The sequence below is a fragment of the Triturus cristatus genome, chromosome 7 (assembly GCF_964204655.1).
Source record: "Triturus cristatus chromosome 7, aTriCri1.1, whole genome shotgun sequence".
NCBI classification, from domain to species: domain Eukaryota; kingdom Metazoa; phylum Chordata; class Amphibia; order Caudata; family Salamandridae; genus Triturus; species Triturus cristatus.
In genome coordinates, this window is record NC_140590.1 from 419,486,106 (window position 1) to 419,558,194 (window position 72,089).

Consider the following 72,089-nt stretch of genomic DNA (forward strand, 5'->3'; position numbering starts at 1 on the left):
ATAAGAGCAACAATACACAAAGATAAATCTAATGCAGTGGCCAAGCATATGGAGCAATGTCACCAAGGGGACTGGAAACAACTGAAATTCTATGGAATTGAAACCATTCCAAGAAAAGAACGTGTGGGAGATCGAGAAAAACAATTGCGACAGAAAGAGTCACGTTACATCTTGAAATTACGAACATTACAGCCGCATGGCCTCAATCAGTCAGAAGAACTCTACATACATTTATAATCAACTACAGCTTCCCCCAAAAAACAAGGGATGAATATAAAAAGACATACACAAAAAAGATTAAATTAAAAAATGGCAACAAACTAAAATGAACGGATGAAAACAATAAAGAACAACATACTAAATTAAGAATTAGGTATTGAAAAAGATGGGAAACTAATTGTAAAGAAGAATCTGTAATTCATCGCATTATACATTAATAAGATTAATCCCCACCAGAGGGGTAACAATGAAGGAAATGTAAATAAGGGAAATACGAATGCATTTTCTATCCTAAAGAATGGCGCCAGACATAGGATAAAAATGATATGTCCCATTGGAGGGATGAAAATGAAGGAACACCAACATAAAATGAACTTGCTATTCGGACATGTGAAATAGAGATATTGAACTTTTTCCCGTCTTGCTTTATATTACCTTTATATAATTTCCATTTATTGTTAAGATTCCGATGCTATAAAAAGAAATGTATGACATAAAAAGTAAAAACACTTTTGTTAAAAACGACATTCTCCAGAATGCAAAGGGAACTTGGGACACTGCCAGGAAATGATGTAACACCCAGCAAACTTAAAGGGGGCGGTGCCAAGCAAACAGTAGATCGTGAGCAAGGTATCTGGGATACCGAAACGCGTAGATCTGTTCATGCCTGTATCCCATGCAGTAAAGGTATTAAGAAAATTAAAAAAGCGCAAAAAAGTTGCAGAGAGTGTGTCCCGTTTGTCCTTCCTGCTGGAGGGATTACTTGAGGATATATATATATATATATATATATATATATATATATATCGCGCTCCAAACTCCGTCTTTGCCTCTTCACTCTCGATCGGGTGCTCTCATAACGGTGACGGACACCGCGTGTGTAAACGGGCTCGTGGTACTCTAAACAAAATACCAGCACTCACGGGAACAGTGTCTTCAGTTTATTTGGAAGACAAGCTTCACGACAAAACGCGTTTCGGCTGCCGCCTTTGTCAATTGTGGTCGGCGCGCGCATTCAGTAAACAGATATACATTTCCTGTATCATGGCAATGAACATAGGACTTCCGTCAGTCCCGGAGTGGCAGCCATTACTGAACATGCAAAATCTGCCTTAAATTAGAGTTTGTTATTGTTTGTAAAGTACAATATCTCGCCCTGGATGGGCTTTCATAAACAATAAACAATAAATATATATATATATATATATATATACATTATCTACTGGCGGTCGCCAGTAGATAGTTATAGTTACAACCTAGTTTCCATAGGAAATCTCAAAATTCTATTTTGAATAACTTTGGCGCCGGTTGACGAATCCTCGCGAAATTTTCAAAACTAATGGGGCTCTCTGTTCAGCTCCTACCCTGAAAGTCTCGGGGTGATTCGTCAAGCAGGGGCCGAGAAAAAAGGGGGGTCCCAAAACGCGTTTTCCCCATGCATTTTTCCATAGGACCTTTAGACACAGCTACAGCCAGAACGGCTTGAAATTTGGCAAAGAGGTAGTCCTCAGGTCAGGCATGTGCCTTTTGCATATATGGTGTAAATCTGTTCAGTAGTTCCTGAGAAAATCAAAAGTAAAATCATATACATATCTGGGCGGAGCCTAACCACACATCTCATTGTGAGATCTGATTGGCTGTCAGTACTTCATCCAAGAAGTGTTGGCAGCCATCTTGGGACCAATATACATGATAGCACCTCATTAAAAAGCATTGCAGTTAATAGAAGGTTTTAAGACTTTAGTTACATTATAAATCATTTGTTGATGGTACCATACTCATTTTAGGAATTGTAGTATGTTCTAAGGTGATTTTACCATGTGAAAAAGCCTTCTGCTGGGATATCATGAATCATGTTTGAGAGAAAACTATTTTCACATGCTTTTCCCACAGAGGTTTGGAAGGTGATCTATAAGCTAAACTGAGAGCATATTTTCTGTAAATTCACATTATCTTTCTCAGTCATGTGAGAATGAAGTCTGACATTCTCAGTAAAACATGTACATCCAACAAGGGCAGAGACTGTCAGTTGATTCCTTTGTGTTCTACTGCAGCTTCCCAGAGTGTTCCAAAGAACAACTAGAGCGCTAACAGTCTTACTTATGACAAAGGTATGGCACACCTGAAGCCATCTTGATTGGAATAAAGCGGTAACATTTAAAACATTTAATTTAAAAAGGAACAAAATGAGAGGGTTCATTTTGCCATAGAATGTATGATTAGTGCTGCAGAAAGAAAAATTAGGGCACATTTTGAGTGACTTCTCAAATCCTCTTCTATTTCATTAAAGAATTCTGACATGCAGACTGAAACATGCACTTTCAATACCAGCAGCAGACTTCCCTGGTGAGCAGTAGCTTTACTACAGTGATCTAATGAGCAACTAGAGTGCTAACATTCAGAATTTATGGCAAATGTGTGACACATCTGAATGCCTTCTTCATTGAATCAAAGTAAAAAAACTGACAGTATGCCTACTGAGGAGACTGCAGTAAATGAGGAAATTATGAAACTTCATAACAAGTCTCCCAAGATGGCCACCACAGACAAAAGAGCCCAAATGTAGCACAAATATCAACGAGATGTAGCCCAAGTATAGCCCAATGACAGAAATCCCAGAGTGTTTTAAAGAACAACTAGAGCGCTAACAGTCTTACTTATGACAAAGGTATGGCACACCTGCAGCCATCTTGATTGGAATAAAGTGGTAACATTTAAAACATTTAATTTGCAAAGGAACAAAATGAGGGGGTTCATTTTGCCATAGAAATTATGACTAGTGCTGCAGAAAGAAAACTTAGGGCACATTTTGACTTCTCAAATCCTCTTCTATTTCATTAAAAAGTTCTGACATGCAGACTGAAACATGCACTTTGAATACCAGCAGCAGACTTCCCTGGTGAGCAGTAGCTTTACTACAGTGATCTAATGAGGAACTAGAGTGCTACCATTCAGAATTTATGGCAAATGTGTCACATCTGAATGCCTTCTTGATGGAACCAAAGTAAACAAGCATTGAAAATGCAATTGGTCTCGCCCTCGTTTAAGTTAAAGCAATTCTGTTTGTAATTAGGTGGCTTTTTAGCTTTGCTTTTATTAGTGTTTTTCAAAATTTCATGTAAATAACATGCATATCTGTATATGTATGCATGCATTTATATTTGTATTTATATAGATATGCAGATTATATATATGTTTATATATGTATGTATATACATATATACACATACATATATATAAATGCATATATGTGCATATGTGTGCGTATAGAGAGAGGTAGAGAGAGGTAGAGAGGTAGAGATGTAGAGGTAGAGACGTAGAGGTAGAGAGGTAGAGGTAGAGAGGTAGAGGTAGAGAGGTAGAGGTAGAGAGGTAGAGAGTAGTAGAGAGAGAGGTAGAGAAAGGTAGAGAGGTAGTGAGTAGAGGATGAGTAATAGAGAGGAAAGAGTAGAGAGAGAGTAGTAGAGAGAGTAGTAGAGAGTAGTAGAGAGAGTAGCAGAGAGTGAGTAGGAGAGAGTAGTAGTGAGTAGTAGAGACTGAGTAGTAGAGAGTAGTGGCGGGTGAGAAGTAGAGAGTAGTAGAGAGTAGTAGAGAGTGAGTAGTAGAGGGTGTAGTAGAGAGTAGTAGAGAGTGAGTAGTAGAGGGAGTAGTAGAGAGTGAGTATTAGAGAGTGAGTAGAGAGTGAGTAGTGGAGACTGAGTAGCAGAGAGAGAGTAGTAGAGAATGAGTAGTAGAGAATGAGTAGTAGAGTGAGTAGTAGAGAGTAGTAGAGAGTGAGTAGTAGAGAGTAGTAGAGAGTGAGTAGTAGAGAGTAGTAGAGAGTAGTAGAGAGAGAGTAGTAGAGAGTGAGTAGTAGAGAGTGAGTAGTAGAGAGTGAGTAGTAGAGAGAGAGTAGTAGAGAGAGTGAGTAGTAGAGAGTAGTACAGAGTGAGTAGTAGAGAGTGATTAGTAGAGAGTAGTGGAGAAGTAGAGAGTGAGTAGTAGAGAGTAGTAGAGAGTGAGTAGTAGGGAGTAGTAGAGAGTGAGTAGTAGAGTGAGTAGTAGAGAGCAAGTAGTAGCGAGTGTGTAGTAGAGAGTAGTAGAGGGTGAGTAGTAGAGAGTGAGTAGTAGAGAGAGTAGTAGAGAGTAGTAGAGTAGTAGAGAGTGAGTAGTAGAGAGTGAGTAGTAGAGAGTGAGTAGTAGAGAGTAGTAGAAAGTGAGTAGCAGAGAGAGTAGTAGAGAGTAGTAGAGAGTGAGTAGTAGAGAGAGAGAGTAGTAGAGTTAGTAGTAGAGTGAGTAGTAGAGTGAGTAGTAGAGAGAGTAGTAGAGTGAGTAGTTGAGAGTGAGTAGTAGAGAGTGAGTAGTAGAGAGTAGTAGAGAGTAGTAGAGAGAGAGTAATAGAGAGTGAGTAGTAGAGAGTGAGTAGTAGAGAGAGTCGTAGAGAGGGAGTAGTAGAGAGAGAGAGTAGTAGAGAGAGAGTAGTAGAGAGTAGTAGAGAGTGTGTAGGGGAGTAGTAGAGAGTGAGTGGTAGAGAGTAGTAGAGAGTAGTAGAGAGTGAGTAGTAGAGAGTGAGTAGTAGAGAGTAGTAGAGTAGTAGAAAGTGAGTAGTAGAGAGTGAGTAGTAGAAAGTAGTAGCGAGTGAGTAGTAGAGAGTGAGTAGTTTAATTTAAATGGAACACAATGAGGAGGTTCATTTTGCCATAGAAATTATGATTAGTGAGGAAAAAAGAAAAATTAGGGCACATTTTGAGTGACTTATCAAATCCTCTTCTATTTCATTAAAAAATTCTGACATGCAGACTGAAACATGCACTTTCAATACCAGCAGCAGACTTCCCTGGTGAGCAGTAGCTTTACTACAGTGATCTAATGAGCAACTAGAGTGCTACCATTCAGAATTTATGGAAAATGTGGGACACATCTGAATGTCACAAGCATTGAAAATGCAATAGGTCTCGCCCTCGTTTAAGTTAAAGCAATTCTGTTTGTAATTAGGTGGCTTTTTAGCTTTGCTTGTATTAGAGTTTTTCAAACTTTCATGTACATACCATGCATATGTATGCATATATATATATGTTTGCATGAATTTATATTTATATAGATATGCAGATTATATTTATATGTTTATATATTCACTGAAAAAACCATAGGTTTCACACACGTTATAGTTACGAATTAGCATTTAAAAAACCTTGCAAATTCACTTCAAAAACCATAGGTTTCACACATGTTATAGTTAGCTGGACATTTCACTCGTAAAAAACCAATGAAATTCCCCCGTTATAGTTAGTGCAGGCAACTATGACTCACGCGACCGCAATCCTCTGCTGATGACGTCAGATGTTACATCACTGTATTTAGACACTTATTTACCCATGTCTTCTTCCATTAATCTTTAGCTATATATATATTACAAATAATTATTTTTCATAAAGACACATATGTCATCAGTGATGTAATATCTGACGTCATCAGCAGAGGATTGCGGTCGCGTGAGTTATAGTTGCCTGCACTAACTATAACGGGGGAATTTCATTGGTTTTTTACGTGTGAAATGTCCAGCTAACTATAACATGTGTGAAAGCTATGTTTTTTTAAGTGAATATATATATATACATATATATATATATATATATATATATATATATATATATATATGCGCGCTCACTCCCAGCCACTTTCAGGAACTCGGAAAAGCACTCAGCGGGACACTCCTGCAGTTATTTAATCATTTATTGCATTGCGAGCATGAGAAAACATGACGCGTTTCAGCGATGCCTTAATCAAATGTTTTACAAAATTCGCGCCAGAAAGCAGCATATTTAAAGAGGCAGAACGTGAGTCACATGGTATTTCTTTGCATGGACAACAAAATAGGACAATCGCCTTAAAAAATCGGCCGCCACATTTGGAAAACAATTGTCAAAGTGTATAAATACAAATTTCGAATTGATAAACATTCCACCATAAATAGGTTCCCAATGTCAGCCTTCAATTTAAAAATCAATTACTCTCATAAATATGAGCAATTGCTTGTCAAATATTATGCCGTATATCGGCTCACAAAGTCCCTCAAACTTGATCATAATTGAGCCGTATATCGGCTACCATCACTGCATGATCGGCTGCAAAGCATGAAAAGGATATATTCCTCCATTTCAGAGGAACAGCATACAACTGTAAATCGGTTGCCATGTTTGCAAGAAAGATTTGCTAACATAATGCCGTGTATCGGCCTGAACCTCATTATAATCACTACCATTCAAGCAGATACATGACCCTCAAACAAAAGCCTCTATCACAATTGTTATATAAATTCAGAAAAAATACATTAAAAGTCATCACACAGAAACAGTACCACTTAATAAATGCAAAATCTTATCTTCTTGATCCATATAGTTTGACCACATTCTCCTACACTGTCATTATACCTTTTATTATTTAATCTCCGAGATGGACCGATAATTCCTCGCCCACATTCATGCCTGCCAGATTTTTAGTTCCCAGATCTATAATATAGCGTGACTCAAGCCTTGTCCTATTTTGTTGTCCATGCAAAGAAATACCATGTGACTCACGTTCTGCCTCTTTAAATATGCTGCTTTCTGGCGCGAATTTTGTAAAACATTTGATTAAGGCATCGCCGAAACGCGTCATGTTTTCTCATGCTCGCAATGCAATAAATGATTAAATAACTGCAGGAGTGTCCCGCTGAGTGCTTTTCCGAGTTCCTGAAAGTGACTGGGAGTGAGCGCGCATTTATGAACACGATTGCACCTTCGCGTTTTAAAGCACCCGTCTACTGAGTGCGCTGGTTTGAAGGTGCGGACGGAGCAATTATATATATATATATATATATATATATTACAGCTTCCAAAATGCGGAGCACTCACGGGAGGTGTTCAAAAGTTCTTTATTCGAGCATTATTCACAGAGCAAATGCATTTCGGCGTTTAGCCTTCCTCAGTGCTCATCAACACAGCTCTGAACACAAAGCACATTTAAATAAAACCACAAATGATTTCATTGGAGAAACACTTTGTCATGGCCAGTGACGAAGGACTGCTCGGATTTCATGGTGTGATGCTGAACTTTATGGCTGCCATGTCTGCGTGTAATTTGCAGTCTAATGATAGATACCGAATGATGTTTAAATGGCTGCATTTCATTTTAGATAAAAGGAAAGTCATGTTTGCCAAATGTCACTTACACGCAGCATGATTGATGCCGTCCTTCGTGAAGTCAGCCTCTGTGCCTCTTTTTCAATTGTTTGTGCCTTGTAACCATCCCTCGCCGTGCCATGGCTTCAGAAAATGTTAAGCACTCCTGCAGGTAAAGTATGGATTACTTTAGTCCTTTAATTATATAATTAACAGCATCTTCCAGCTGGAAGGATGAATTTCATATCTTTCGGTCTTGGCGGTTCAAGCAGAAATAAACATCACGCTCCAAGTAACACCCAGCTGCTGAACTCTTATTCGACGGGTGCTGTTCTCCGCTAGCGTGAGGGTGTAATCACGTAAAACACTACAGCTTCCAAAATGCGGAGCACTCACGGGAGGTGTTCAAAAGTTCTTTATTCGAGCATTATTCACAGAGCAAATGCATTTCGGCGTTTAGCCTTCCTCAGTGCTCATCAACGCAGCTCTGAACACAAAGCACATTTAAATAAAACCACAAATGATTTCATTGGAGAAACACTTTGTCATGGCCAGTGACGAAGGACTGCTCGGATTTCATGGTGTGATGCTGAACTTTATGGCTGCCATGTCTGCGTGTAATTTGCAGTCTAATGATAGATACCGAATGATGTTTAAATGGCTGCATTTCATTTTAGATAAAAGGAAAGTCATGTTTGCCAAATGTCACTTACACGCAGCATGATTGATGCCGTCCTTCGTGAAGTCAGCCTCTGTGCCTCTTTTTCAATTGTTTGTGCCTTGTAACCATCCCTCGCCGTGCCATGGCTTCAGAAAATGTTAAGCACTCCTGCAGGTAAAGTATGGATTACTTTAGTCCTTTAATTATATAATTAACAGCATCTTCCAGCTGGCAGGATGAATTTCATATCTTTCGGTCTTGGCGGTTCAAGCAGAAATAAACATCACGCTCCAAGTAACATCCAGCTGCTGAACTCTTATTCGACGGGTGCTGTTCTCCGCCAGCGTGAGGGTGTAATCACGTAAAACACTACAGCTTCCAAAATGCGGAGCACTCACGGGAGGTGTTCAAAAGTTCTTTATTCGAGCATTATTCACAGAGCAAATGCATTTCGGCGTTTAGCCTTCCTCAGTGCTCATCAACGCAGCTCTGAACACAAAGCACATTTAAATAAAACCACAAATGATTTCATTGGAGAAACACTTTGTCATGGCCAGTGATGAAGGACTGCTCGGATTTCATGGTGTGATGCTGAACTTTATGGCTGCCATGTCTGCGTGTAATTTGCAGTCTAATGATAGATACCGAATGATGTTTAAATGGCTGCATTTCATTTTAGATAAAAGGAAAGTCATGTTTGCCAAATGTCACTTACACGCAGCATGATTGATGCCGTCCTTCGTGAAGTCAGCCTCTGTGCCTCTTTTTCAATTGTTTGTGCCTTGTAACCATCCCTCGCCGTGCCATGGCTTCAGAAAATTTTAAGCACTCCTGCAGGTAAAGTATGGATTACTTTAGTCCTTTAATTATATAATTAACAGCATCTTCCAGCTGGCAGGATGAATTTCATATCTTTCGGTCTTGGCGGTTCAAGCAGAAATAAACATCACGCTCCAAGTAACACCCAGCTGCTGAACTCTTATTCGACGGGTGCTGTAAATAAACTTGCCGAAAGAAGACTGGGACTTGCGTGGTTTTTCCTCGTTGCTGCCTGCCTGGTGGTTCTGTGGTGAAAGACTTCTGTTTGCGCATATATATATATATATATATATATATATATATATATATATATATATATATATATATACACATATATACACATATATATAGGAAAGCACTCTTCTTTTCTCGTATTTTACCCAACTGGAGCCGAGTAAAAAGAGCACGGACCACAGGATTCTTGTTCAATATCCGTTTGGTTTATTCACGGCAGCCATTACGTGTTTCATCCCTCCTTGGGGACTTGATCACATGACGCAGTTCTACCAATGGCCATACATTTTAAAAGGTTACACTTTTTTTCTTTTTGTGTTTTTCACTGTGATTGGGCAAAGTTTACCGCATGATTATTGGTGCAAAATGTGCTGTATATTAAATCACATCTAGAAATACTGTTCGGCATTCATACATTTAAGTCATAGAGACTATTTGTACCGGGATAGTTCCCACGGCAGAGAAGTCGAGAATGCTTGTTAATATTATGTATCTATACAATTTAATAGGAATCAAAAAATCGGACTTTGTTTCCTAACTCGACATCATAATTATTGACCACATTAATTCTTTATAGTTAATACTCTAATGTACACTGGCAGTTCTTATTGTGCAAAATTATGTACATATAAATAACCAAAATTAAATATACACATCTCCTGATATATAAATATATAAATAGACATACATATATAATATAATAAATATTGGGTATAAAAATATCTATAAAATTGCCACAAATATTTGACCAAATATTTAAATAAAAATATAAAAATATTTCCATAAAAATTTTGTCTGCACCTCATTGTTTCTTGATTACACTGAGTCCTAGGTTGAATCATTGAATTAGAGTTTTGAGATAAAAATTGAACGAAGTGTTGGTATATATGTATATATATATATATATATATATATATATATATATATATATACACACACACACACAAAAAGCGGTCTCCAACATGCTAACTCGCACCTTGGTCACGATGCTGACCATGCCAGAACATCCTTTTTTGTAATTTGTTCCACAAAAGATACAATAAAGATAATAAATGTCGATTGAGGACTTCTACCAGTTCGCCAGTTAGTGGCGGCCATATTGGAGTGGCTAATTTATATGCATAAAAAATGCCTCTTGTAATTTCTTGTAAACAAAGAAACATATTACTTTTAAGGCCATTGATTCAAAAAATATATACTGTTGCATTTCAAAATAATTCATAGTCTTTGTGAACTTTGTCAAAGAATTCCACAATCATTATCCTACTCGTATACAGTCCATTACCAATCGACTGTGATAAATCAAAAATAATTATATAAAAAACAAAGATATTCAATTGTCTAATATGGCCTAGTCATAGTAGTTCTGAGGCATCCTAGATATTGTCTTATATCTGGCTGTTAAGTTTCCCTTGGAGGCCAATGCTATGCATGTAATCACATGGTACAATTTTGCTCCAGAGAGCATAGTCATATGTAGTCAAATAAACCGTGTATTCAGTCTTTCAACTTTACTAATCCACTGGCTCCCCTGACGAAACAGCTGTATCTCTTTCTGATGAATTTTAGGCTGCTCTGAACTATGGATTACCCACGACCTGGTACTCCCTCCCTGTTTCTCTAGCTGAAAGTCCTCCTGTAAATAAACACAGAATAATAGCCAAGTTAAAATTCAACAAAAAAACTAATTATAAATCACTATTTTTAAAAGAACATGATCTTAAAATAGGCAGCGAGCTCGGCTAGAGATGTACATAGAGTTCATTGTCAATATTCAAACCGTGTGGCACCATGCTGTCCATATTAAGAATGTACATAGACTCTAATCTTCTGAGCTCCTACTCCCTATCTCAATCTCTTTTTGTTTTCAGCACAGTCAATTACAGTGTATTTTAGATATTTGTGATCTCCCCCATGCATCTTGTGAAAATGTCATGCTACCGGGTAGCTAGTGTCATTATTTGTAATGGCTATCAAATATTGCAAGATACGTCTATGTACCAGAAGAACAGTGCTTCTGACATAGTATTTAGAGCAGGAACACTTAAGAGCATACACTGCAAAATTGGTTTTACATGTCAATTTTTGCTTGATAGTTAGGGTTTTGCCTAAAGGTGTTTTCAATTCTGTAATATCCAACCCATTTTCGCACGCTTTACACTTGCTACATTTACTAAATCCTGGTTGTGGCTTCAGACAAATGCGTAGAGTAGTCACCACCTCGTTTTTAACCAACAGATCTCTGACATTGAAATGCTAATTTCTAACTATAACGTCCCTGAAACCTGTGTGTTTTTCCAATATATATATAATTATATATATTTACACACACATATACACATATATAGCCAGAAACATGTGTGGAAGGGACAAGGAGTATCTCTGAAGAGAGACTTTTAAGGATAACATCTGGCAGGGGCTATGAGCAGAGCGACCTGAGCCCTTGTCTGGGAAGTGCGCATGAAAAAAGGGACACAAACAATATGCACCACCCACGCGTCTGGTGAAGAACCAACTGCTGACAAGGAAAAAAACAGACAGGGTCTGAGCCACGAGGGGAGACCACGGACAGAAGCACTTCCTAACACCAGAGACTCCAAGAATCAAACGCAGGCAACACAGTGGCACAAGTTGGACCAACAAGCACTGCATTTCCATGAACGTATGCAATGTGTGTTAACACACCGTGCCAGAACGGAAAATAGAAAATAAACTGTTCCTGAAGCGTAACAGACCAACATGCTCACAAGAGACACTGGCTTACGGCGAAGACAGCCAACATTGGCAAAATGGTGGAAACACAGCAAAATGCCTGAAAAGGTAGCCAAGGGCGAGAAAAAAGGAAGCATACGTGAGCACACCATGACAAGCCAGACGGGACGTAAGGCTAACAATAGTCTGGAGAGGTCTGCATCCTCTGAGGCAGGAGAGAACTACTGACCAAAGGCAAATGCAAACAAGAAAGCTCCAAAGAGAGCTATGCTACCCTTGTGGGCTGGTCCACAGAAGAAATCCCACAACAGCAAGTGGAGCATGACAAAACATGAAAAATTCTCTGTTTTTTGCATACTGTAAGTCCATATCAGGAACAAAAGCAAAACTTCCCTGAGAGGAGATAGACAACAATCCTAAGAGGACCTAGGCAGTGACAATACTGCAACCAATGCAAAGCAAGACAATTAGTCCGCAACAAGGGACAAGAAATAATGCCATTCACTGAAAAGACATGAGACACTGAACCGCTGAGTCAGCATGGCTATCAAAAAGATGGGCCCCATCAAAGGGCAAGTCCCGAAGACGCTCCTTAACATTTTCAGGGAAACTGCCATCACGCATCCAAACATGGTGACTCAAAGCAACTGACCAGGCCATCGCCCGACCCTCAGAATCAGTGGTGTCCAGGGCAGACCGAATTAAAAATTGTGCCAGCTCACGACCATCCTGGAGTATCCGAGTCAGGTCAGCATGGGGGCCTTCCGGAAGGGAGGGAAGGAAGTGCTCCACCGAGTCCCAGAGGGAAAACGTAGCCCGTGTAAACGCCCAGAATGTGTTCAAGGACTGGAGGGCCTCGCTTGTGGACGCAAACATTTGCCGACCACATGTCTCCAACCAGCGAGACTCCCTAGTGGGTGGAAGTATTGGAGCAAAGGAGAAAGGCAGTGTAGCGGAGGCTGTCTGGATGACTAGTTTTTGAGCCCTAGGGTGCAGGGACAAACAGACTGGGTCATCTGGAGCCGGGCAGTGACAATGTGTGATAGCACGATCCACCAAGTCCCCTGACGAGGGTCTCGCCCAGATCCCTAGAAGAATGTCGTAGAACTACGCACCAAAAGACAGCAAGGGCTCACCGTCGGCGTTGCCCTGGTGGAGCAAATACAACGAAGGACCGGAGGGCAAAGAGATAGAAGGAGGCTGGAACTGTAAAATATCAGCAGCTTTGCGAACGACCATTGGAAATGCTGCACTAGCCTCCAAAGCCATTCTAGGGGGCGACAGCAAATCATAGTTAGGGGACGGTTGCAGGCTAACATGTCCCCCAAAAGCCAAAGGCCCTTCAGCCCGAGGTTGTCCAAGGGCCTGCAAGTGCTCCACATCAACATGCTCCGTAGAACGCTGAAGCAACGCTAGGGAAGGTGAACCCCCAGGGCCCTCGACCTCCATTTGAAAAGTATCTGCAAAGAACGTCTCAGGCGTCGAACGTCATCGAGACGGGGCCACATCGACACTGACGGACGTCGAAGGAGGCTCCATTGATCGGCGTCGGGAAGGCATCGACTCAACATCCACCGCGATTGGAGACTACGATGTGGGACAGCCTTTCCACGGGGCCCCACCGTGCTGTCCCCTAATGCTGGAGGCAGACTGTGGCCTGATGTCTGAATGGGAATCCCCACTGGGACGGCTCCTGATGTTGCCGCGACTCCGGAGCCAGAGTCATGGTCCTCGATTGGTGCTGATGACAGATCCACCGGCGAGCTCCCAATCTGAGTCCCTACCGCCTCTATGGGGCTCAAAAGCGTGCCAGGGAGAGGGGTCTGCTCAAAGATGACCCACAGAGCCCGATAATAGGTCACCATCTGGGTCCTATTCACCCCAACACCAGGAAATGGTGGGTAGGTGGGGGTCGACTGTGGAGGGGCTGTGCTCGGTAAAGACCGGGAACAACGGATTTACACCATTTAACACAAAGAGTGCTTTCTGAACCAAGAGCTACCTTTTTGCCAAATTTGGTGTAATGCCGTTCAGCAGTTAGGGCTGTAGGAGTGTCGAAAGCTTCCTATGGAAATTAACATGGAGAAAAAGCATTTTGGGACCCATCCATTTTCTCTGCCCCCGTTTGACGAATCACCCCAACATTTTCAACACAACAGCTGATGTGAGTGGGTCATACCTTTTGAAGACTTTGCGAAGATTCGTCAAATGGAATCAAAGATATTCGCAAAAGAAAAAAACCCTTTTTGAATAGAAACAATGCCCTAACTATAGTTAACTACTGGCGACCATTAGTTTTTTTTTGTGTCATACAGCAATGGGCAATGAGTGAACCCACAGGAATTGGCTAATCATACTGTCAATAATGGCATTCTACACTTTCACAAGGGGCCCATCCCCACACAAAGTAGTTAATTTCAGTGCCTGGGACTACTATCTGAATGTTTGCATTTTAAGAATGTTGGAAATGAGGGTCTCTATTTGGCAGTGGTTTACACCCTGTCCAAGTAAGGACCCTTATTCTAGTCAAGGTAAGGGAGACACACAGCTAAGATAACCCCTGCTCACTCCCTTGGTGGCTTGGCACGAGCAGTCAGGCTTATCCCAGAGGCTATGTGTAAGGCATTTGTACATACACACTCAGTAACACAGTGAAAATACTACAAATGGACACCACACCAGTTTAGAAAAGTGACCAATATTTATCTGAAGAGAACAAGATCAAAACGAGAAAAATCCAACATACACAAGTAGAGATATCACTTTTAAAAGGTTAAAAACAGTTCCGTTCACAGAAATCCATGGATGCGTTATTTTTAGCACAAAGAACCTGGGATGCATCAGAATCAAAGACGAAAACAGGTTCAGGGGAGGTGAGGCACAGGAAAGCAAAATGATGCGCCGGTTCCTTGCTCCCAGGGGAGGTGATGTGTCGGTTCCTTACTGCCAGCGGAGATGATGCATCGGTTCCTTACTGCAGTACAGGGGAGATGATGCGTTGCTTCTATACTGTCAGGGGAGGTGATATGTCTGTTCCTTATTGTGAGGGGAGGTGATGGCTCAATATCCAGACACGCAACCTCAGTTCCTTACTGCGGGGAAACGTCAATGAAGAACTTGGTGCCCAAAGATGATGCATTGAAAATCCAGACGCGCTGTGTTGATGCAGCGGTGGCAGGACAGTTGCTGCATTGATTTCACATACACAAAGCAGGTGAGACATCGATTCTTCAGCCGCACAGCAGAGCCTGCTTCTGAGTTGGAGCGGGTGCCACGGACTTCGGTGACACAGTGCTTAGTACTAGGACTTCTCTGGTTTTTCAGCCGTACAGCAGGCGCTGCATCAATTCTTTGTCCACACTGCACTGTTGCATCAGAAAAACAGCCACATGAGAGTTGATGCATGGATTTTCTTGGTTCTTAGCTGCCAAGCCACCACCAAGGGTCCAGAACTGAATTTGGCACCACTTGGCAGGTCGGAAATCCCAGCAGAGGAGTCCAGGGGCTACAGATGAAGTCTTGGATGGCCCTGAAACTTCTTAACAGGAGGCAAGCACACACAAGTCCTTGGAGAACCTTGGAAGCAAGAAAACAAAGTCAAGTCCTTTCACTGCCCAAGACAGAAGCAGCAGGCCAGCACCACAAAGCAACCAGCAGAGCGTCAGTCCCTTCTACAGCATCCAACTTTTCCTCTTGGCAGAATGTCCTTTAGTCCAGAAGTGTTCTGAAGTTATGGTGTCACAGCTCCAATACTTATACCAGTTTCTACCTTTGAAGTAAGCAAGCTTAAAAAAAAAGTCTTTGTAGTGCACAAGAACCTTCCTTTCCCTGACCTGGCTCCAGGCACACTATAGTGGGGTGGATTCAGCATTGTGTAAGGGCGGGCACTGCCCCCTATACTGTGTCAGTGACAACTCCTCCCACCACTCTAGCTCAGGAAGTTCCATCAGCCTGGTGATGGGCCATCTGGATATGCAGGGCATACCTCTACTCCCTTTGTGTGACTGTCTAGAGTGAGTGCACAAACAGCCCAACTGTCACCCTCCCTCGGAAATGCATTCCAAAGGGAGGCAGAGGCACAGATTGGTAAACCAAGACAATGCCCACTTTCTAAAAGTGGCATTTTCAAACACACAATTTTAAAACCAACTACACTAAAGATGTATTTTCCAAAGTGTAGGTTCAGAGACTCCAAACTCCAAATCTCTATCTCTTTCCATTTGGAACTTACAGGTGTAAGATTTTACAAGGCAACTCCAATAAAAACCTATGTAAGAGTTAGTCCTTGCAATAGTGAAAAACATAATTAGCGGTATTTCACTATTAGGACATGTAAAACACACCCGTACATGTCCTACTTTTGAAATACACTGCACTCGGCCCATGGGGCTACCTTGGGCCTACCTTAGGGGTGCCTTACATGTAGAAAAAGGGAAGGTATGGTCCTGGCACGTCTGAGACTGTTGCGGGGATTCTGCTCATGCACAGAACTATGCGCAGGAACCAGGACCTCAGTGAATTGTGGTGTACCAAAAAACTCACCTCAGTACCTAGAACCCCTATCCGACTAGCATCAGTGTCTCATTCATTCTCCGTACCATATCAAAGCTACCAATGATTATACAACCCAGAACAAGCGACTTAGAATACTCTCAGGAATGGTGGGAATCAAGAACACCTTTTCGTTGTTATTCTCACATCAGTCCACAACGTGAGTAATCAGAGACACGGAAAAGTTTAAAGTGTTTAGCTTTAACTACGTGCTCTAAGATGCAGTACTTTGGCTAACATAAGCAAACAAATTATTAGAAATATAACCATCAGCATTATTACAATTCCATAAAAAACAAAGGCAGAAATCATATTACAATGATAGTGGAAACAGGTCCTATAATACCTTGTGAACCACCCTCCTCTGCATAGTAAGCTAGTTTTATTATAATAATAGAAGGTCTCTAGGTTTGAATGGGGAACCCCATACCTCAAAGATCAGCTTAGGTGAATCACATCACAGGATCAGCACTGCTCTCTGTGTCTGGAAAGGTTTTCTCTAAGCCAAGTGTGCCAGCATCATGCATGCAATGCAATATTAAAGGCACCCGAGTTTCAGATATTTGCAGTTGTGTGCTTGTTGTGTCTAGAGCGTGGGCCGATCATTCTGAATTCAACAGCATACATTGTTATTTGACCTTGACGGTTTCTGCACACAGTGTTCAGACTAAGGTCGCGGTGCACGTCTAGGGATGTAAAAAACAGACCGTTCTCATGTGAAGAAAAAGCAAGCAAGCAGTTTTACTTATAATAAATGCTATCTATAGTGTTGTGTGCAAAAGAAGCAAAGTGGCAAGATGTTGTTTAACTTCTAAAAACGCTTATGCTAACATAGCAATGTTTGCAGGCAACACCCTGCCTTCACTACAAGACACTGGGAACACCTGGTGCACTTTACTGTGGACTTACCGGTAAATCAAATATGCCAGTAATGGATAAACCAATTACAGATATATTTTACACAGGGAGCTCTTGCACTTTAGCACTGGTCAGCAGTGGTAAAGTGCCCAGAGTTCTAAAACCATTCAAAACTAAATGCATCACACAGTCAAAACAAGCATTTGCAATGCAATCGGTCTCGCCTTTGGGACCTTATATGTATTTAGCTATGCAGCACATTAGCCTGGGTGCTGAAACATCTATTGTTCTTTAACATGGAGGGAAAGTAAGCACCAAACTGCGTGACACACCAGGTATGGGAACACATGGAGAGAACTATTGCCTTTCAGCGGAAAATGGTATAGTCCATAGCTCTGTTTTTAATAAAATCAGGGCCTTCAGTGGTCATATCACTGAAAATACAAGATTTGAAAAAAATATTATAGTCTACTGGTGCTCGTGGAAGACAATTTCTATGGACTGGAATCTAGGGAATGCTAAAGTGATTCTGGTATTTTACTGTCCTCTGCTGGTCCTTTTCTAACAAGATAGTTAAATAGAGACAGTTGAACAGAAACAAAAGTCCTTAAGCGGAAACAGACAAGTCCTAGGGCTGATCTCCAGACCCCACTAAGTACATACACATATAAGTTAATACTAAAGTATATACAGGAGGTCTCGAATGCTCGACCTAATGATGGGGCCTCCCTGCAGAATTTGAAGTGGGACCCCTGTGTCTCCCATTTCTCACATATACTAATTGGCCATGGCCTTAATGGGAGTCCTCTGAAGAGTTGGAGGGCCCAATCGTGCTCGGGGAACCCCTATGCTACAGAGTCCTGTGTTACGCTCCAGCGCGGCACAAGGAGGGCCAGGACAAATATAGCCTGGGAAGTTGCCCCATCTGCCCCACTCTAAATATGCCACAGGCTTCACCAGGAATAATGCCAAACTGTAGGCATACCTAACAATAGCATGTGTATACTATTTCAGATGCTTCACAGTATTATTGCTGCGTGCATCTTGAATCTGATATGTTTTTGACATAAAATGCAGAGGAGCTGGAATAATTTTTAGAGTGGGGGTGCTGCAGCAATGTTACAACACCAAAGTCATAGTAATTGTGAAACATCCAAGCGGCACACAAAGAACAAGTGTAGCAAATAAGCCGTTTTCTGTCAGGTCGTAATTTTCAGCATTTTTCTTAAAATGTTGTGGCATGCGGTATTTATATAAGATGTGCACATGTATTGGTTATCAACCTGCAGGGTATGGCGTACTCTTAGTGAGTTTCCTTTGACTATTACAGTTTAGGACACTATGATGAATAGCACAGTTCATTTTTGTTTGTTCATAGCTTTCCCCTGGCAAAGGGTCCTAGTAACCCAAAATGCACTGATGCTCATGATTCATGGACGTCCAATTGTGGCTAATGATACATCAGCTATTAAGTAATCAGATTAAACAACATTGTGCATGGATCATTCATGAGATAAATGTATATACACTTGGAGTCGAGAATATTGGCTATTTCTTAAAATGATTATGAAAAACAACAGTATGGGTAATTTGGTTTATTTGTGTTTCAACTTGATCTAGCCATTAGACAGCACCATAGATAGTGTTTAAAATGGCCTGGTCACGTTTCAAAATATCACCAATCAATTAAGTATTTCATACACAGAATCTAATTCTTGCTATGGCACGTTTTTGGGAATTGCGTGTACCAGGCTTTACAACAAGAGGGGTGTCGACGTTTCGACCCGTCTAAGGGTACAGAGGTATTTTGAGGCCTTGACCGTGCGGGTCTTCTTCAGGACAAAGGGGTGGGGTTGGGGCAACCTGACGTGGTCCTCGACTTGACTGGATTTGGATGTTGCAAACGCTTCATGTTATAATGTTATATTGAATATCATGAGCTATTCTAAATGATTTTTTGTGTAATTAGCTCTAATCTGGAAAGACATAACTGGCTGAGATTATTGCATTGTGTCAATGATTGAGTTAGGACCATTGTTTTTTGTACTGGTTTTATCTGCAGTGAGCCTGACAGTTTCCCCCTCAATGAATTTTTGGAAGACAAAATAAACAAGCATTGACAAAGCAAAGCCAAAAGGCTGGAAGTGATTCAAAGCGCAAATGCTGTGTCAATGCATGGTTCATGGGTGATCGGAACAGTGATATAAACGAGCACGGCCTGTGGCATCAGCTATGGTGTGCATCGCATACTGTAACTTGAGAATTTATGGACTTTTTTTGGTTTTACTTTTGCTGAACCATAATTACCCTTAAACTGTGTTTTATTCAGTTAATTTCCAAAGGTTTTTTTATGGTGTACTGCATTCTCGTGCCATGTTCCTTTTCCACACAGCTCAATACTTTTTTCAGTAGGTGGCTACAGACCCTGCATCCAGGCCTCATGGTAAACATGCAAAGTCTTTAACAAAAGTTGTGCATATTCAGCCAATTACACCAAAGTTGTTAGCAAATCAAAATGTTTTGACCTCCTTCTCCTTTATGTTTGCGTTTCCTTATTGGACCTTCACAAAAACATGCATGCCTGTACAGTGTGAAATTTGGTAACTGTGTGCAAAAGTTCATGCAGATTCCTCAAAGAACACCTAAATTATTAGCAAATTAAAATTGTATTGCTCCACCCTTTAACTTTGCTCGCACTCGATGAACTGACATAAAACTTGACAAACCCATAGAAATATAATTCTTATAAAGTTCTGCAAATTTTATGCAGATTTGTGACACAATGTCAGTTTTTAGGAAGTTTACACTTTTTTGCACCCTTTTTATAACTCTCTCCCCTTAATATATCTGCAACGAGTAGAAAATACCAAGGGTAGGCTAAACACACAAAATGCCTCCCACATTTCATGCATATACGCCAAATGGTGCTAAAGTTGTAAGCTAATCAAAAGATGCCTTCTCAACTGTGGAGCTCTACTAATGTATTAACCCTTTGGAATCCCTTTATCAAATGCTAATTGCTCAAAACCCACTGAGTGGATTTACAGCCAGTTCAAAAGAAGCACACTTTCTGAGCAAAGTTCTACATTCATGAAAAGCTTGGTGTAACTTTGTTCAACATTTATTCCTGAAGCAGTGAGCAGCATTTCTCGATGGAGATAAAAGAGGAAATTACATCTCTTTTCAATTGAGCCCAGGGTTATAGGTAAAACAAAGAATGTATTATTATTATGATACATACATAATTGGTAACCATGTTGTATGTTGGTCCAATATTGCCAAGAGCAGTCTTGGCAACATAATCCACAGGACCAAAGACCAGATGGTTTGTAAATGTCACCAGAACCTGAAGCTGACAAAATAGGACTATATTATTACCCGATCCAGTAACAAATTGCCTGTAATTTTGATGATACATGTTTATTTTGGGGTTAGTTAACTTTAAAAAGCTGTTTGTTTTAAACAGAAAATGTTTATTGCTAAATTATCTGCAGTAAATAAAAGAGAACACTATTTAAATGTTTTTCAACAATGTTTGAAAATACTATTTATGTTTTTAAAAACACAGTCTGTCAGTAGAAAGAACAATTGTTGAAGCTGTTTTGTTCAAGGTGCAACTGGGGTCTGATTTGAATTAGAATACAAGGTTTTATTTATCATTTAAGAACTTCCATGAATAGATTATTAAAAAGGAAAATGGACTCGAGCTAGAGCCAGAGGAATAATGTGATTCTAGAGCTGTGGTGATTACCTAATAATTATGGATTTACAATACTTGCCATAGAATTTGCCACATTATTTGCTGATTTCAACAAAACTGCTGTTGCAAGGCCAATCCGTCAAAATGATGCTACCAGAGAATATGGTCTATAATTTGCCTTTTCTTGTTGCTTAATCTGCCACATACTTTGGTCCTCAATTGTTGAATAATTCTGCTCGCCCTGACAATAAAAAAAGCTCTGCAGACTTGTTTGAGGGCTGCTATTATGATGATGAAACCCATGTTTCATTGGTTCCTGTGAAATGTATATTTTTAGACCATTGCATTTTGTGCATTAAAAGCACCTAAACATATAATGTATATTAGAGGTAGGCGACCCACTGAATGCTCGAGCCTGACGCCTGGGTCTGTATCAGCTCTCCATAATAAGCAGAATGGGCTTCCGTCTGCCATCTTCGCTCTATCCTCATGCACAAAGCGGTTGAAACAACGCAATATAACTTGAGGTAAAAAGGAGAGACAAAGTGATACCTATTTAGTGGCTGATTTCTGCAATGTGAAACTGGAAAACCTGGATTAATCACTGCTTCCCCGCTAAAGGAAACCCTGTGATCTTAGGCAAAGGTTTTATTTCACTGATTCCCCCTTTTGTTTTCTTTATCACATAGGAAGCACATTCAAATACATGAGCGCAGAACACCAGTTGTTTAAACACCTATTCTGTTTTATTTAATAAACTATAATGTTCCTCTATCAGGGTTCACATGACAACTGTCTTGCCTCTGAGTTCACTAATGGCACTGTCCCAGGTTTGGGGCGAGGGCAGGGATGGTTCCAAGTTTATGTTTAAAAACTATTACGTTTATATTGCAATTCAATTATGTGACATATTAATCTCAAAGCTTCTATATGTTAAAGAAATACACATTTGTGAATTTTAACGAGACGTCATCATATTATTCGTAATGTTTATTGTATAATTGACATGGCAAATATGTTTAGGGCACTTCTCATGCTCAGGGTCCAGGAGCCAAGCAAGAGCCTTGGGTTAGCTCTGGCTCGATTCACGGTGTGAATTTGTTGACTCGCCCACCACTAGTGTATATCTATCTATATATCTATAGCTGCACCATCCATCCATCCATCCATCCATCCATCCATCCATCCATCCATCCATCCATCCATGTAGCTATCTATCTAGACAATACACACCACAGCAAAACACGGTCCCCCATGGGTCCCACCATTTCATCTGTGCCACTCCCTCTAAATCCTTCCTAGAAACAACCTAATAAAGCACGAATTGTTATTATTGAGTAAAGTGCCACTCTTTCTCACATTTGAGGTTTGAATGTCTCACTCATGATGATTCTCCAGCCAGAGCTTAGGTTATGAGTACATATTTGTTTGTATATGTAAAAAAAAAACCATTCATGCATACTTCACTTCCCTTGTGCCAAACAACCTACACCAGTCACCTCCTCTGGCTTGTCCCAGTCACTCACTGGTTAGTGCTGCATGTGTATGTGTTATTATCTTGCTAGCCTGCTATTCTGGACTGATTGCTCCTTTCTTTCCACCCCTCCCCTTTGTCTCGTTCTTTCTCCACCCTCTCCTTTCCGTTGCTTCCTGATTTTACTATATCCTGAGCAAAGATTGTGACAGGGATTGTTTTACTCCGAACACATTTACCCACTATTATTAACACTACGACAACTGGAGGTTTCTATGAGCAGAGTATGGCGCTATCGTCTTCCCAGTTACATAGGAGCAGAGTGAGTGGCAATCTCTGTGAAATGCTTATTTAGTGACAACAACTGTTCACAAACGCCTGCTGCTCTCGGTAATAGAAAAGGTACATTTCTGAAGTATTGTCAGTCGATCCCTCACTCATCCCACCGCCCCCTTTCGACAGCTTAGCAAACATTGGTGTTCATCAAGTTCTTTGATAACGGGTCTGGAGGTCAGTGGTAAGAGCTCTGCAGAGGTAAGTGACTGTTCCTGCCAAAGTATATCCATTCCTTAAATTTGGGAGCCCACGCTCTCCCCCATCTGCAAGCCACCCTGGCTTGGTCAATAATAGCCCTACTTCTTTCTCTTTTGATTGTATCCACGAGAATGTCACCTCATCGAAGGTGAATGAGCCTCTAGAGGGTGGCACATTCACCTTCAGTGAGGTGACATTCTCCCCAGACGGGCCACTCCTTCCCCCCTACATAGCCATGGGCGAGGAGGGGACTTTTCAACTTCATTGATTGAATAAAACAGAGCTGGCAACTGATCCTCACTCAGTGTTTCAAGGGTGAGGGTGGTCCAGGAGTCCTGATGGCTGCTCTGGTGCCCTGTTACCAATTGCATGCCAAACTCTTGGGCAGCGGTTTCTGGCCGCGGCCTCCTTGGACTCCAGAGTTTGGCAGGACAAGGAGGAGGGAATGAGGACAGTGGCCGAGATGATCTGTTTGTTGTTGCAAATAGGACACTGGGACAGCTGTCAGCTGTTCCTCTCTTTCATCTCATTCACAAATGTGATATTACGGCAGGATCGGAACAGCTAAACTGTCTCGGTGGTCTGCATTTGGGGACTCACTCCCCTCGCCTTGAACAAGGTGGGAGACGGCGGGGGGATGTAAGGCGGGTGGTGTATGCCGGCTTATCAGTTGAGCATTTAATCCTCCCTAGCTCGTGGGCAGGGTCGGGGGAAATGGTATGTGGGTGTTAGATTTGCAGGAGTCTGATCTTCATGGCCCTTGGGTCCTGAGAGTGGATAAGTTGGGGTGTGCAGGCTACAATAGTCACCGCCACAGCCCTTACTCAAGGCTGTGATGGGAGTTGGCGATGCCCGAGGAAAGACAATCCTCCTCAGCTGGTATTTAAAGAGGAGGGGGCTTTAAGGGGCACATTAACCATCACCTGCCATTGGACTGAGACGTCCAAGAAATCCTTAATCCCCGCTTTTGGGGCAAGAAAGTTAACTCATAAGGAGGCAGGGCAAAATTTTCATTTAGCAAGCCTTTGGAGAATTACTTTTCACACCCCAGGCCTTTGACAAGATATTTTGAACCCCCATCCCCGAGCCTTAGGAAGGTGAGCAGGGAGGGAGTGAAAGATCTCTACTTGTTCAACCTGCCTGTGCCTTTATGGCAGGCAGGGGAGAGATCTACATATATATGTTTACATATAAATACAGCAGATACCATGTGCAAACAAGCATTTGCAATGCAATAGGTTACGCATTTACTTGAGTTTAAGCTATTGGCATTGGAAATTAAAATGCGTTTTATTTATGTTTTAAAAACCAAAACATAAATAAAAGGCACTGTGTCATTTACAATGCCAATAGCTCAAGAATGACTGAAGTTGATGTTGTGACATGAGACACATTACTATTCTCCCCGATAGCAGCGTCTGACCAGTTTCGAAGTTACTATTCTTAGGCAAGCTTTTGGTAAATATTTACTCAACCATAAAGCTTCATCGAAAGAGAAAAAGAAAAACTTTTTGACCCACTTCAAATTGGCTTCTGACAAGGGCACGGCACAGAGATCTCAATCTTGGAGGATCTCAGGAGGCTAGCGAAGGGCACTGGCGTTGGTGCGCTGCTACTATAAGTATTCAACACCATTGACCATCCCATTTTCTCCCTAAAGACTAGAAAAAATCCACCTCACTAGAGCAGTCAAGCAATTTATAAAGCCTTTTATTGAGTAAAAGGAGAGACAGCCGCACTGCCTCGTGTCAGTTCCAATGCAAAGATCATACATTACAGTGAGCCAGAGGTATCTAGTTTGTTTCCACTACATTTTACCATCTACTGGTTGCCGCCACATGTTACCCCTAGGAAAACTAATGAAGCTCTTTGACGTACAAATTAGCATGTACACTGATGACACCAAACAGGTTTTTGGGCTGTCAAACAAAACTACAACTACAATTATTCTCTCTTGTCTTGCTAGATCCGATGGTAGAAAGCCACCAACTTCCCTAAACTGAACATAACATTGTGTGTATATGTGTAGCCATTGTACATTACCATGTGTCTTCTGCCATATAGAGCTCTGCATCCTCATGATAGGCTCCTGTGCGTTAGAACTGAACGTCATCTTGTGATTTGGTGATGTACAGCGACCAGCTATCCTTGATTGTGTTACAACCTGTGCTTCACTGATGGAGAGCATACAGGTGTTCCTTTGAAGCACATCACCCCATGGTCTCCTGAGGCGTGTAAGCCAAAGCTTTCCTAAAAGTGCATCAGTTGTACTACCCTGGTGTATTTTCTCAGCAACACTACACCTCATGTCACTTTCTAAACGTCATTCTGTTCTCTGCTGATTCACATCACCATGTGCCCCTTGGTTCATAATGTGTGTGAGACTGCTGGTCTGTGTGCATGGGTGCCTGCTTGTTTGTTGGACTTTATGAAACTAATATGTTGGGCTCCACGTGTGTCCATATGCTGCAAGCCTTAGTGAGCGGTCACAATTCCCAAGCCATACTGAATGACTCTGTCAATGTTTACTTTTTCATTTGGGAACTGTAGCAGTTAACACTGTTTGAATGTGCTGGAAGGGGTCTAGGCTAGAGTCAGATTGGACATTTAAATTTAACAGTAACCTCAGATGCAGCCTTAAGTCATGAGCTGGAACCCCATAAATCACCAAAACTAAAATAAATAAATCACTTGGCTTGCTGGTGGTGGAAGTCAAAGTTATCACCGAGAGGTCCTGGTGGGACGCGTCCATTCACACTGAACAATTTGCTCTCTTCTACGAATCTGCTTGTTTCCTAAAAGGGGCAGAAATAGTGCTTGCATCCTTTTTGCAACTAGTGTTTGGGTCAAAATAACCCGTAGGTGTAAACCATACATAAATGTGCCAACAACATCAGAAACATTTAAATATTTGTAAAATTTGCATTGTGAAAGGCATAAGCAATCATGGTTCACTCGGTCAAGGATAGTTCTTTTATGAGTGGTGGATTGCAAGTATAAGGGAAAGGACGGGGTTCCAATACCGCGGCTCCCCTGTGAACCGGTTCAGGCCGTCGCCGTCTTTAAAGACTGATTGGCACAATTCACCCGCACCCGCGCTCACTCCCAACCCACTCCAGGTAATGCAGCAGAGCGGGTTGGAGCATTACCTTCGTCGGATCTGGCCTGCACTCGAGCGCGACTCTCCCTCGACTCGGTCTGACGTCCTGCTGGGCGGGGCGCACCGCGCGCCGACTTCCCTCAGTGTGGAGTCCTCCATTGCCAGGCAACGGCCCGCGGTTCTTTACTCTCCCTGCGGCTGCGCTCCCGACAATGGACTCGGCGTCGGGGCTGGTTTCACTTCTCGGCAGTCCCCAGCTGAGTGCAGACACACGCCACAGCTTCAGGAATGATCAGGGCAGAAAAACTATACATAAATATCCCAATAACATCAGAAACATTTAAATATTTGTCAAATTCGCATTGTGAAAGGCATAAGCACTGCAAAAAATGAATGAGAAGCGAAGAGTAAACAGAGCTTACTCGGGGAGGAAAGAAAGTGAAAGCGCGCCGTGCACGCGTGCTGCTAAGAGGCTGGTATTGTGCTGCCGGCTCAGCTGCCAGACGCTGATAGCATTTACAGTACTTTAAACAAGTACAACACACGGTGCGAGGAGGTGGCTCAACAAATAACGCTGCTGACTTTAGAGCAGGAAAACAGGGTTCGAGTCTCGGCGTGGGCTGCATCATTTAAGCGTGATTTAATTATGAATAAATTAAACGTAAATAAATAAACAGGGTCGGGTAAGTGCAGGAAGCTGCCAGATGTGGAAATGCGAGCAGCAAAGAAAAAAGTAGTCCCTAAATAAAAAGATAACAGCCAGCAGCGTAAGTTAACTGTAGTTGGTCGATGCTGCTTCCTCCAGAAACGGAAGAAAAAGGAGTGATGTATCGGACCACAAGCCAACAATGAGCAAGATATTAACAGCAATGCCAGATTCCACCAATGGCAAGCAACAAAACAAAGACAAAAGCAATGGGTGGAGTTTCAGTAGTAATACTGATTACTTGATGCCTCGTAGAGGCAGCGTATGCGCTGCCTATGCGAGACCTAAAAATTGACCAAACGTATAAAGAGAGTCACATTGTCACATCTATAGAGACTGTCGTACCTGAATTCCATTGCAGGGATATCCTGGACTGTCGAAGAATATTCACACCTTGCCCCACTAAATCTCAACCTCCAATAACTATGTCAGAGTACAGAGACCCCAGAGGGAAGGGGAAGGGATGGAGAAGATAGCAGCCAGTAATGAATCCAGTGGTCAAAACATAAATGTTAGAACTGGGGGTCTCTAGTTTGCTGAGGTAGGTACCTTAGTCCAAACAGTGACCCTTGCTTCTAGTCAGGGTAAGGAGGGACACACTCTTAGATAACCCCTGCTCACCCCCTGGTAGCTTGGCACGAGCAGCCGGGCTTATCTCCAAGGCAATATATTAAGTATTTGCAACCACACTCCCAGTAACACAGTGATAACACCACAAATGGACACCACACTGGTTTCATAAAAATAGCGGTATCTTTATAAAAAGGAATGCGATAAGACCAAACGATAGAAATCCAACATATGCGTATTCGTAATATTTCGCTTAACCGGTTATTAGGCCAGCAATCACTTGTAGGTTCTTGCGGTATCAAAGAGCAATTCACGATCACTAATGCAGTCCTAATGCAATGCTATGTAGTTCATAATGCAGTTCGTAATGTAGTAATAAGACAGTCCTTAATGCAAGAATCAGGCAGTTCGTAATGCAAGAATAATGCGGTTCGTAATGCAAGAATCAGGCAGTTTGTAATGCAAGAATAATGCGGTTTGCAATACAAGAATCAGGCAGTTCGTAATGCAAAAATAATGTTGTTCGTCATGCAAGAATCAGGCAGTTTGTAATGCTAGAACAATTCGGGTTGTAATGCAAGAATCAGGCAGTTCTTAACCAGCTCCAAATTCCCCCTCATCTGACCATGGCTGTAGTTTTTGACATTGCAGTGTTTTACACATTAGAATGGCTACACCACTTTATCTAGTAGTTGCATGGGATATAGCATTTCTTGACGTGTGAGAAAGGGGTCTGCAGCTGTAAAGAATCTGGCCTACCCAATCTCGTTTACATTTTTCGGATTCTATACTGGATAGATGTTTTCCCTGAATGAGAGCAATATCTGTATGTTTGGCGGCTAAATAGGAAATCATTTTCTTTTTTTTATTGTAATTAGTGAAACCATTGACATAGATAGAGACAGTTTGCATAGGACTTTTGTCATGATGCTGACGGGAAATGTTAGAGTTTATTTGTCCTGTGTGAGAATGGGTCAAAAGGGTAAAAATTAAAGAGGAGGTGAACAAATGATATGTGAATGTGGTAATGGAAAGTAACTGGAGGTAAAAACTATCTGGAGTATAGTAAACCTTAAATCAAAATGTGGAAATATGATCACAAAATATTGTTAATGCTAAACTCTAAATTGTGCCAGCACACTAAATGCTTTAATAGAAAAGAACACTTCAGATAAAATAATTTGTATCAATTTGTGACCCAGACACAACAGGGGAAGAAAGAAAACCACTCATGGTAAATAGATTATGAGAAAAAAATCACTCCATGGAGTTATAAAGCCCATCCAGGAGAAAGTCTACCTATACAAATACAGTATGAAATATACATGATGTATTGAACAACAATGTATGAGAAAAGGAAATTAATTATATCCACCAGAGGTAATAACTGCAGTAAAACAGTAATAAAATGATATTATTGCATAGCATATATAAATATATATACTCATCTAGCTAGAAGAAGCGATAGTGGAAGGTTTATCATCAGTTACTTTATCAAAAGACGTGGATGACTTTAGAGGTGATCTCGATTTGTCTCTGGGATTTTCCTGTGTGAGTACCTCTACACAGCGGACTGCTTTATCTCCGTCAGACTGTTTCTTAAAGTTACGGGTGTGTAATTTACCAGTACGGTGGTTTTGTGGATAATTCTGTAATTGAGAGAAGCCCGCTCTCTCCCCCCTCAGCTCCGCTGTTCTGCTGCTGCCGCCACCGCTGCCCGGTGTGAGCAGGGTTTGAGACCCTTCTCGGCCCGCTCTCTGCCCGCCCCTGGTTATTTTGCTGCTGGTACTGTTGCCCTTATTAATTTCTGTTTTCTTCTGTTTGCATTCAACTTGGTATTCCCTGCATTGCTATTGGTATTTTGCTCTCTGCTGTTTGCATTTAATTTGGTATTCTGGTATTCCTATTGATTTCTGCTTTCTCCTGTTTGCATTTAATTTAATTTGGTATTCTCTGGTTTGCTTTTTGTATTTATTTGGGTATTCTCTGCTTGCTGCCCTGCCCATGCTCGTTCCTCATCACCCTTCGTCCCGCCGCCACTGCTTACCCCGTAGCCCCTCCCCCCTGCTGCTTCCCGCCACCCAGGTGTGCTTTCCCTCCCCCTCCCCTATTTAATGGCAGCCACTATGCTGCCGCACAGCGGGTGACCGTCCGCGACCCGACCACGACCAGCACCAGGATCCCTGACCCTCCGGCCCGACAGTGCTACAGGCCCTCGGCACTCCATGAACTCAACGCTGGAAAGGACAACAACTGCAAGCTAGCCTCACCTCTCAACACACACGGTCCCTTCACCTGCCGTCACTCCCGCCACTCCTTCACCTTCGCCGAGACCCAGGACATTCCACCTCCCTCCAGCAACAACTCCACTGCACCCCAAAGCCTGGGATGCATCCTCCTCAATGTCCACTCCCTCCACAGACACTCCACAGAAATCTGGGGCCTCCTTGAGAGCACCTCCCCGGACACCGCCTTCCTCACTGAAACCTGGGCAAAAGCCACCTTTGGACCAGACATCGCGATCTCCACCCCTGAAGGATACAAGTTCACCCGCAAGGACCATCCCAACTGCCCTGGGGGTGGCATCGCTATCACCCACAAGGTCAGCCTTCGCCTTAGCACCTACACGAACGGGCCCACAGACCTGATATAACACCTCCACTTCAAGATACAGACCAACACATCCGCCACCCTCCGAGGAACCCTTATCTACAGACCCCCTGCACTCCGTTCACCGACTCCATCACCAACATCATCACGCCACATGCCATCACCTCTACCGACTTCACGCTGCTAGGAGACCTCAACTTCCACCTCGACAACCGCCAGGACCCTGTTGCAGGGATTCTGCTCATACACAGAACTATGCGCAGGAAACCAGGACCTCAGTGAATTGTGGTGTACCAGAAACTCACCTCAGAACCCATAACCCCTTATCCGGCCAGCATCAGTGTCCCATTCGTTACTCCGTATCATCACGGAGGTCCCAATGAATAGACAACCCAGAACAAGCGACTTAGGGTACTCTCAGGAATTGTGGGAATCAGAAATACCTGTTCGTAATTATTCTCATATCAGTCCACAACAAGAGTAAACGAAAACACGCTAAAGTTTAAAGAGTTTATTTTATAAACCTCGTGTCCTAAGATGCAGTACTTTGGCTAACACAAGCAGACAAATGATTAATATCAAAACCATCAACATTGTTACAATACAATAGAAAATAAAGGGAGAAATCATATTATAAATGACAGTGGGTACAACCACCTTTCCTTCACTAATAAGCTAATATTATTAGACTAATAAAAGGTCTCTAGGCTTGAATGGGGAACCCCATACCGTAGAGATCAGCTTAGTGGATTCACATCACTGGATCAGATGTGGTCTTCTCCTAGGAAACCTCTTCTTCAGAATGTGTGTAAAGCATGTAGCCTGCAATATTAAAAGTACTCGACTTTCAGGTATTTGCAGTTGCGTGCGTGTTATGGCTAAACAGTGGGCCGATCAACCTGAACTCAAAAACATGCATTGTCTAGCGACCCAGACTGTTTGTTTTACACAGTGTACAGACCAAGGTCGCAGCTCACGGCTAGGGATGTGAACAACAGACAGTTCTCATGTGAAGAAAAAGGTGAGCAAGCAGTTTTCAACTAATAACATGCAACTGTAGTATCGTGTGCAAAAGCAGCAGAAGCGGCAAGATGGCTTTCTAACATCTAACGCGGTTATGCTAACTTAACAATGTGTGTATGTAAATTGCAACCCACACTACACCCCCCGGTGATCGGACCACTAGCCAATAAGGACACAATCAGGAAATGCAGACGAACGGAACTAAGTGCTTGAATGTCAAATCCCTATAAAGGTGCAGTGACAGTTCGAAGAGAAAAAAACCTACAAAAAGGGGAAAAAATCTAACGTTTATTATTAAAGGCAATGCTCATAAAACGTCATTAATAGTAAAAAGGGGGAAAAAAAAATTTAAATTGGAAACTTCAAAAATTAATAGTAATCTGTGCAACGGAAAGTCGGACGACCTCTCAGTTAATCCATCAACGTATATGCACAGTAGGTAGCAACAGTTTCCAACAAGAAATCGTTGGAGCGTCCTCTAAAAGTTTCTGCCATCCAGTTTAATAATTGAAATGAGCATACATGTTCCTCGACAATCGGAGCCTCTAGTACCATCAGAGGACACCCGGCGTGTTCTTCAAGAGAACTTCTTGCCAGAAAGTCATATGCAGCCGTTCCGATGTCCAAATTCCCTAGGACTTCATGTGCCACTCCACAGGCCATAATCCTGACACCAGAACAGTCCAACTCATGAGCCACTAAGGGACTCATTAGTCGATCATAATCCGAGGCGGGAGACACCGAGTTTGACAAGCACAAATCCAGGGCCCATTGGAAGGGACAGTCTAGGCAATAAAAGACAGGTTGTACGCATGTAAAGTAGGAAAACCAGAAGGACAATCCATAGGCTATGCTCAAGGTTGCCAGTGGCAATGTACCATAATATTCGAGCATCCGGTCACGGAGATGCAGCAGCCGGGGCAGGCTGTCGTGTGATACAAATTGTGCAGCCATTGCGCAGTAAGCAGATCAACAACAGCTACGAGGGCCAGAATCAACGGGAGACCGCCAAAGACGCTGGAAAAAATAGAATGAAAAAAGGCCGGGATCACACCAAAAATAGTTTGGAAGGAGGTCACGAGGCCGGAGCCCACAATTTTGAAAAAATGAGCCAAGCCACTTGTTGACGAGGCATTAAAGATAGTTTGAATCAGAGCCCCAAAATGAAGTGGGAGATCAGTATTCAAAAGTGCCTGCACCTCAGTGCGCGTATTTGCTACGTGAAGGGCAAATGTTTCCCGGGAAGAAGTCAGCGCGACTTCTTTTTGAGACAATAGAGCCCTTATTCTGCTCATCTTATTGAACTCTGCTTTCAAGGTTGAAATGGACGGCCAGATGGATACATCCAGCCGCCCATGCGGGGGTGGGAAAAGGACATTTTTACAGCAAACCACTCTCTGTGATACCGTCACTATGTAGGGAATTCCCACTAGCATCCCGCAGAGCTTCATTATTTAAAAGTAAATAACTACCGTTAGCAAGCAGCGTGAATGATGGTGTAATAACTGGCACGGGAATCCCTTTCAGGATGCAGGCTAAGTTAGGAGCGTGCACATTGCATGCGCCATGCAATTGAATGTGCCTACATACTACTGAACGATCAGGCGTGTAGGTGCATTCCTCGCCTTTCAAATATACTTCTTTACCATCTCTCGTACATCTATATGTAAAGGGGAGTGACCAGACTTCATGCAGGAAGGCTGTATCCAGTTGTTCATATCTGCCTAGAGCATAATGCTTCATGCAATAACTGAACTTAAACAAGGGAAACGGTAAGGTGATTAACCCGTGAATAAGCCACACAGCAGAATTTAATTCAGCCACTGAGAAAGGCAAATGTTCTAATTTCTCAATATGCAGTAATGAATATGTTACATCTTTCATGGACATAAATTGTTGTTTTTGCGGTCAGATTAAAGGGAAGAAACAAAGAAGACGTATTCATATATTCCCATGGGACTTTCCCTGCCTTTAGTGTTTGCAATGTCCATGCAAACTGCATAACAGAACGCAATTGATTTTGACCATGATACAACACAGACATATCATCCTGCACAATATCAACACCAGAAGAAACAATATTGTTCAACGTAAAAAATTCTGGAAGAAAGGGTGTTAATGCTATTATCTATAACGGCTAGTACTTTTTCCATATTAGCTTGGTCAATAGCCCTCAAGCGGGAAGCAGCTTCAATTTGTGATAACTTCCAAATTTCGTTATAAACAGCATACACCCATCTTTTGGACCTGCCACCCACAGGACCCTTAACAAAATCATTCAAATCTATTTTGTCATGTAATTTTGATAAATGAAGTTTAACAGATGCTAAGTTGGAATGTTGCAGCCAAGACTGGCATAACTTCCCTACAGAGTAGGTAGTTACTGAATGCGAGGACTCAAAACGAGGATCCACGCGCACCTGCGTGTACCCAGGTTTCATACCCAGAAACCGATGTTGACAGGAATCTGAGCTCGTCTGCCATATTAACCAGCCTTCAGGACTAAATTTAGAAATATTGAAGGACGTGTTAGAGATAGATGACTGCAACGCATCAAGTGATTGATCTGTTTGGTTATCCCAATTCGGATAAGCACCCAGATCCGGAATAGAGGGAAAATTTAGTTTTTTCGAAGTAGCCAATCCAAGACAGGTGGTTTGGAAGGTCGTTGAATTTAAAAACAACATGTGACTTGGTATAAGGCAGGCACGATGCAAAGCTTCTGTCCCTTGTACCTGCCACGGTTTGGAACACCAAACCGATTTAAGATCAATAGTAGCCTTCCACAAATCGTAACCTTTGATTGACAACTCATCCATAAAGGAGTTAGAATATAATAATTTTGTGTGTGTTAGCCTAACCTTCGAAGCAGGCTCTGCCGCCATTTTGAAATAAAAGGAGGTTGGATTGGAAACACTGAAATCAGAAAAATATGTGTATTTGTCTACCAATGTAGTTGATCTACCTAAATGTGGTGTTGGACAATGTTCCCATTGGGTAAAATTTACAAAATTTTGAAATGTATTCGCCGTATGCAAGAAATGATTGCCATAATCTTGAAAGCAAAATTGCTCAGCATAATTAGCAGTATCTGAATACAAATCCTCAGCATCAAATGCAGCATAATATTTCAAATCAGAAAACAGTGCTTCTATGGCCTGAACGTCCCAATCATCAGAACGGATGTTTTGTTTAACTACATCACCCATAGAAACACGAAATACATTCGGTACATTGATGACCTCAGTCGGACCATGAATTTGAAATTTAACAGCATCCCACGCAATTCCATCTAACACAGGCCAGAGGTAATATTCACAAAAGTCTGGTCCCTTTTTATGATGTGTGATGAGGAGTGAGGTGCCAAAGTTCCATCAATTAGTCTAATTGTAGACCTTTCTTTAAGGTAGTGTCCATTAACGAGACGAAAAAGCACCACTACAAATCCAATGGACATAAACAAAAATAAACTTATGAGCACCAGCCAAATGTAAGTCCAAGGGGGAATCAAAAAATTTCTTTTGAACCAAATAGCAATAATAGAAACTTTTGAAGGGGAATTGGAAGTCAATGAGTTTGTGTCAAAGGAGAAACGTGACTGGTTAACTGCCGTGGATTGTAAAACAGGCAATTGCACATCTGTAGGATAAGCATACTCAATCTCTTCAGGCAGACCACCAGCGGGTGGTAATAACAGAGGATCAGTAACTGTATGCATCTCGATGGCAACATCAGACAAGGTGGTAGTAGCTTGAGGCACAACAGAATTTCTCTGCAGCGCAGGGCAAGAAACCGCTGGAGTCATACTAAGAACTATCGGCCACTCGCTGTAGTTTGACATTGTCAATAGAGATGTACCTGCTATCCTTGCGACCAGGAAGTGGAGGTAAAATTACTGTTCTTGTACCCTGCACTCCAAGCACTGGAACCGGTGCACGATAAGAGGGGCCGAACTCCTTCTTGTTCTCCACCTTCTCACGGACCAGGTCACCAACTCGAGGTAGCCAGCCTGCTACCGGAATCTGAAGCTCAGCATCAGATGTGGAGGGTATGTGTTCCTTCGCTAGACTGTCTCTGGCTTCTTGTAGAGTCTGCAATACAGCACAGTGATCATCTACGTCAAAGGGTGCGGCTGACGCCGCCATGTCTAGACCATCAAGGTCTGGGACAAACATTCTTATTCCGAAGAGCATCATGTATGGGGTCCGCCCACCCAGAGACCTTCTAGGGAGATTATTAAGTGCACGTTGGACGTTATACAAATGGGCTAGCCAGTTCCGACCAGTGCCTAAACCCCGTGCTGTCATAGATTGCTTTAAATCATGGTTCATTCGCTCCACCACACTATTACCCTCAGGCCGTTAGGGAGACGAAAATTTGACTTGGACCCCCAAATTTCTCATGGCTTCTTTGTACGCCTTAGAGGCGAATGCAGGGCCCTGATCAGAATGAAAGGTACCACATGTAAAACTTCCCACAAAGACACGCAAATCCCTGATGACAGTCCGGGAATCAGCACTCCACACCCATAGAAAACGTGTGCACGAATCCACTGCAACCAAGATGTACTTGTACGCAGTATCAGAGGAAAATGGACCACAGTGATCTAAATAAACGCACCCCAGTGGTTTATTAGATATGTATAACTGAGTTTGTGGTGGGCGCGCAACAGTTGAAGGCTTAATCTGTTGGCAAATGTCACAATTAAGAACATAAGCTCGGGCTTGTTTGTTTAAACCAAACCACCAGTAACGTTGTTGTAACAGAGATACAGTAGCTGCAACGCCGGCGTGGGCAGATGCCAACCCCTCGTGAGCTGCTAGTATCAAAGACGGTCTGCAGTCCGCGTTGGGAATCAATCTGTCACCAACGTCGTTAATCCTCACTAACGGGTTGTTATCAGGGCTTAAGTGATAATGGTAACGAGAAGGGAAACCTTTCGGGTAATTACTTCCCTTCTCTGTCGCTGCAATAGCTGCCAAGATGTCATCATCAATCTTACTTTTGGATCTTGTAACTGCTGCTACTAAGTATGTCGCCACTGCTGTTTTTGCTACCTCGTCAGCTAGGCTGTTTCCGACAGCATGGACACCAAGTCGTTGGTGACCAAGAGTGTGAATAACATTCACGAGTGGCAGACGTTCTTTACATTCTGCCACTCGAACCCAAAGCGTTTTATGCTTAATTGTGCTACCTTTGGAATCGCGATATTCATTTTGAGACCAAAAATGTAGATTGTCGTTGTAAGACTGAACACAATAAAAGGAGTCACTCACTATAAGAGTAGTGACCCGAGGATCAGCAAACTCTAGTGCAAGCACTAGAGCCCAAAGCTCTGCCAATTGTGCGGTACAATCACCCAATGACTGCGTATGCACGGCATCAGATTGGAAATCACCATTTACGAATGTACCAACCACAATCGCACAGACCGCTGAATAGGCATTCTTTGATCCAACCGCTGGCTGCGCCGAACCGTCGGTGTAAATGACACAATGGTAATCTTCGAGCGGGCGCAAAGAGAGAGGAGCCGGATGAATGAATTCATACTGCAAGTACTCCTGAGTCTGTAATGAGGCATCAAAGATATAGGTGACATCTGGCGATGTCAAGGAAGTGGCCCATTGTATCCACCGTGGATGCAAAGCTTTAGAATTAGGTACACTTGCTTTAGTCACTGCCTCAAGGGCAGGATATGGTGTCACAACCAACATACGTTTTCCTTGCGACAGCGCTCGTTCTTTAAGAATCGCCATCTGCACCGCCGTCAGAACCTTCTCGACAGTGGAAAAGCGCAATTCAGCAGAGGTGTACAAGTGTGATTTGTATGCAATGGGGACGGTATCGCCCTCATTGAACGTTAAGTACGTGAAACCCACTGCGCCCGGCACAATTCTTATTACCAGGTTAGTGTGGTTATCACGTGTCAGTAAGTATTTTGAAGCAAGAAGATCAGCTTGCAAAGATTGCAAGATAGCTGAATGCTCTAGTTGCCAGCATGATTTGGAAAAAGTAGGTTGTACCAAGGCATAAAGCGGCTTGATACGCTGGGCATAATCAGGAATATACATTCGACTGAAATTCAGAAAGCCCAGCAAAGACTGTAATTTCTTCAATGTTGTAGGAGCACGCAGACATGCGCTCTTCTCCAGAAAGTGAGGAGCCAAACCTCTACCTTCATTGTTAAGCTCGTAGCCCAAAAACAACACTGTATATTCTGCAATGTGAGACTTCGCAAAGTTGAATTTGTAACCGAAGTCTGCAAACCTCGCAATAATATTGTCCACGCGACACAGATGCAGTGACAACTCGTCGTCTGTGAGATAGATGTCATTGACATACGAGAATGCATCCGGGTCGATGCTCTCGAAAAGAGAGACTACGCGGGCGACAAAGAGGCCAGGGCTGTTTTTATAGCCCATGGCTAATCTTGTAAACTGTTTTTGTTTGCCGCCTGATGTAAACGCTGTCCACTGACTGCTAATAGGGGACAGGTTATGGCTGTAAAAGCCATTGGAAATGTCAAGTGTGGTTTTAAACCTCTTTCGCACGAGACTATCTACGAGAGCCGAACTGTGAGTATTCTGTACCGCACAGGTCCGGCAGTGTGAATTTAAGTGCCGGTAATCCAAAACTAAACGGTACGATCCGTCAGGCTTCGTCACAGTGAATAAAGGATTATTCATAGGGGACACACATGTTTCAATAACACCCTGATATTCCAATTGATCAAGGATTGCCGCGACGTGGGGTCTTGCTTCACGACGCATGGGATATTGGCATTGTGGCTGGGGCATGGACCGCAACGGAATCTCATGGCTGGGGGACAATTTATCCCAGCCCACCTGAATACGATACAATGCTGGTGCTAGCACCAGTGCCCACTCCTCAGCGAACTGTTTAGCTTGGTCCTTTGGCACTGTGTGCGCGAAGGATCGGAGGATCACCTCCTCCCCTCTAGGAGCATCAAAAAATGAAAGCTGGGGGCCAATCTGCCTCCGCTAGGAGAATATCATAGGAAGTGGCCAGATTATCCCCAAAAATCCCTTTTATTGTTCGTTGTATGTCACCTTCAATCAGGAGGACTATGTTATATAGTCTGTCAGGGGGAGCCACTCTTGTGTCAGCAGTTTCAACAGCAACGAACGTGTCAGAGCTTGTCGCACTATGGTAACTTCCGCTGCGCTGTCTAGCAGCGTTAGCGCCCATGTCAGGTTCCGAAGCTGTGTCCGCACAATCTGTGGCATACCTCGCTGTTAGCGCAGCAACTTTCTTCTTCTGAAACGGGGGTAGTTGACGTGCAAACTCCTCCTGCTTGCCTTTGCCGTCAGTCTGTCGAGATTGCTCACGTGCTTGTGGGGCACCCCGACCTTTGCCACCGCCTCCGCCACCGGACTGTGAAGCCGATGATTCCTGTGAAGAACGAGGAGAACGTTGTTCAGAAACCTGAAATCGATCAGGTGACTTTATAGTAGCACGATCGCGCAGATCATAAGTGCGTTCACTACCTGACTGTACGGGAGAGGCAGGACGAGACCCCTGTTTCTGTTGCTGCTTCTCCTGTTTCTTTGCCCGCCAATTTTGTTTTGGGAAATTTGGCCGTTCGTCCTTACCAGACGAGTTTGCCTTTGTTTGCTGCATTAAATCAGGATTCTTCACAGCTGGTTTAACACCTAAAGCGCTACGACCAACTTGTTTATAGGCATTCGCGATAATTTTCGCGAATTCCCTCGGCTTGTCGTCTTCGTTCACCGCGTCTAATTTATTAAGCACTTGGAATTGCATAGCATCTCCTTTGAGGTTGCCCAGTATCATGGTAGCAACCACATCGAACACCCCGACAAGCCGCATTCCCAATTCTACGGCTGCCTCCGCACCGTGATTCTCCTGAACACGTTTAATAACAGAGGGCAGCACTGACAGAGACGGAGTGCCAAAGCACTTCGAGTATGTCGCAGCAAAGACCTTGCCCCAGTTCAATCGGCCATATCTGGGACCATGTCTTTCGGCAAAGTAATGGTAAGTATCCTGTGTTTCTCCACAGGAGTTGTATTCGGATAAACCGCTTCCAACTGGTCAAATTTCTCAGCAAGCCAATAAGGGAAATCATCCCTATTCTGGGGGCGCTTGACCACAACCAAATTAACCATAACAGGACTAATAACCACCGCGTGGTGGTCCGTCGGTTGTCCCGCAACAGCAGGTGCCCCCACCTGCACGTTGCGTGACACGTACTGCACTAAAGCCCTATGAACTGTAATAAGGGCTGTGTGAAGTACACGCAACTCAGCCACCGTCACATGAAGATAGCGGGGATGAGGCGTATATCCGGCCAGTACCGGCCATGTGGCCCCTGCAATCGACAAAGGGCCCATTCTCGCCGGTATAACCGCATGGGGAAGGGCGCCATTAAACCAAATACTATGCTGCCAGGCAGAAATAGGAATTTCTTGAGTCCTATATGGCGTATAGTTGGCTGGTAGCTGCATGGCAGTATAGGAGTGGAACGTATCATCGTCTTCACTCACCGCCGGCAAAGAAACCCAAGAGTAGAACAACTCATAAGGAAACAACGCATCAGCACTTACCACAAAAATCACAGCCATACCATCGTCCGGCACCCCATATTGCGTCAAATGACGTTTCAGGGGTGCACGGCTATGTGCCGGAATATCGACCGCCATTAGGACACAGACAGAAAATCTACACCGTATTCTATCAGTAGCACAAGGGTTCAGAAACCTTTATAATGATCAAGCTTGAAGGAACCTGTCAGGCAATAATAGGTAGGTTGAACTCCGTCACTCCCGTTGTCCGGAAACAAGAGTGAGGGGATGTGGACTAATACGAGCACTACTAAGGTGTCTCAGATCAATAGACCAAACGTTAGGTGCGCCATGTTGCAGGGATTCTGCTCATACACAGAACTATGCGCAGGAAACCAGGACCTCAGTGAATTGTGGTGTACCAGAAACTCACCTCAGAACCCAGAACCCCTTATCCGGCCAGCATCAGTGTCCCATTCGTTATCCATATCATCACGGAGGTCCCAATGAATAGACAACCCAGAACAAGCGACTTAGGGTACTCTCAGGAATGGTGGGAATCAGAAATACCTGTTCGTAATTATTCTCATATCAGTCCACAACACGAGTAAACGAAGACACGGTAAGAGTTTATTTTATAAACCTCGTGTCCTAAGATGCAGTACTTTGGCTAACACAAGCAGACAAATGATTAATATCAAAACCATCAGCATTGTTACAATACCATAGAAAACAAAGGGAGAAATCATATTATAAATGACAGTGGGTACAACCACCTTCCCTTCACTAATAAGCTAATATTATTAGAATAATAAAAGGTCTCTAGGCTTGAATGGGGAACCCCATACCGTAAAGATCAGCTTAGTGGATTCCCATCACTGGATCAGATGTGGTATTCTCCTAGGAAACCTCTTCTTCAGAATGTGTGTAAAGCATGTAGCCTGCAATATTAAAAGCACTTGACTTTCAGGTATTTGCAGCTGCGTGCGTGTTATGGCTAAACAGTGGGCCGATCAACCTGAACTCAAAACATGCATTGTCTAGCGACCCAGACTGTTTCTTTTACACAGTGTACAGACCAAGGTCTCAGCTCACGGCTAGGGATGTGAACAACAGACAGTTCTCATGTGAAGAAAAAGGCGAGCAAGCAGTTTTCAACTAATAACATGCAACTGTAGTATCGTGTGCAAAAGCAGCAGAAGCGGCAAGATGGCTTTCTAACATCTAACACGGTTATGCTAACTTAACAATGTGTGTATGTAAATTGCAACCCACACTACAACCCCAACTCCACCTCCCTCCTTGACAACCTCCTCGTCATAGTTCTCAAGCAGATCATACTAGAACCAACACACTCAGCTGGGCACATCCTAGGCCCCGTCTTCACTGCAGCCACACTACCGAACTCCCATGGACGGACCACCGCTGTGTTCACTTCACCTTCAAAACCAACATTCCCCACCAAAGTCCTCACCAGCCCCGGTACAGGAACTGGAACAAGGTCTCTGATGACCAGCTCACCGCCACCCTCAGCAGCTCTGCTCCCACAGACAACAACCCCAACACCGCTGCCCGCGCTACACAACTGGATCACCGACTGCGCCAACACCATTGCTCCCCTCAAAAAACCCTCCAAACCTCACGCCAAGAGAGCCAGCTGGTTCTCCCCCAAACTCCGAGACTCAAGACGGACCTGCAGATGACTCGAAAAGCTATGGAGGATCGCCAAAACCCCGACAGACCTCGACAACTTCAAAACTGCTACTGCCGTCCACCACAAACTCATCAGACTCTCCAGGAAGAAAGCCCTCCAGGATAGAATCTCCACCAATGCACACAACAGCAAGGAACTCTTCGGCATCAAAAAGGAGTTCACCCAGCCCAACAGTGAGTCTACAGACATCCCACACACCCAGGACCTCTGCGATGGACCCGGTGCCTTCTTCCATCACAAAATAAAGATCATCTATGACAACTTCAATGACAACAACCCCCATGAGGAACCCCCCACCGCTCCAAGCACCACGCAACCCACATTAGACAGCTGGACCACCCTCAGCATCAAAGACACTCTGAAGATAATGAAGACCAAACACTCTGGGGCCCCCACGGATCCCTATCCCCACCACGCCTACCGCAGAGCCGCAGCCATCATCGCCCCCAAGCTTCTACGAATCATCAACCGATCCTTTGAGACCGCCTCCTTCCCCAAAGACTGTAAACACACGGAGATCAACCCTCTTCTGAAAAAACCTTCTGCGGACCCCAACGACCTCAAAACCTTAAGACCGATCTCCCTGCTCCCTTATCCGGCCAAAGTCATTGAAAAAGCCATCAATCGCCAACTCGCCATCCTCGACTCCCAATCAGTTTTCAGGAAGAACCACAGCACCAAAACTACACTCCTCGCAGCAACAGATGACATCAGCTCCCTACTAGACAGGGGAGAAACGGTGGCTCTCATCCCCCTGGACCTCTCCACAGCCTTTGACACTGTCTCTCACTGCACCCTAGCCCGCAGACTCCATGAAGCGGGTATCCGGAACAAGGCCCTCGACTGGATCCGCTCCTTCCTCTCCGGCAGAACTCAACGAGTCAGACTCCCTCCATTTCTCTCGGAACCCACTCCAACCACCTGCAGAGTCCCACAAGGATCCTCCATCAGCCCGACCCTGTTCAACATCTACATGGTCCTGCTCACATCCATCGTCAGAGCACACGGACTTAAGATCACATCATATGCAGACAACACCCAACTTATCCTCTCCCTCTCCAATGAACCCAACATCACCAGATGCAACTTTCAAGACGGAATAGGAGCAGTGACCAGATGGATGAAAAACAACCGCCTACAACTTAACACGGACAAGACTGAAGTGCTCATCATGTGCCCCCGCACCGAATCATGGAGCGACACCTGGTGGCCCCCCACCCTTGGGACACCCCCTGACCCCACGGACCATGCACGCAACCTCGGAATCATCCTGGACTCCAATCTCAAAATGGACCACCAGGTCAACGCCATCACCTCTTCCTGCTACCACACCCTCTGCCTACTCAGAATAACCTTCAACTGGATCCCCCACGAACACAGGAAAACCACCACACGCCCTCATCACTAGCATACTGGACTGTGGCAATGCACTCTATGACGGGACCAACAAGAACCTTACCCGCAAATTCCAAAACTTCCAGAACGCCGCCGCCAGACTAGTCCTCGACCTACCACGCCACTGCCACATCAGCCAACACCTACGGACCCTACACTGACTCGAGAAGAGAATCACCTTCAAGCTTCTCACTCACGCACACAAGGCCTCTACAACACCGGACACGCCAACCTGAACAACTGCCTCACGTTCTTTGCTCCCCAACGTTCTCTCCACTCGGCCCAGCTCTCCCTCCTGGCAGTACCTCGAATCAAGAAAACCAGAGCAGGAGGATGCTCCTTCTCCCTCCTCACGGCCAAGGCATGGAACTCACTTCCTCTTTACATCCGACAGACCACAACACTCCCTAAGTTCCTCAAGACCTAGCTCTTCAATGAAACTCAGTTTCCCTCCAGACTACTGCAGACCCCGCTCCTCCCCCTCCCCCTTCCTCCAGCACCTGGAGACCCACTGCCGGGTGAGTAGTTTGCACTTCACAAGCCCATTGATTGATGATTGATTGATTGTAATTGAAGTTGAGTGTTCCTAACTGTTTTGTTCAGGGTTGGTGGTGTTAAGCCCATATGTTGGTCATCTAAACTGTTCAGGAAGCATAACAGATCCTCAGGCTCTGTGTAATCCCTTAATTTCCCATCCATTGTGATCTACAATATGGAAGGTTCTAAAAGACCATATTTGATATCCCATTTCCGATGTCTTGGCCTAAGTTGCAGGAACGATTTTCGTTTGCCATTGGTTTCAGCGGGGCAGTTTGCAGCAATACATTCTTTATGGCCTTCCAAGTCGTACAGACTATGTTTACGAGCAGTTGTTAGTATTTGGTGGATCTGTTCATGATATAGGAAGCAGGCAATAATTGGTCTAGTCTAGATTCAAGGGTTAAAGTTGAAGTTCTTGAGAGAATCCTGTGAGCTCTCTGCAACTCGAGATGTTCAAAAGATATGTTCAGTAGCCACGGTGTTAACATTAATAGCAAGCTCTTCAATCATTATTCACTTCAATTTTTTCTGGAATTCTATAAAAACAAACAATTTTCTTCAGGCCATGGCTTCCAAATCTCTGCATCCCAATACTCTGTATAATCTAATCTTTCTATCAAATGGGTGGTTCATTTATAAAAATAGTTTAGGTCCATCCATATTGTCTTAATTTCTATCACGAGATCTAAATTTTGTGACATCCATATATCCCAATTGTTGCCCCACAACAGAGATCTCTTTAAAAAAAAGGCCCATTGAAAGAAGCAGTATCTTGTGGGACACTAGTAGAAGTGTCCGTAGTTAGAGTGTTCCCTACTACTTGTTTAAACAAAGGCTTTCTGTTAGATATGCCACTGGCCATACTGTTATACTTCAACATTAGAAAAGACAATAAATAAGTACAGCATAGTAATCAAATATGGTATCCAATCATCTCACAAAGTAGTTGGATAGTAACACTGTAAACACAAATACATACTTGGATGTGGACAGACATCTGGGATTCTAAAGATTATGGCTGCATGTTTTCAAACTGGCATTGCTGAAAAACAGTGTATCAGAAATGTTGCACATCTTTCGCCTGCCTATTCAAATTCACTCTACACCCTGTCCTGATAGGGATTCCCAGATTTAATAAATCGCGTAGTAGAGTCTAAGCTGTCTAATGAAGAGAAATACCTCAGGGGAAACATCCTTTACCACGCAACCATTACAACGCGGTATGGTTACATCGTGGTTTTTACAACAAAAGTCGTTACACCAACTTGCAATGGAGGGCGCTCTAGACTAAGGAATAGTGTGAATTACTATTCCAACACCTTCCCTACTGTACGTAGACTGGAGTTGGAATAGTAATTCACACTATTCCTAAATCCAGCGCCCTCCAACGCAAGTCGATGTAACAACTTGCGTTGTCAAAATCGCGATGTAACATACCGCGTTGTGATGGTACGCGTTGTACCATCATACATCCTACCTCAGAGTTGAAAGTTCTTATATGATTCTCCTGCAATGTGTGAGAAATCAACAGCAATTCAAAACTACACAGCAGCCTTTCAACTTCAAGAAAGGGAATTTAACTTGTCTCATCAGCAGCTGGCTGCGGTTTCTGACAGAATGAGCTGTTTTTTTCACAGACACTTTTAGCTCCAGGAATAGGATGCAGCTCCAACTTGTCTGTCTACGTTTGCTCCACATACTCGGCTGACAGGAAAATTCCTGCGCTCACATCACGTAACAGAGTCTGAACTGTCAAGTGAAGAGAAATTCCTCAGAGTTGAGCTTTCGATGTACCATGTTCAACCAGAGTTCAACAGTAATTTAATTCCACTGAATCAACCTCCCAGTTTAAACACGCAGGGGCCGATTCACAGAACTAACTTAAGACAAAATCCTAAACTTACTACTTTTGGTATTCACAGAAGTTAGGATTTTGTCTAAAGTTTGTATTAAGACAACTTTAAGACAGACTCAAGACAGACTTAAGACAAAATCCTAACTTAAGTCTGTCTTAAGTCTGCTTTAAGTCTGTCTTAAGTCTGTCTTAAGTTTGTCTTAAGACAAACTTAAGACAAAATCCTAACTTCTGTGAATACCAAAAGTAGTAAGTTTAGGATTTTGTCTTAAGTTAGTTCAGTGAATCGGGCCTAATGAATGTCACTTATATCTCTCTGAGGAGTACTCACAGCTGCAAGGTACTGCTGTGTGGAGAGATGAGGTAGAAACAAACAGGTTATAAATTATGTTTTGCTTGTAAATACAGGTGTTCTGTTTGGCTTTTGCATGTTCAGGTTAGCTGGAAGGTGTCTGTGTGACAGCATTTGATGGACCGCTGTTCCATTTGCATTATTAATTCCGAGCAGTCCTGAGGTTTGTACATTCTCTGTCCTCAGGCTGAGGTGTGGGTACCAAGTTGCACCAGATATACTGCATTGTTGCCTATGCTGAACTGTCAAAGGTGGTTGAGCAGAGATCTGTAGGGAAGGTAGAATGGGAATTGCTTGTCTGATAGGAAAAATGGCTGTGTCCTGCTTACTTTGACGCCCATAGATTATTGCCCAACTGCATCTGACAGCCCATTATCACTAGGAGAGCTACATAAATATGAGCATAGGAGGTGTGTTGTTCTGCAGTTGGAGGACAGTACTGTTGCTTTGGTAGATACGGCATACATTTTTAATTCCTTGCAGAAATTATTCCAGAAATAACATCTTAAAAAAAGGGGATAGGGTTATGACATTGATAAGCACTTCAGACGCGGTATTTGACTTATGAGAAAGTGTCTCACAGAGTGTCACACTTAAGGCCTTCAAATGTCAGACATACACACACTGAAAAGATGGAATTGTCACTGCTAAGGAAACTGAAAACTTGGCAGCTATGTGTTTGAAATAGATGAGATAGGAGACTAAGGGCCTGGGCCCTGAAGAAACCCCAGGACTCTTTTGGTGCGATTATATTGGCTGAAACATGTAAATCCCTTAGCATGCAGGGATATTAAATAGTATCAGGAATCGCTACAGGTTGTGATCATCCATTAAAAGAAAGTCCTTTGGTTAGGGTATAGGGATTTTTAGACTTTCTAGATCCTTCTTCCTTATTGATCCACCCCCTTAAAAGTATGCCTCGCAATAAAGAGGAGCCCCTTCACCACTTGAATCTTCTGTGGTGAATAAGGTGTGGCCATTGATGAAGTATGACACCCAGGGTGGTGTATAAGGCCACACCTATCAATTCTTGATGAATTTCTTAGTCCAAAAGATACTGTGAGACATAGCATTAAACATTAAGGGGCTCCTTACAAAGGGGCAGTTCACATGATGTGAGTCTCTTTATAAGTCTGGTCACTTTTCCTATCATTCCCCAGAACCTTTTACCAAAATTGGATATCCAGGTCTGTTCAGTTATAGATTCATATAAATACACACTTTCTCAGTCAATACAGGGTATGGCGTGACTGTCAGGCTGAGCTGTGGCCCTGGATAGTTTGGATAAGCCCTCTGCATATTCTCTGAGTGGGGACCAAGATAGGGCTGGAAAAAGTCTAGGAGGCACTGTGGAAGGCAGCGAAAGCAGCTGGAGGTAGGTACTTACAGTGTTGTCTCTCTTGGCGGTGTGGATGTTCTCAACCATGTATTACTTTCAGTGATGGGGCAGGCACATCTGCTCACTTGTACACTAATAGTACATGGTGATCTGCTAGCCAAGAGATGGCATCAGGGCCCCTGTCTCTTACATGCATGAAGGACAACAAAAAAGCTCATGTTTGAGACATGTGTGCTGTAGATACACATGCTTTGCATACTCCTTGCCATCTAGTGTTGGGTCCGGATGTTTGCAAGTTGTTTTTCTTCTAAGAAGTCTTTTCCAGCCACGAGGTAAGGTGACTCCTCTTTTCGGTGATACTGCACATGGGCCTCGACTCCATTGTTTGATTGTTTTCTTTCTGCCCTCGGTTTCGGATGTGTATTGTTGATTAAAAACTGTAAAATGGGATCACTTTGGTACGCAATTCACTCACTTGCCCCTTCACCACTTGAATCTTCTGTGGTGAATAAGGTGTGGCCATTGATGAAGTATGACACCCAGGGCGGTGTGTGAGGCCACACCTATCAATTCTTGATGAATTTCTTAGTCCAAAAGATACTGGGAGACATAGCATTAAACATTAAGGGGCTCCTTACAAAGGGGCAGTTCACATGATGTGAGTCTCTTTATAAGTCTGGTCACTTTCTGCTCATTGTTTTTGCTGTATAGCCAGGTACGCTGCAAATTAGTGACCACCCTTCTTTCCTATCATTCCCCAGAACCTTTTACCAAAATTGGATATCCAGGTCTGTTTAGTTATAGATTCATATCATTACACACTTTTTCAGTCAATTCAATTCATAAAGCTTTATTCGGAGCTTAGCACAAAGTCCATAAAAGCACATGCATACATACATCATAAAACAAATCATATACACCAATTTACATAAATACAAATCAATATAAATTTTAAAAGACCATTAAAAAATCATTCTATTCCTTGCTTTGATCACTTGAAGGAGAAAGGTTGCTGTAAAAAAGCAGACATCAGGGCTAGGATTAAAAAACAACTTCATGGAATCATGAACATTACGTGTACCATATTTTAAGAAAATAGGTTTTAGGAAGACTGAACGAAGACTACCATAACATTTGCAGAACAGTAAGAGGTGCATGGTACTCTGTGCAGATTCATGGTCACAAGGGCAAGGGCCAATTGGGTGTTTTTTAATAATGGGGAAAGCCACCAAATGATGCATAATCCCTAGCCGCAATCTGGTTAGTACAAAGCGGTGAGGAACTCTATTAACGTAGGTCAAATACGGTTGGTATCCTACGGTCTCACAGTACCTTTCATAAACCATACTTGTAGAAGAATGTCCGCCCAACCTCGCCCGCCCTTCAGATATATAGCTCATAAAAATGAGTTTCATCTCTCCCTTGGACAGACTAGAAGCAATGTGCATATCCTTTCTAATGTCGAATCCATAGATCTTTGAAAAGCTGTTAACTACAAATTTGATCCAGGGAATCTTCAAATGATCATCCAATTGGAGACAATCTCTAATGATTGCTCTATTTAAAGAAGTCTCTTCCTTGGACCAAACCGCACGCCATAACATTAGAGGTTTTAAAGTAAGATTGTCTGAAAGGAATTGTATCCCAAGCTCTCTATGCGTCAATTCATTAGAGGCGGATACAGGCAGGCACAAAAGTCTCTTTAAGAAAAGATTTTCTTCTACTTGGAGACTTAGGGCGGAGTAATGACCCCAGACTCCGGCTCCATATAAAGCAATCGAGAGACATCTCATTTGGTAAATTGTTAACATATCTTTAACCCGCTTATCCCCAATTTTACTAGCAAATTTAAACACCCCATTGGCACATTTGGCCATCTTAGCCCGGACATAAACAATCTCGGTAGACCAACAGCCATTCTTAGTAAAATTAATACCAAGATAGTTAAAGGAGTTAACCGTTTGTACTTTAAGTCCATCAATGAAATAGGAATTGGGTTTTTTAGAACCCAAACCACATTCCAAGATGTGGGTTTTAGATTTGTTAATCAGTAATTTCCTTTCCCGGATGAACCTAGAGAACTTGTCCATCAAACGTTGTAGGCCTGTGGGTGTCCTAGATAAAATAACGGCATCATCTGCATAGAGTAAAACCGGGACTTTAAAATCATTAATGATCGGAGCATCTGCCTCCACTGTTTTTAAAACCGAATCGACTTCATTTATAAAGAGGGTAAAGAGGAGGGGTGCAAGCACACACCCTTGTCGGATGCCCCGCCCTATCTTAAACTTGGGTGTGCATTCCCCCCCCCCCGGGCCATATCGAACACAGGTGCTGAGGTTAGAATATAATCGTGCCAAGAAGTAAATAATACCCTCTGGGGCCCCCATTTCCAATAACTTGGCCCATAAAATACTATGGTCCACCATATCGAAGGTGCTGCTCAAATCTGCAAAGCAGAGAAAAAGATGACCTTTTTTTGCCCTCGTATACTTCCCTATTAGGAGGTCGAGGTTGAGACACTGCTCAATGGTCCCTCGGCCCTTCCTAAAACCATACTGACAATTGGCCAAGATATTGTTAGAGTCGGCCCACTCTTCTAGCCTAACCAAAAGCATCCTGCTCATTATTTTTACCGAGGAATCGAGAAGGGATATTGGGCGATAATTCTTCGCATCCCCCCTGTCGCCCTTCTTATAGATCGGGATAATAAGGGATTCCTCCCAAGTAGGTGGGACCCTAATGCAAACTGCCGCGTTAAAAACTTTAGTCAGCAGTGGGCACCACAAATCGGGGGCTAATTTATATAAGTCAATAGGCACCCCATCAGGGCCCTGGGCCTTCCCCCCGTTACTCATACTAATACTTCCCCGTACTTCGGCTAGAGAGATGTTCAGAGGTATAATAGGCCAGACTTCTTTCTGACCTTCCTTCTGGTTAGCTGAATCAAAAATCTCAGAAAAATGAGAAACCCAGTTCTCTTCACTTACGTTAGCCGTCAGTTCTGGCATTTTGTCGTCCTTTAAGAACGGACAATTAACAGTTTCCCAAAATAAAGAAGAATCGGCTGTGGCTGCCACCAGATCAAGTTTGTCCCACGCTTCTTCCCTTAATTCAGCCTTCCTATTCTTAACAGCTATCTGATAGGTGGCTCTCAGTTCTCTAATCTTGCTGTTATCTCTAGGCTTGGCTCGTAAAGCATCTTTGAGCCCCTTCAGAGCAATAGTACTAACATGGTCGAACCACCCTTTAGGTTTGGATACCTTAGCCTTACCATGTTTCGTAAATTTGTTGTCTATAAAATAATTAATTTTAATAAAATTGTGCACAACTTGATCAGAAACCACCTGACTTTCTAAAATGGCACAAATTTCTACCAAACAACTCGCAACAATGGAGTTTGACACAGTCTCCGCTTTTTCCCCTTTCCATCTAATCCTGGGTCCATTAGATCGATACGGTTCAATGTTAACAATGGTATGTGTATTAGATCCCTGCTTCCCCTTCCACAAAAAGGTCTCAATGGTGATGCAGTTGTGGTCGCTTAGCGCATTATCCACAACCACCGGCAATAAACACCAAGGGCTAAGGCTAGCGGATATGCAAATAAAATCGATTACAGTATTTGCATTCCTTCCTCTAAAAGTAGGGATGGTATTTCCACAATCATCTTTAGCATTGACCAGGATTTCCATATCATAGGTGGTTAGGATTTTATTCAAAGCTTCTCCATATTTGTCGTGTGGAAAGTGGGAAACTTCCGCTCCTGAATTATCATTATAGCCACATACTCTTTGGAAGGAATGTGGACAATTAAAGTCTCCCACCCAGATGTAATCAAAAACGATGTCATACTCCATTAAAATATCAGCCAGGGCAGTCTCTAGTGCTAAGACAACCTGATGCCTAGTGTTATCAAAGACATTATTATAAAAGTTTATTAAAAGAACATTTCTCCCATGCTCCTGGTAAAGCCATAAGATCTGGGAGTGGACCCCAACCGATATATATTTTTTTACCACAATGGGGACATCCACTGAAACCAAAACCAAAAGCCCTCCTTTTGCCCTACCTGAAGGAGATGCCACTGCTGGTAAATGGTAGGAAACATACCCATTGTAGTTAGGTTGATCCAGACACCAGGTCTCTTGAAAACATATAATATTAAAAAGGTTAATAAATTCCAACCAACCCAGGCAGGTATCCTTTGAGGAAATACCTGCTACGTTCCAACTACCAATAGAATATACCCGGGGGTTAGAGTTTCTAATATGCGTAGTGCGCAGGGGAATAGGGCCACGTTGTTTAGCCGAATCACTAATCGTTAACGGGGGTCCACCCCCATCATCTAAATCCAGACCCGGACCTTCACAACTGTTGTCCTTAATAATATAGACCTCAGGACTATTATTAACTCCCATTCCCTCTAAATCATCTACCTCTAAATTAACCTCACCTCCCGGAGCTTCAATGGGGACAGCATCTACCCTTATGCCCACCTTGTCGATACCCTGTCAATCATTAGTATCCAAACTACTCAGGGGATGGAATCTATTAGATGTTGTCACGTTAAAGGTAGTATGTAAGTTAAAGTCCCTTGTCCTCACCCTCCCACGATCTTTAATAGACATGTTACACAGATGCCTATAGAAATAACCAAGGGGACGGAGATAAATTCCTTTGCTGCTTTGGCTGGTTAAACTGCCTTTTCTCAATACAATAGAAGCAAGATGGGGGTTTCTAAAGTTAACAATTATGCAGTCTCCAACACAATTCCCCATAGATCCCTTCCCACAAGAATCCCCAGAAGGGGGCAAAGAAATATGGGACATTGCCACCGTAGGAATCTCAGTTGTACTCTTAGAATTGGGGCCACCTACTACCTTATCCTTTACATGGTTACCAATGTTGGGGTTCAAAAATGAATCTAACATACCTCCTAATCTTGCAACCTCTGCATTGACCTTATTCAATTTGTTTAATAGGGGTTTAACTATCAAATCGAACTTAGATTCGATGGTGCTAATCAAAAGGTCAAATAGCGCTCCATCAATAGTAGCTGGGATAAGGACCGGGTCTACATTAGAGGTTCCCTCAAGACTAGGTGGAGGTTGAATAACTTTCTTATCTAAGCGTCTCTTCCCCCGCTTGGCTTGAACTTTCTTTGTGGTATTCTTACATGCCCGTGGGGCTCGCTGTACTCTTGTTGCCATAGGACTTGGCAGTGGAGAAACAACATGACCATCCAAACGTGCTTCAGAGTCAGTAACAACCCCCATGGTAGGACTATCACATTGGACTAGATCTTGGTCCTGATCCACCGCCAAAATAGAAATGTCCGGATCTATGGGATCAATAGTAGTCTTGTGAGAATTTGCCGAAGGGGCAGGAACGGACACAATGGAGGGAGAGGTAATAGGAGACTCCACACGCCCCAGAGACTTTCTACGTTCCTGATTGATCTTATCCACTATTTTAACCAAATAGTTATCAATAGTAGTAGACCCAGCGGCATGTTTTACTTTCGACATTATTAACCCAGCCCGGTAGTTTACACGCCCACCAATAAACAACTGCCTGTTAGTAGCAAAATTTACAACAACGATAGTACGCTTTAAGGAACCTGGGCTCGGCGGTTTTCAAAGTCCCTTGTTGCTGCTGTGACAGCTTACAGCTGCCTCCGGCCCCCTCCTGTCCCGGACTGTCACAGACTGTCCGCCCTTTGTCCGGGCTTCGTCCGGCGCGTCCCGCTCGCGTTCCGCGTAGCGGTTGCCGTCACTAGTTTAAAAAGACACGTGGGCGGGGGGAGGCACAGGTGTTGCGCCGCACGGGCTGCTGGGGGTCTGAGTCCCGTTAGGCTTTCACTCTCCTCGTTGGTACCCCTCGCCTGACAGCAGGCAGCACTGCAAGCCCCTCCTAGGGCAATGGAACAACAGCCAACAACAACGTCCTGGTGAGTTTAGGAGGCGAAGCGGGACCCGCGCCAGCGGGTTCCGCGAGTTGTTATATCCTTCCCTGCAGTAGGTGGGCGGGGGGAGGCACAGGTGTTGCGCCGCACGGGCTGCTGGGGGTCTGAGTCCCGTTAGGCTTTCACTCTCCTCGTTGGTACCCCTCGCCTGACAGCAGGCAGCACTGCAAGCCCCTCCTAGGGCAATGGAACAACAGCCAACAACAACGTCCTGGTGAGTTTAGGAGGCGAAGCGTATACCATATAAAGAGCCAGCTTCCTACAGTATTCCATTTGCAGTCTCAAGAGCGGTACTGCAGCCCGGGAGCGGAACACAAGGAAGGCCCCTTCCCGACCGGACCCAAAATTGGATATCCAGGTCTGTTCAGTTATAGATTCATATAAATACACACTTTCTCAGTCAATACAGGGAATGGCGTGCCTGTCAGGCTGAGCTGTGGCCCTGGATAGTTTGGATAAGCCCTCAGCATATTCTCTGACTGGGGGCAAAGGAAGGCCTGGAAAAAGTCTAGGAGGCACTGTGGAAGGCAGCGAAAGCAGCTGGAGGTAGGTACTGACAGTGCTGTCTCTCTTGGCAGTGTGGATGTTCTCAACAATGTATTACTTTCAGTGATGGGGCAGGCACCTCTGCTCACTCGTACGCTAATAGTACATGGAGATCTGCTTGCCAAGAGATGGCATCAGGGCCCCTGTCTCTGACATGCATGAAGGACAACAAAAAAGCTCATGTTCGAGATATGTATGCTGTAGATACACATGCTTTGCATACCCCTGCCATCTAGTGTTGGGTCCGGATGTTTGCAAGTTGTTTTTCTTCGAAGAAGTCTTTTCCAGCCACGAGGTAAGGTGACTCCTCCTTTCGGTGATACTGCGCATGGGCCTCGACTCCATTGTTCGATTGTTTTCTTTCTGCCCTCGGGTTCGGATGTGTATTGTTGATTCAAAACTGTAAATCAGGATCACTTCAGTGCGCAATTCACTCACTAGTTTTCGATCATGTCTTCCACCTTTTTCTTGTCAAAATCTATGAAAACTTTATCTAGATCATCGAAAAAACTCTAGCCGCTGCCTTCGGGCAAAAATCTTTCCTCGGTCGGCTCCTACTTCAAGAACCAGCGCCCTGCCTTCTGTCGATGGAACGGACACCGTTTCAATTCTGTCCTCAATGCCATAACAAGCAGCTGGCCGCCTTCCTCGAGACGAACGGATCCCTCGACCCATCGCAATCCGGATTCAGAGCCAACCACAGCACCGAGACCGCCCTCATCGCAGCCACCGACGACATCCGAGCCCTGCTCGACAAAGGTGAAACAGCGGCACTCATCCTCCTTGACCTCTCCGCAGCATTTGACACTGTCTGCCACCGCACCCTAGTCCAACGCCTCAACGACACCGGCATCCAGGGGATTGCTCTGGAATGGATTATCTCATACCTCTCCGGCAGAACACAGAGAGTACGCCTCCCTCCGTTCCGCTCTGAGGCCACCAAAGTCATCTGCGGCGTCCCGCAAGGATCATCGCTCAGCCCCACTCTCTTCAACATCTACATGAAACCCCTCGCTGCCATCGCACGCCAACACAACCTCAACATCATTTCCTACGCCGATGACACCCAGCTGATTCTCTCCCTCACCAGAGACCCCGACACCGCCAAAGCCGACCTACACGAAGGGATGAAAGATGTCGCCGAATGGATGAACATCAGCCGCCTGACGTTGAACACGGACAAGACAGAAGTCCTCATCCTGGGACCGTCGCCCTCCGCATGGGACGACTCCTGGTGGCCCCTGGCCCTGGGCACCGCACCCAAGCCAACGGACCACGCACGCAACTTGGGCGTCATCCTGGACTCCTCCCTATCGATGACCAGACAAGTCAACGCCGTCTCCTCATCTTGCTTCCACAACCTCCGCATGCTCCGCAAGATCTTCAGATGGATCCCGACCGAGACCAGGAAGACTGTCACCCAGGCCCTCGTCACCAGCAGACTAGACTACGGAAACACCCTCTACGCCGGTACAACAGCCAAGCTTCAGAAAAGACTTCAGCGTATCCAGAACGCCTCCGCCCGTCTCATCCTGGACGCCCCCCGACGCAGCCACATCTCGAGCCACCTGAGAGACCTGCACTGGCTCCCTGTCAACAAGAGGATCACGTTCAGACTCCTCACCCACGCACACAAATCCCTCCATGACCTAGGCCCAAGGTACCTCAACGACCGCCTGACCTTCTACACGCCCACCCGACAGCTACGATCCGCGAACCTCGCCCTCGCCGTCGTCCCTCGCATCCAGAGAGCCACCGCCGGAGGAAGATCCTTCTCCTACCTGGCGGCTAAGACATGGAACTCCCTGCCCGTCCACCTGCGGCTGACCCAGGACCACCTCGCCTCAGGAAACAGCTCAAGACCTGGCTGTTCGAACAGTAGCAGACCCCCTCCCCCAAGCGCCTTGAGACCCTTCCGGGTGAGTAGTGCGCGATACAAATTCCTTGATTGATTGATTGATTGATTGATTCCAAATACCTGCACACCGACCAGCATAAGGTTTGTAACCTCTGTCTCTCCCCAGAACAAAAGGAGGAAGACTGCGACGCGTGTCGATCGTTCCGATCCAAGAAGACAGTCAGTCAGTCATAAAGTCTTTATTCGGTTTAAGTGCAAACCATAAAAGCATACTACAATAAATACATTTTAAAAATACAAAGTTCATTATAGAAGATTACTATGCCTAAAAAACACATTGACACAAGTAAAATTAACAGGGCAACGTGTCCAATTAAAAACATTAAAAGGGTACAGTTCATTTCTTCAAGGAGCGAATTACCACAGTTAAAAAGTTCGCAATATTAAAAGTTTCCCATACCAAGAAGACTCTAAGGGACCGTCGGGCTCAATAGAGAGACATGCAACAACAAGGTATCGAGGACATGCCTGATATCTTTGGTGAAGATGTTGAGCAGGAAGAAATCACAGCAGAAAAAGAAGAGGCCTTCTCCCCCAGGACTCTGATTCCGAGTTGGAGGTTGAACTAGAGTCCCACGAAGTTCCGGCTGGACAGGATCAGTAAAAAAGGCCCTTTGCCCACCAAACCTACTCCAACAAAACATAAGGCTATTGGGCCACAACTGCCAACAGGCCAGAGTCGGCACCGAGACTCTGGTTCAAACGCATCACTAAAGATGCATTGTTTGACTATGAATACACATGATCTTCAGTATGCAACTAAATAAGATCATCCTTCATGGACAAGTGTTTGTTTTGTTCCCTCTCCTTTTTTAGGTTGGACTGTGCAACAAAGGTGGTCGTATCCGTTTGGGTGCAGAGTCACCCTGACCACACCTAATATCTAGGTACCATTACAGGGTGTACTTCTCTTTGCTTCTCACACTTTGCACGGTCCTGAAGAAATGCCACGGGATCCAATAGGGACCACAAGAGGCATGAAACATGTTAACCTAATATCAACAGTTTTAATCTCCACTTGCACTAAGATACACAGAAGGAAAATACTCCCTTTTGTGACTACCTCTTCAAGAGTATTCCTCTTGACTCCTGTTTTTAACCATATCACACGGACCCCAGAATAAAGTTTTTCAGGGTACCAGAGTGATATTTTTTAACTCACCTGTACCACTCTACCCGCACTCACCACTGCGGCTTTCCTCAAAAAGATCTCTGACAAAGAGCCCTCTTGTGGGGCCTGTGGGGGACAGCAGCGCCACCCCCACAAGGAGCAGCACCTGATGGTGAAGCATGACACAAGCTTGGGTGTGTGAGGACACTTCTTCAACAAGGAGGAATTCCTTCCCCTAGAATAGCCAACCTATTTTCCTAGATAGAGTTCCCCTCACCTGTCTCTTTAGCGAACAGACTGGTCAGCTTCCCCTTGGAACAGATACCCTCTAGTGATCGTAATTATAATCAGCAACCACCCGATCCCTGGGATGACTATAACATAGATTCACCTCAAGATACAGACCTTTATCTATACCCAGCAAAACCTTCTCCTGATGATAATACTGCATATCAGGAATTAATTGCTAGGGCAGCTAATTACCATGGAGTGCTTTTACACAAAGAAGCGCTGGAGGAAGATTTTCTATTTGAAACATTAGGAACCACACACAGAACAACACAAATGTTGCCTATGCTTAAAGGTATGTTGAGACATACTAATTATATTTTTAAAGACCCAGTTAGAGCACATATATCAACACCTAGAGTGGATAAAAATATAAAGCCTCTCCCTCTGACCCAGTTTTCATTAGAGGTCAGTTGCCTTTGCCTCCATTAGTGGTCTCTAATGCCCGTAAAAGGGCAAATTCACAAACAACAGTGGAAGCACGACCTCCAGATAAAGAATCCAAATTCATAGATTCATCAGGGAAAAGAGTGGCTGCTCAGCCAACCATTGGCGTATAACTAACACACAGGGTCTGTTGTCCTGGGTACGATAGAACTCACTGGGACGAATTGGAAGAATTATTAAAACATCTCCCAGAAGAATATAAAAAGAGGGGGCAGGAAATAATACAAGAAGGGAAACTTATTTCTAATTCATCTATCAGGTGTGCATTTGATGCTGCAGATACTACAGCTAGAGGAGTCAAAACCAGCATTATGCTCAGGAGACATACATGGCTCAGAATTTCTGTTTTCAAACCAGAAGTGCAACAAACCATCCTTAATGCACCCTTTTATAAGGAACACCTTATTGGGCCTCAAATAGATCAGTCCCTTGAAAAAATTAGAAAAGATACCGAAGTCGCAATTCTATGGGAGCACTTGAATCTCCTTCTACCAGAGGTCCCTTTCATCACTCCTTTTACAGAGGAGGCTCCAAAACTAACATTAACACCTCAGATGCGTCTGCATCTTCATATAAGATACAAACACTATCATCCCCCGCTAGAGGATTCTACAGGAGTAACTATAGAGTACACAATTTTAAATGAAGATGGAAAGGTACACCAACATGTACCTCCAGTCCTCTTACAAGCAGTGACTTGCTGCCACTTCCCCCCAACCAATCATCACCTATATGGGGAAGATTACAACAGTTTCTTCCCACTTGACAATCCATCACAACAGGCAAATAGGTTTGGGGTATTATCCAACATAGTTATTGCCTGGAGCTTATCAGCAATCCTCCCAATATTCCACCTCACATTCATAAACTATCACTACAATACCAACAGCTTCTCAAACAAGAGGTACAAGCTCTTCTAACAAAAGGAGCTATAGAACCAGTTCCATTATAGCATCAAGAGTCAGGAGTTTACTCACTTTACTTCCTAATCCCCAAAAAGGATGGGTCTCTACGACCAATCTTACATCTCAGACCGTTAAATCTATACATACTGTCAGAAAACGTCCATATGGTTACCCTTCAACAAGTGCTTCCACTTCTACAACAAGGTGACTTTGTATCCACACTAGACTTAAAGGACACATATTTCCATATTCCTATCCATCCAGCACATCACAAATATCTGAGATTTGTGATAGCAGGAAATCACTATCAATTCAAAGTACTTCCATTCTGAGTGACTACTGCACCCAGAGTATTCACAAAATGTCTAGCAGTAGTAGCAGCTCCTCTTAGAAGACAAAAAAGTCATGCCTTCCCATATCTGGGCGATTGGCTCACCAAAGCCAACACACAGAGAAAGTGTTTACAACACACTCAAGCTACAATAAACCTTCACCATCAATTGGGATTTACAGACAATGCACAAAAGTCCCATCTTCAATCCTCACAACTGCAAACATATCTAGGAGCAAATCTAAACATTCACACAGCTCTAGCCTCTCCCAATGCAGCCAGAATTCAAAACGTTCAAACTTTAGTATTACAGTTTCAAAACAACGAACATCTAAAAGGGAAGACTTTAATGCAACTCTTAGGAATGATGGCATCATGCATTGCAATAGTGCCTCACTTAAGACTGCATATGCAACCTTTACAGGAATGTATTGCACGTCAGATGAATCAATCATAGGGTCAATTAACAGATCTAGTGTTGGTAGATAGCTGCCCTCATTGCTTTCTGCAGTGGTGGAACACATTAAAGGGTGGCTGTTCATCGACCCCATTCCACAAGTCGTAATAACAGCAGATGCATCCCTCACAGTTTGGGGTACCCGCCTCCAATATATGACAATTCAAGGTTTATGGGACACTAACACAGAAGTCTCCACATCAGTTACTTGGAGCTTCTAGCAATTCAACTACCACTATAAGCTTTTCAACCTCACCTGATAAAGAAACGTGTCCTAGTCCCAACGGGCAATATGACAGCCGTGTAATATGTACAAAAACGGGGGGTGGGCGGGACACACTCTCTACAGTTGTCATGCTTCTCTCAGACCATTCGGCGTTGGGCAATACATCACAAAATTCATCTTCTGGCAGAACACCTTCGAGTTATAAACAACCAATTTGCCGACCTCAGCAGGATGCGGCAACAAGTACACGAATGGGAAATTCATCCCCAGGTTCTCTTCCCATACTTCCAGAAATGGGGATTCTCACAAATAGACCTCTTTGCCACAGCAGAGAACTCAAAATGCTCAAACTTCGCCTCCAGATTCCCACACCATCTATCCATTCCACACCATCTATCCAAAGGCAATACCCTATGGATGAACTGGTCAGGGATATTTGCTTACGCTTTTCCGCCTCTCCCTCTCCTTTCATTTCTGGTTTGGAAACTCAGGCAGACATCACTCACACTGATTCCAGTGGCTTGCACGTGGGCTCATCAACCGTGGTTCACCACCCTGCTAGTCAGTAGTTCCTCACCAAAAATTGCACCTCATTTCCAACCTTCTTACACAGAACCATGGAGAAATCAGACATCCAAACCCAAGGAGCACAACCTGGTGATCTGGCTCCTGAAGTCATAGAGTTTGGATACCTAAATCTACCACCAGATTGTATGACAATCCTTAAAGAAGCAAGGACTAGACTAGGACCACTAGAGCATGTTATGGAGAAAAGTGGAAAATGTTTGTTATACATTGAAATAATAACACAATTGATCCACTAGATGCATCAATATAAAATAATATTTGTTATCTTTTGCATCTACAGCGAGTAGGCTTAGCCGACACATGCATTCGACTACACCTTGCAGCAGCAGCTGGATATCTACAAAACAGAGAACATTTATCCTTATTCAAAGTTCCAGTTATTAAAACTTTTATGGGAGGACTTAAAAGAATAATACCACCCAGGGTACCACCTGCACCTGTATGGAACCTTAATATTGTTCCCACAAATTCTCACTTCATTAAGACATGTTGATGAGCTACAGGCATTAACCTTAGAAGAACCTTTCTTTCAGCTTCACAAAGATTGAGTGGTTCTTCGTACAAACCCAACATTCCTTCCAAAAGTAGTTTCTGCTTTTCATATCAACCAATCAGTTGAGTTACCTGTGTTCTTCCCTCAACCAGATTCTGTAGCAGAAAGGGCTCTAGAGACACTTGATGTCAAAAGACCACTATTGTACTATATTGATAGAATGGAAGAGTTCCGTAATACAACTTTTTGTTGCATTTGCTCCACCTCTCAAAGGAAATCCTATTTCTAAATCCGGTAATCCTGGATGGATTGTTAAAAGTATTTAGACTTGTTATGTTAAAGTTGAAAGAACTTTATACTTCCTAGAGCACATTCTATGCACAAAATAGGAGCATCTATGGCCTTTTTAGCTAACATTCCCTTAGCTGACATATGTGAGGCAGCTACATGGTCTACACCACACACATTTACGACACATTATTGTGTGGATGTATAAGCACGTCAACAAGCTAATGTAGGACAACCGGTGCTAAAAACACTTTTTCAAACAACTGCAACACCCACTGGTTAGCCACCGCTTTCGGAGGGTACTGCTTTACAATCTATGCAAAGCATGTGTATCTACAGCACATATTTCTCGAGCGGATTTTGTTACTTACCCTGCAAGCATCTATCCTTGGCCTGTAGAGCTGTAGATTCACATGCATCCTCCCACCTCCCCGGACACCTGTGGTTGTTGCCGTTCTTATTATTCACACTACATACACATGGACATCTCTATGCTACACTTACTTACCCATTCTTACCCTCTTGCGGGAAAACAATCTAACAATGGAGTTGATGTCTATGCGCAGTGTCACTGACAGGAAGAGTCACCTAACCTTGTGACTGGAAAAGATTTCTTCAAAGAAAAACAACTTTCAAACCTCCAAACCCAACACTGGATGGCAGGAGTATGCAAAGCATGTGAATCTACAGATCTACATGCCAAGAAGAGATGTTTACAGGGTGATCAATCAATCAATCAGGGGTTTGTAGAGCATGCTCCTCACCCATGAGGGTCTCAAGACGCTGGGGAGAGTGGGGGAGCAGATCCGGATCAGTCAAAGAGCCAGGTCTTGAGGTCCTTCCTGAATGTGTGCAGCAATATGGAGCATCTGATGTTAACAGGGAGCTCGTTCCAGGTCTTGGCTGTGATGTAGGAGAAGGCTCTCCCGCTGGTTCTGTTTCTGTGGATGCAGGGGACCTCTGGCAGGGCGAAGTCGGGGGAGCGGAGGTTCCTCTTGGGTACATGGAAGGATACACTGTCGTTGAGGTATTTGGGTCCGATGTTGTTGCGGGATTTGTAGGTGTGGGTGATAAGCTTGAAGGTGACCCTCTTCTCGACGGGCTAACATAATCCTTCCCAATGGTCCTCCATACAGCACTGATCAGGTAACCACTTCCCTTGCATGTAACCTTATAACATTTAATTGTCTACCATCATCAGTGCTGCAATAGGAAGTGAGGAAAATGATGTTGGTGGTTAATTTCTATGATGTGATCATGAATGAGGGAGCTAACAGGGATTGACTGCAACAGTCGTTGAGTAGGGTGACATTGAGGAGATGGAAGCTGACATGGTGTCAATTGATATGATGGTAAATTTCAATTTTCAATTTCATGTAGAATTTACTTAATTCAGACCATAGTGTACAACCCTGCGCAGGGTTTAAAAATTGAGGAGTAGAAGGGAACATGCATTTGGGCAAAGGTTAATGCATTTCTACGGCCCATTGTTTATAACTGAGCTCCCTCATTCTATCCCAGCCCTTGAATAAGTAACAATATGCATTTGGAAGGATTTGCTTCTTGGCCAATAATGATTAGAGGGCATGGTGTATTAGAGTGGGGTTATAGATGTAAGGCCATTAACACAACTGATTCACTTATAGAGAGTACTGTGCTGAAGGAACAAGGTATACAGGTGGAGGCCAGAGCAGAACAATCCATGGGTGATCACACAAAAGTGACAATGTTTGAGTCAGACACAGGTGAACACTCATGTGGATAAAAGTGTGAGGGTGCTGAGTGTGTTTTCAAACCAGCAGTGTTTACAAAGACAACTGGACCAAACACGATTAGACAGCACTGCATGAGTCTCAGTGCACCATTGAGATGTAACAACTTGGCACTCAAGAGAGTGAAAAAAGAAAAATTGCCACTGAAGGGCAATACATATGTGTTTAATTTTACAATCTGGATAGTTTCATGTGGTGGAAAACCCACGCTGGAATCCATTTGGTGCATGTTGAGTCCAGGCCACAGAGGACATAGACGAATATGGCCTCCTTATTGGATAATCAATAGTTCTGTGATTGCACACACACTGGTCGACATTCACACTGATGTATCTCAAGTATCATTAATCCAGCCACTGCTTCATACACATCTTTACACAGATTAAAGCAGGGAAAGTCTGTACATAGGGATACAAGTAAAATGGACTGTACCGATGACTAGATATCAGCTATCACCCTTGATGAAAGGAATTTCAATTTTGGTGGACTTTGACAGCACAGTGGGCTCTAGCTCCCTTCTAGACAGCAAGATTAAAGTCACATAGGACTCCTACACAAACCATGATATAGAGCCTTCTTAAGAAAACATATTGAATTCACCAGAATTATGGACTGTGGAGTGGAACTGCATAGCGATCATGCCACAGACTTTCAACCCTGCACTAAGACATTAAAATTAAAAGATATACAGATGTCTCTTCAACTGCAGTTACGAAGGATTCCCAGCTTGAGCATAAATAAGTAAAAAAGTAAATAAAACTTTGTAAAGCGCTCGATTGCTGAGGCATCTTTGCACTGGAATAGCAATGATATGAAAACATCAGGAAAAAAGAATGTTACTGGGTGGGAAAAGCTAGGTTTTCAACAAGACCCGGAAATGTGCATGGGCCGGTAAAGATCTAATATTAAGTGGCAGCTTATTCCATAGTTTAGAAGCTAGATGAGAGAGGCTTCTGCCACCCCATTTTGCTTTCTTGATTCTTGGAATCCTAACGAGTGCTTGCTTTGCTGATTGCAGGGAGCGTCCAGGAATATACCATTGGAATAATTTATAATATTCTGTAGGTCCTCCTCCATGTAAGGTTTTATGAATCAAGCATAACGCCTTAAATTCAATTTGCTCCTTGACTGGGAGCCAATGAAGTTTTCTGATGGTCCCTGATATATGACTATATTTGGGAAGATTCAGTAGGGTCCGAGCAGCCGCGTTCTGTAGGGATTGAAATTTGTTCAATTGTCTCTTATCCAAACCAAGATAAAGAGCATTGCAATAATCAATCAGAGACAGAACAAGTGCTATCACAACTGTTTTTCGCAGCTCCATCGGGAGAAACTGTAAAATCATCCGCATAATTATAATAGCAGGTAGAGGTAACCTGGTCTATCTGCCCCATAAAGCTAAGCTGGGTGTCAAACACTACGCCCAGGTTTCTCATTTTGGTCACAGGCAGCCGACAGGCTCCTGCTTCTCCCGGCCACCAGTCAGAATTCCAAATGGGAGGACCAGAGCCAAATTCACCAAACAGTTAGTATGACTTGCAGAACTATCTATGATTTATCATGCTTCCCAAATGCTCCTGATATTGTCATGGCATGATGCTGCCATCATGGACACCAGTTCATACACAGAGAGCAGAATTGCACAGAGAGCAAAATTCCAGATACAGGTGCTATACTATATCCTATCCCTTGAGCTTCACCCACATCCACACATGACACAGCACCTCAACTGGATATTGTGGCCAGTCATGGCTGTCACTTCCCCAAGAGGTAACAGCACTACCGCTTAAAGATATAGGAGATGACTTTCTGCTACAACTCAACCATGAGGGAAGAAAGGAAGTAACAAAGGCAGATTAGATGCTTTATTGAATGAGCCTTGGAGCACTCAAGTAGACCATCAGGAAATCTGCCATGGCCAGGGGCACCCACTGAAATCAGAGGACCGGCTTCAGGTCTGCCTCATGCTGCATGGCTTGGCTGTCAATATATACTATTTCAGGAAGGCCAGAGACAACCCCTACCAGGCCCAATGTTACAAGTATTCCAGAGTCGGATGGACTGGTAACTGCCACAAGAGCACAGTCTAGAACTGCTGCCAAGAAGATTAGGCACTAGCCTCAATGCTATGTTGCCAACATATAACGAGATATGCACTACACTGGGCTGTTGCATACCTAATGGGTGTGCAGGGAATAGTGAAACTTTTCCAGGCTTGCCTGGCTTCTGCCACAAGATGCTAAGGAGCACCATTTGTCATTAGATCTATGACTACAGTCTCCTTATCATTCAGATTCATTGGAGCCTGTAAGAGGAACGCTACAGAGCTGGGATGCACAGTAAAAGATGCTGCTGCAGATGCTGGTGGTGGGGTGGTGCGACCAACTGATGCTGCCTATTCAATGTGTAAAGGTACATTGCCAGAGTGACTAGCTCCAAAAGTATCAGAAAGGAACAACACTGGTGCACAAATAATTGGCCAATAATGCTTACATTCATCAACAGCATATTATGATAATATGCCCCATAGCTCCTTCATTCCTGTGAAGTTAACTTCAACATGACCTGTCTGATCAAAGTTTAAACATACATGTGACCAAGCAGTCAAGTTAATCTGAGTCTTGCTTGACCCTTTTCACTCAATGGTTACCCATATTTTGCGTACCATAAAATCAGCAAGATTCAAGATCAGGGGACTGAAAAGAGTAAAGCTATTCCTTCAACACAATCTCTTTCTGAAATGCCACAGAAACCTGAATTCATGTCCATCAGGAGAGGTAAACTAAACAGGGCAACATTGTGTCATCACCAACACAGCAGTTACATTTCCAGCGATTCGGGGTGGGCAGATTAGGAGAGGGGAATTATGGAGTATAATGTGGCGAAGGAGAGCTGCAACAAAATGAGCTCTTAAATCAGGTTCTTTAGTAATCTTTCTAATACAACTCAATCTCACTATTGCTCTGTTAGAGAAACTCAATCTTTACTTGTAGAAAATATAATGCAAAATCTTAACCCTTATTACTCAATGTCAGGTATGATTCACAAAGGTGAAGTTAGACCAAAAGTCTAACTTTACAACTTTTAAGTATTGAAGAAGGGACTTAGAGTTGCATCTTTGTGCCTATGTAGGTTCCGCACTCAGGCGGAGATTCTGCACTTGAGTGCGGAATCTCCACACTCTTGGCAGAATCTTCGCACTGCTCTCAAGCCGGAAGCTCCCCACTCGGGCGGACCACAACACAATGAAATATGAGGGCAATCATTTGTGTATGCCGCTGCACATGTACCTGGATTCATGAGATCTATGACATTTAGTTGTACAACCAACTTAGTACAAAATGCCTCACTTAAATTAGAAAACAGCTATCTGTAGGTGCTGGACTGTTGCATATATGAATGTGTAGGACATGTGCTTGTAGGTAACAATAGAGTATGACAACATGTTACTAAATATTGGATTGCACAACAAGTGAGGTACGTACGTTACTTTGAGGTGAAAAAGCAAAAGTTGTTGAGATGGGAGTAGGGTCAGTCAGCTATAAAGGGAGTGTATAGAATAGTGTAGACATATCATGTAAGATAAAATACCATAAACCTATTCATATGACCCTTGAAGTGGCAGCAAGTACATTACAAGTATATTTATTACAACACCACAGTTGCACATTTAACAATTCGTTGAGTCATGTAATGTCTTCCACAATCAGTTCAAAACCTCTAATCAAACCTCTGTTTTCCAAGTTTTACCCAAGCACTAAAAACACTCCTTTGTCAGTGCTTACCATTCCCCCACCCAGCTCCAGCAGAATGTTGTAAGCCCAACAGCCAATCACAGCCTGGCTGCATATATAAAATATGAGCAGCCACAAACAGACCCTTTCAGACAGTACAACATTTCAGACATTACAACATGTCGCTGAATGTGCTTGTTCATTTGCCCCTTATAATGAGACATCATTATTTGCGGAGGAGGAAGAGGAGAGCTGACAGGATCTTCAGGCATAGGATCATCCTCTTTGAGATGTCCAGCCAGAATGTTACCTCAAGATTCCGTTTTCCCCCTGATGTCATCTTGGAAATGGTTTGTGAGTGGGAGCAGGATGTTGATTCTGAGACATGTCACACCCACGCAATCCCTGCCTATGTTAAGATCCTAGCTGCTCTACATTTATTTGCTACTGGGTCATTCCAGAGGGTGTATTTACTGTTGTGGACATTTCTCAGGTAAGCCAGTCCTGATGCGTACATCAAATTTTGAGCTGCATAAATAGGAAAGTGCACTCTACATAGGTATGCTACATATATTGACAGAAAGTCAGAGGGTTGCTAGGGATTTCTACCTCTTTTTCTGCTTCCCTCTTATGGTAGGTACAGACAATTGATTGCACTCATGTGACACTTCAGCCACTTCATCCCCATGCCTACATCTTCCCCAACAGACACCTCTGGCACTCCATCAACATGCTGGGTGTGTGTGATGCTAGTGGCTGCTTTACTGATGTATATGAAGTGTTCCCAGGCAATACACATGACAGCTACATATTCCACTGGTCACCTCTAGCTCTGCAGCATGCACTGGGAGAATTTGGCAACATGTGTTTCCTGGGTAAGTACTCAAGCACCATACAAGTCTAAAATATATTTAATATACAGCACCATTACGAATAACACATTCTCATGACACATACATGGCTCCAACCAGCACAGCATGCTTTCTTTTGCATTGTCTGTATTTTGTACCTTTACTATCTTTTGCAAAGATCGAATAAAGATTTTTGACTGACTGCCACAGCATGTACCATTTCAGGAACTCTACAGATGCAAAAGGCATATGTACAACTATTTCCTCATTTTCCTCTCCAGATGATACTGCAAAAACACTTTCCCCATATCTCCTCACACCATACATATGTGCAATCATCGTACGACACAGTAGGTACAATAGGGCACACAGAGGTAGATAAGCCATTATAGAGCCCACTTTTGGTCTCTTAAAGTCGCAATTCAGATGTCTCGACTGTACAAGGCGGGTGCTGCTGTACTCCCCTGAAGTTCTGTGCAAGATTATAGTAGTCTGTTGTGTCTTGTACAACATTGCAGTAAGTCAAGGCTTAAACATACCTCTGAACCCTAACCAAGGTCTGAAGGCAGGAAACTAGGGCATTGTCCCAAACAGAGGACAGCGTATGCAGGTGCATGACCAGCTGGTTGACACTTTTTTTCTCTTGAGCCTCCAGTTGTGGGACAGCTTTTATTTGTTTTCACAGTCTGTTGTCAGTGATGACTGGTGATCACTTAACACTCTGTCCATAAATTCCAGCCTGAGACTACTCAGTAAACCATACATAATGTATGTAAACAACAGCTATTGTCAAGAGTCAAAAGATAGGCCTCTTAGGCCATCACGCACTCACAGCAACGCTGCACTAGCAGTGCTGTCTCCATTCTGAGTTGAACTGGGTCGTCCATTGCGGAACAGATAGAATAAAATCAATATTCCCGCCACAAGTAGCATGACAAGTGGGAGCCCTCGAAAAACGCTTCCCAACATGGAGTGTAAAAATGATAGTATAACTCTGAATATCGTCTGAAAGGTGCTAACCAAACCAACCGATACATTTAAAAAAGTGCATGCACTATTACTTTTCGATCAGACATGTTCAAGATAGGATGGACCAGCTCCCCAAAATGAAGCGAGAAGTTAGTATGTAGTAGTGTCTCTATCTCAGACAAGGACCTTGCAACCTGGAGAGCAGATTTCTCTTTGTCTGAAGTTAAGGCCACATCTTTTTGCAAAAGCATGGCTTTCATTTTGCTCAGGGAATTACATTTTCTGTTGGAAACATTTATTGAAGGCTATAGCGCTCTCTCTCTAACTATGCAGACAGGTGGAAGCAGTACTTGTGTACAACAAGTGACTATGGAAATAACCGTCACCAGATAAATGATGCCCGGTTCCATTCTGCAGCAACCTTGATCATTCAACATCAAATAGCTCCCATTCGAGAGCAGTCTGAATACAGGATGAATCACAGCAGCTAACAAGACAAGTTCGCCATTGAAGCATTGCATGCCCCATGGGAGAAATGTCCTTGCAAATCAAGGAGCCACTTAAAGTGTCTTCATAGTCGGAGCCACTAAGAAAAACTTCTGTGTCCCCATTCCTGCATCTAAACCTGAACAGAAATTCCCAATACTTGTGCACATATCCTTCCCCTAGCGCTTCATATCTGCCTACCTATTGGTATTGGAGACAATATTGGAATTGAAAGGTTGCGACTGGTAGCGTGATGTAACCATGGATTATCAAGTCAGTGGATGGTGTCTCAGCCATGGTGAAAGGTAATTGGTCTAATTTTTCAATGTGCAACATGGAAATATTTCACATCTCTACATGCCATTGTTATCTGTCTTTCTGTTAGATCGTATGTTGAAAACAGATTTGAATTTTTGATGGAACGCCATGGCACGTGGCCAGAACATAACGTCTGTAACGACCAGCTCAACATTACTATTGACCGTAATTGTGATTGTCCATGCTGTAATATAGACACGTCTTGCTGTATTATGTCATTTGCGGAAGACACTTTGTTGCCCAGTGAATAAATTCTGATGATAAAATGGTCATACTGTTGTCAACTACAGCCAAAGTTTTTTCTAGATTAACCCTATCAATCTCGTGCAATTCCTCAGCAGTTTCCTGTTGAGAAATCTTCCACAGCTCGTTGTATATTCTGTACAAAAAGCGCTTTTGCCGTTGATTTCCAGGGCCTAGTAAAAAGTCCCGGAGATCTATGCCATCAGAAAGAAGTAAGGGAAAAGTGTTGTTTCACCTGGGAGAGGTCTTTAGGCAATTTAAGCATAGCTTCCCAACACTTAATGATGTGACCATCTGAGTGTTCTGTCTGTTTATGTCACTGATCAGGCCTATTGATCCTAAACCCTTGGGTGTTACCCAGGAATCTAGTTTGACACCCATTTGTGTCCACAGGCCAAACCAACCAACCCTTCCAATTGGGGTCTGATGAATTGAAAGAACCATTTCGTATTATGGTTTCTAGTGTATCCTCACTAAAGTGTGTAAAGTGCTGGCAATTCTCAAAACATAAGAATGCAGGAATATGTGGTGAGGTCAAATGCTTTGTTTTTGCTATACCCGACATGAAGTTTGTTGCACTGTTTTGTTCAGGGAATTCATTTCAGGTGGTATGAGGCATGCTCTAAATAAGGCCTCCGTTCCCTGAACCTGCCATTCTTTTGACCCCTATTATAACTGTGTGATCCCCGTGCACTCAGAGGTATATGGACGGTTTAACTGTGTAGTTTCGGCGCACCTTGTGAAACACGAAGTCCCGGCGTGTCTTTATCAATGCAAATGTGTTGTAAGAAAGAACATCTTCTCACTGACAAGGGCGCACTTAATATACGATGAAACACGCTGGTTTCTTCATCAGTTTTCTTTTTTATTCAAGATTTTTTAAAACTCCAAATGATAAGTTTCAAAGCTTTGTCAGTTCATATTAACAATCATATTCATCGTTCATTTCCAATGAGGTGAAAATAAATTTTCATGAAAACCTTAGATGTCCACCCAATGCATTTCGGGTCAAGTAGAAGTCTGACCCTTCTTCAGGGGTCTAAAAGTAAATGATACAGGACCATTAGCTTCACTCAAGCATACAGTCTAATACATGTCAATTAATCATGAATTTTAAATGCATGTAACCACAGATTAAATTACATTACACATGATCGTTAACTCTTAAGGTCAAAACCACAGAAAAAAGTTTAACCGTTTAAAAATATACTAAAGAATGCCTAGTGGCTGCAAAAAATATTTTTTTTTAAAAATGAAAGCAAAAACAGACGACATTGGTGGTACAACAACCTACAACTGGTAAGGAAACATCAGTGAAAATGGTAGTGTCAACTATACTCAGCGAGATTATAACTAACAAGGTGTAGAGTAAAGAAACAAAATCTAAAACACTAGAAACAATCACTAAATAAACTTACTCAGGACAAAAAAAGGTCTCTGCAGCTGTTGGAGTTACAAACTCGGCGTGTAGCGTTCATGCCGAGATAAGTGGCTAGTTAAATTGTGCTGGATAGGTCTATTTATATCACATGGTGCAGAGATGAAAGTTACGCTGTCATTGGCTCACGAAGTGAACCAGTGAAAATAGGGGGCTATGTGTAGACCAATGGTTACGCGCACAAAATGTAAAGCTGTCATTGGCTCCCAAACGAACCAATGAAAATAAAAAAGCTGTGAGTGAACCAATCGTTACACGTACATAAGGTAAAGTAGAAACAACGATAAAAAAATAGTAAACCGAACTGGGAATTCTGTGCTTCCACAAAAAGTGTATGTGTGAAAAGTGTACAATAAAGTTGCACATACGATAAAGAAAAATTATCAAACAGAGTTAACAGATCCATGTTAGTAAAAAACATAATATAAGGACCAAAGGGGGCCCATTACCAATGCTGAATAATGAAAATTCAAATTATAAAAAACACATATATTCAATACGATCGTTAATCCCAAAAGGATGGGAACAATTCAATTTCTTAATCCAAAAATATTCATCTCGTAGTCTTTGTTTAGTGGGATCCATGTCGCGGCGTTGTGGAATCGTTTCAAGTATAGTGAAGCGTAGTTGTGATATTTGGTGACCCGCTTCCATCCAATGATTTGCTACAGATGATTTTAAGTTCTTCATCCTGATATTGCTCTTATGTTCAGTAATACGAACTTTCACTTTACGCTCAGTTTGTCCAACGTATACTTTGCCACAAGGGCATTGAATGGCGTAGACGCAATTCGCTGTATCACAAGTGCTTGTGTGATTGAGGGCTATGGGGTAACCCTTAGTAGGATGGGTGAATTCTTTACCAATAATGACATTACCACAATGAATACAGTTTTGGCATTGAAGCATGCCGCGCCAATTTTGTGTTGATTTCTTAGGAACATTCAACAGTTCTTTAATATTTTTAGAGCGTTGAAAAGCAAAAGTGATTTTATCATCATATAGATTATTCAGATCTGGTTCCATTTGTATGATTCTCCAGTGTTTGGTGATGGCTTTCTGTATTTTATATGACTCAGTGGAGTATTTTAATACACATACTGTTTTCTTCGTTTCTTTGGAATTGGTGATACGTTGTTGAAGAAGGTCATCTCTTGATTGCAGCGATATTTTGTCAAGGGATGTTAGTAAAACACTTTCAGGATAGCCTCTCATTCTGTATTTCATTGTTTGTTTCTCAAGAGTAGTTTTTAAATCTTCTTGATTAGATACAATACGTTTCATTCTTATGAACTGAGAGGTAGGTAGATGTTTCTTCAATGGTTCTGGATGAAAACTTTGGAATAGTAGACTAGAGTTTTTGTCCGTCTTTTTGATATGAAGTTGAGTGGAGATTTGATTTTGATCAAGTTTCACAATGACGTCCAAAAATGCAATAGATTTTTCTTCAATACAATGAGTGAATTTAATCCGATCATTATGCATATTCAAGTTAGTGATGTTATTTTCAAGTTGAGTACGAGATCCCTTCCAAATCACAAATAGATCATCAATATACCTCTTGTATATTACAATACCTTCTTTCCAACCAGATTTCTCAAGTATATGATCTGTCTCAAATTTGCTCATGTAGATGTTAGCGTACGAGGGAGCCCCCCCGAATCCCATGGATGTACCACTGGCTTGATTATAAAAATTACCTTGCCATTCAAAATAGCTGCAGTATAATGCAAACTGCATCAGTTCCAAAATTAACAATTTTTGTGAATCCTCTAGGTCACTCTTTAATAAACTCCACTCCAAGGCGTCCAAGCCTTCATTGTGAGGTATTGAAGTGTACAATGCGATAACATCGATTGTACACAAAAAATATGTCTCATTTTCATCAAGTACAATGGATTTCAACAGATTCAAAAATGCCGTGGTATCTTTGATGTAAGTGACACTTTTTTGTACAATAGGTTGTAGAAACTTATCTACAAATTTTCCAATGGGTTCTGAAATCGACCCACAAGCCGATACAATGGGTCTGAATGGTGGACAAACCATGTCCTTGTGTAT

The 72,089-nt window shown here is 43.1% G+C and overlaps 1 protein-coding gene across 1 annotated transcript; it reads right to left on the bottom strand.

Annotated features, from left to right (window-relative positions):
- Positions 1–14,889: 14,889 nt before the first annotated feature.
- On the bottom strand, positions 14,890–36,855 carry LOC146809842 (uncharacterized). The gene is made up of 2 exons (XM_085614914.1): positions 35,448–36,855; positions 14,890–15,149 (listed from the first exon to the last, which is right to left on the bottom strand). Exons 1-2 carry the CDS (start codon positions 36,664–36,666, stop codon positions 14,890–14,892), a joined length of 1,479 nt encoding a protein of 492 aa, XP_085471040.1. The 5' UTR covers positions 36,667–36,855.
- Positions 36,856–72,089: the final 35,234 nt, after the last annotated feature.

Coding starts and splice junctions, on each gene's coding strand:
- LOC146809842 (XM_085614914.1), bottom strand. CDS start 36,666: ATGGCGATTCTTAAAGAACGAGCGCTGTCGCAAGGAAAACGTATGTTG. Junction 15,150..35,447: donor TGCAGTGGATTCGTGCACAC/GTTTTCTATGGG, acceptor CTGATGCAACAG/TGCAGTGTGGACAAAGAATT.